General features: G+C 43.5%; 1 protein-coding gene across 4 annotated transcripts; it reads right to left on the bottom strand.

The window, feature by feature from the left end:
* Positions 1-8,746: 8,746 nt before the first annotated feature.
* Positions 8,747-34,399, bottom strand: LOC309546348 (mitochondrial glutamate carrier 1-like). Of its 4 annotated transcripts, XM_082245978.1 has the most exons (11): positions 34,257-34,399; positions 30,754-30,799; positions 23,603-23,698; positions 23,099-23,224; positions 22,906-22,961; positions 16,389-16,479; positions 14,231-14,349; positions 13,756-13,960; positions 10,037-10,191; positions 9,765-9,840; positions 8,747-9,024 (listed from the first exon to the last, which is right to left on the bottom strand). In XM_082245978.1, exons 3-11 carry the CDS (start codon positions 23,620-23,622, stop codon positions 8,862-8,864), a joined length of 1,011 nt encoding a protein of 336 aa, XP_082102104.1. In that variant the 5' UTR covers positions 23,623-23,698; positions 30,754-30,799; positions 34,257-34,399; the 3' UTR covers positions 8,747-8,861. The 4 variants fall into 4 exon arrangements, with proteins under 4 accessions (XP_082102104.1, XP_082102103.1, XP_082102105.1 ...); XM_082245977.1 differs by lacking the exons at positions 30,754-30,799; positions 34,257-34,399 and having other exon boundaries at positions 23,603-23,707; XM_082245979.1 differs by lacking the exons at positions 23,603-23,698; positions 30,754-30,799; positions 34,257-34,399 and adding an exon at positions 22,126-22,208 and having other exon boundaries at positions 23,099-23,161.
* Positions 34,400-72,089: the final 37,690 nt, after the last annotated feature.

Here is a 72,089-nt window from a genome sequence, read left to right on the forward strand (position 1 = left end):
AGACATTGTGTTACCAACGGAGAGAAATCTCCAGGACAATACTAATATTTATAATTAATTACTCTATTGGGTTCTTTTCAAATATACCTATTTTTTTTACTCACAGAAATAGGTATAAGGACTATACAGATACTTTTTTTGAAAACACAAAAATCAAGAGAACATTTTTCGTGCCTATACACCAGAGGTCGGTGCATGTCCTCCCTTTGATCTTTATTCTGGCCACCCACATGAAAGCTTTTGCTATATATGGGGGTAAGTAACAAGACTCCATTGACTTTAAAGTAGGCTATAGGATAGAAGCCCTTAAAAACTGTAGTTCATAGTGGAATATGTATTTCCAGGTTTGAATCAGTTGGACCTTTGAGAAAATTGTTTTATTTTGGCTCTTGCATCTATACGGTGGAGGAGAGCACACGGGGGGAAAGACCCGGAGAGATTGGATACTAGGTATGCGCCATGTTGGGGAGATAGATGGGGGACAATGCTCCTCCTTTTTAGGAGCATGTCGTTCATTGCATGTTCTTGACATGTTCTTGAAATAATACATTTCAGTGTACTGATTTATGTTATGCTTTTCAGGAGTGGAGTATTAAATCCCTGATGAAGATATCTATATATGTACTGCTAATCGAAAAGCGTTGGAAGTATACCCCACTCCAATCAGTATTTCAATATGTATCCATATGTATTGTACAATTTTTGGAAATCAATATTTATTTTGATGTTCATATGTCTATTATGTTGATCTATATAATCTACTACCTAGTAGTTTTTTGAATTAATAAAAGCACTCATTTTACTAAATTTCATAATATTCTTTGGAGGATATCTGTAGTTTGATTATTTAGGATACCATAAAGTCCCACCAACTAGAGGGTTTTGTCTATACAAGGTTGGAGAAGCTTCTCCACTTGGGACAGAAATATTTATCAACAATCTCCCTCAAGAAATCTATGAAGATAAATTAATTTAACCAAAAATGGGAGTTTTTGATCTTCTGTAAAATCCAATTCTCTGATGCTCATTGACTGACACAGCTCCCGATTCTTCTTAACCATTGGGTTATACTGCCCCCTACAGGAGTAGAACACTAGGCAGGAAAAAGCTTGACTATGCCGTTGGGCAGTCCCAGGGGGTATACACCCACTCTCAGCTATACAGCTCAGCTTGTTACAAGCAGTGTCAGAAGAAAGCCAACTCCACAGAGGGGTGGGTGCTGTGTCCGTCAATGAACATCAGAGAAATGGATTTTACGTTAAGTCAAAAATCGCATTTTCTCTTTTGTTCATTGACGGACACAGCTCCTGATTCTTCTTAACCATTGGGACATCTCAAAGCAGTGTTAAACATGAGGGGTGGGAAAATATTAGAAATAAAATTCCCAAGACTAACCATAGCCAACCAGGTAACATAGAGCTCAACCATAAACAACTGAAGCTCACCTGAAAAACAATACACCCTTAAAGAGGACCAGGTCCTCTAAACAGCAGCCAGTAAAACCTTGCGGCCAAAAGAAGCATCCGCAGATGCCAACACATCCACTTTATAAAAGTGTGCACCGACTACCAGATGGCCGCCTTGGAAAACCTGCTTCACTGACGCTTGATGACGAAAGGCCCAGGAGATGGCACTAAGTGCTCTAATAGAGTGCGCCTTGACAGGGAAAGGAGGAACCTGACCCCTGTTGGAATTTACCTGAACCACCGTCTGTCTGATCCATTTGGAAATGGTTGCAGAGGAAGCAGGCAACCCTTGATGAGGTCCATCCGTGAGCACAAATAGAAAGTTTGACTTCCTGAAAGACTCCGTAGCTGCCAGGTACATCCTAATTGCCCGGACCACATCCAAGACATGCGAGGCAATTTGCTTCAGATGTTTAGGCCTTAGACACAGGGAAGGCAACACAATGTCTTCATTCAAATGACAGTCAGAGACCACCTAGGAAGGAATGACGGACAGAGGCAAAGTATCACCTTATCCTTGTGAAGCACCATAAAGTGAACGACAGGATAACGCCGTCAGTTCCTCTGCATGCAGAGGTGATAGCCACCAAAAAGGGCAACCTTCTGGGGCAGCATAAGCAGGGAAACCTCAAAAAATACTTTCAAAGAGAAGCTTCAGTAGAGCTGAAAGCACCATATTAAGATTTCAGGGCGGCAATGAAACCCACACTGAAGGAACCAAATGTCAGACACCCTTAGGAAAAGGTACGCACCAGGGAGTGTGTGGCCAAAGGTCGTTGAAAAAAGACTGCCAAAACCCGATACCTGGCCCTTGATGGTACTCAAGGCCAATTTTTGTTCAACCCCCCATTGATGGAAGGTTAAGATATGATCCACGGCGAAGGAGCGAGGATGAACCCAAAGAGACTCACACCACGTAATGTACGTCTTCCATTTACGATGGTAGATCTTCCTAGAGGCAAATTTCCTAGCTTTCAACAGCGTAGGAATCACTTATTCAAACAAGCCACCACCCTTCATCACCTGGCGTTCAACAGCCAAGCCGACAAAGCCAGCGACTGTAAAGCAGGGTGGAAGATTGGTCCATGGGACAGCAGAACCTGCCTGAGAGGAAGTCCCCAAGGAGCATCGGCAACCAGCCGTACCAGATCGGACTACCAAGACCGGCGAGGCCAGTCTGGAGCCACTAGAATGACCAGAATCCCTTCTACCTGAATCCTGCACAGGAGTCTGGCAGATGTTAGAGAGGGCTGGGACGAATTAGTCAGCCCACATTAGAATGCCGGCCACTTGTGCTCCCTTCATGATTGACATAGACCACGGCCGTGGCATCGTCCAAATTAATTTGTACCGGACACCCCTGAAGACGATTGTTCAATGAGCCAGACAAAGTCTGATCGCTCGGAGTTCCAGTACACCACTCAGCAGTCTGGGCTCTGCCAGAGTCCAGACCTTGTGAGGTAAGATACATTGCTCAAGTCAGTGTCAAAAACTCACCTATGGGGAAGATCCCCACCCTGGGAGAGGGAGGGGCTGTGCTGGGATCAGGAGAGGATTCATACCTGGAGGGGTGATGGGGGACTTGTGCTGGAAGAAGGAAGACAGACAATCTTGTCAAAGATGAGGATTTGGAGGTGAAACTCTGCACTCTGTATGTAGCACCCTCCTGGACCCTTCACTTTGTACGTAGCACCCTACTGGGCCCTGCACCCTCCAGACATGTGCAGAACAGAAAAATTTGTTTAGTTTCGGACACATTTGTTATGTTACTATTTTCATTTTAGAATTCCTTTAATTTAATTTTGTTTCCTTTATTAATTTTCTAATATCAATATATCACTGTAATGGATCTCCAATACCCAGCCTAGGTATCTCCGCTGTATAATCCTTGAAGCGGAGGAAGTACTAAAATATCCAAGGCAAACCCCCCCCCCCCCCCCCAGTAACTGGACGACACATAGTTCTGGGAGTCAACTAGAAAGAAGAGTTTATTGAAAACACACAAGATCTACACTCTGGGAAAACCCCTCCCTCTTTGAGCCATTTCATGCACACATCCCATAATAAGCTTATTTAAGGCAGACAGGAACAATAGGACTATGGAATGCAGCTATTCAACAATAACAAACCCCACCCCACTAGAATGGGTCTATGAAACACTTCTGCCATATTCTAGCCATCTGCAATACATCCCCACACATCTCCTGAGGGACACTGCTCAGAAATATTATGGTCCCAAGTGAAAGAGTCCTTCACTCTTTCAACACACCCCACACTCTCAGTGTCCATTCCGCTACAATCACATTTTCAGAACAATTCGAATTTGGATTGGTTGAAAAATGATAAACCAATTCAAATTGTGTGTGAAGAATAGCTGGTTGTTAAGGAGCTGACCTGGGAAAGCTGAGCCAGAGCCCCCGGAATCATACCAGGCCACATACCCTCAATATGGGGGGGGGGGGGGGTGTATGTCGATGGGAATAAGGGCCTCTTCCCCACAACCCTGCACATGAGTATGGCTGCACCACCCGGTCGCCAAGCACAAGGCACAGAGCAATTCTCAGTAGAGAGGTAGAGGACCCCACCAGACTCACCACCCACCGACACACGCACCTGCAATCACCGGAAGAATCTGCATTACACGTGCTGCAATCAGGAAGCTAAATGATCCAGGGATAAGGAGGGGCTCCCACCGCTGAAATCGCCACCCATGGGGCTCCACTGTCATGGCCACTGCTATTTGAAATGCAAACCACAAGAAAATTTTGTATAGGAATAGACAAGGCTACAACAAAATGGCGGCCAGACCACCCCCCAAAAAAAATACATCCCCAGCATATGTGGAAGGGGGGGCAGGATGAGGAACTTGGCAGGGGGGGGGGGGGCGCCTGCAGGAAGGAGGGGAACCCGGGGCCTGACTGCCCCAAGAAGGGGCCTGTCCACCCCAAAACCCTCCAGGGGTAGAGGGGGGGGGACAGCTACTCACCATACCAGGAACCAGGTGGGCAGCGCTCCAGACAGATCCTCCTCTCCCATCAAAATGTGGGGGCTGTCGGCCAGGAGGAACGCTGCAACTCAGGCCGAGGCCAGGTCATATGCGACCTTGCAAGGCATTTAACTCACAGGGCCAGCCCTCGTCCAGTGGGGGTATGTCGCGGCCAGCCCAGTGCAGAGCTGAGGCCTGCGCACGCTCGCTGGCTAAACTGGGATGACCACTGAATCTATATTATCCAGCGCGTTGCCCAGTCCGGCAGTTGATTGTAGATCTCACAGGAAAATAATCCAGGAGGAAAACATTTTCGATCTAAAAAATGTTGCCAGGACCAGAGATCCTAGCAAGGAACTAGGTCCTGACTAGGCAAAAAAAAGTGAATATAGCAGGGAGAAGGAGTATACCCCCCTGGGACTGCCCATGGTTGTAGCCAGAAGTTTTTTCTGCCTAGTGTCCTACTCCTGTAGGAGGCAGCATAACCCAATAGTCAAGAATGACAGGAGCTGTGCCTGTCAATGAACAAAAGAGAAATATTGTTTTGGTAACTCTAAAAATTGTACAAGAAAATTGTATAATGTATGGCAAGCCTGATTGGTACTATGCACAGCTGCACCAGATTCTAAGTGCACCAGTTTTAGTAAATGTCTCCCAGTGTTTCACCCATGTGTGGAATTCTGTCCCAACAGGGGTGCTCCCAGCTAAATGCACCACTCCGCTCTCTTTAGTCCAACCATTTGAGGGGAGCTTAACATCAGTCATAACCTCCTGTCAAAATGCCCATAAAAACCTCCACAGCATTAACCAGTTATAAAAGTCCACACTAAATACCAACATCTTGTTTTGAATGACATTTCGATTATTTCAGAATATTTTACTGGCATAACTTACGAATATAGATTTTATGCCACATTTATGTTTGATACCAATCCAACACAATATACTCACATACATGAATAGATACAAAGATAAATAAAAAAAAAAAAAACAGACACGCAGGGGAAAGTTATCACCCACTTAAAGTTTTATTCAGTCACCTTGTACCAGAAAGGAATAAAATAAACACACTGCTATATGTTTATCTTCCGACCTTTGTCTGACAATAGGTTGTGGCTGTACAAAACTGATGGCCTTTCACAGCATTCACTGGTAACAGCAATGAGAGGAAAAAAAAAAAAAAAGCTTGCATTTTATAAGTGGTGACATTTTAAATAAGCACAAAGTATTAGATCTTAAAAGCAGAGAACAATCTAAACTTCAGCTTTATGTGAAGAAGAGCCTCCTGGCTGTTTGCTGATAATTTTCAGTAACTACCCAATGAACAGTTAAGTAAATCACTGCTGCAGGTATGTATTTTTTGCATGGTTATATTGATCCAGCATGGACCCAAAGCATACAAATTCGATAACTGTGGGGCTGCTTTATGGATGCTGAAAATCACGGCAGTAGTCATCACTATTTGGATTGCCAGTCATCAGTGTCCTGTGCTGGGCAGCTGCCCTTCTGCATAGGAGAACACAGGGTTCACTATGTGGATGATGTAGAGAATGCCTTGTATTTTTTTTTCAAAGAATACAAGGTGTTCTTTGATTGAAAGAAGTGTAGATCATGACCCCACCTCTCCACCACGTCACATTAGAGAACGCCTTGTATTCACTGAAAATAATACAGGACATTCCCTAAATGGCAGCTGTGCTAAGCAAGCAACTCCCCATGTCCACTAAGCCAAGGGACAGATCCTGGCAATCACTGCAGCAGTGGTGACTACTACAGTGACTCTCTGCTTCCACAGCAGTCCTACATTTATAAAACATGCATTCTTTCATTGTTACATTCTGGGGCTATATAACTATGCAAAAAAATCCATACTTTAGGTTCAGCTTTAATGCAGTGAGGGATGAAAAGGGTAGTGTGCTGGTAAGTTCATTCTAGACAAGATGTTACAGAAAAGGGTTTCATACTCAATTGATTTATTGCAACTTTACTATTTTTATTAGGGAATTTTACATAAAAATACAGAATAGAAAAATATACCTCAAATTAAATCTTTCCACATTATTTTTTTTTTTTTTTTTTTTTATACAGAGGACAGAGGAGTCTTTATTTTGCGGATCAGACAGGCAGAAAAAAGATGTGTGGGCTGTGTGAGGTAACCACCAACAATACAGGTCAAAAAGCATAGTCACAGCATTAACTTTGAATAAAGCTGCATCCAGTAGATCTTGAAAATGTAAAGGTTTACACATTGCAAGGTGACACAGCAAGGACATGTTCATCAAAACGGCTACTAACTGAAGTCACAGCAGCATATCTATGCTTAAGCACCGCTATTCAAAGTCTGGAAGGGGCTGATATAGGATTATTTAAAAGGATAACAGCTAAAGCAGTGTAAAACCTTCAAAAAAAAGAGAAAACATTGCTACAAGCTAACATATGCCTAGGCTTTGATCATGTGACCTGCACTAGAAGGTAGCTGAAATGCGTCCTCCAGCAAAGAAAATTAGCCCTTTTCTTCTTATCTATCCTTGATAACTTTTAAGCATAATTCGATTTAGTAAATCTGAATAGTAGTGCAATAATATTTGGATCCACCTTTAGTGAACTATGAGCAAATTTTAAAGCTGCGGCTCTCTGTCCTGATAAAAAAACAGTAGGTGCAAGTGGGGAAAACTTGATAAGGGGTGTGATTTTCCATCAACCACCTAACCTTTTTATAGCATAACTTTAGTTCGTGTACATTTAAAAATAACTGTGGAAGAGACTTTGAGACCTATGCCTCTTCTGCAATTAATGATTTACCTTTGTCCTTGCAAACTTCTTAAAAAGGCATCTAACACGTGTTGGGGTGAATTAAATGCGTGAATGAAAGCTATGCGTGTCTACACAGTACAAGACTTTATTATAAGTGCCATTTTTTAACTACTGCCACACTAGCAGAGCTTAGTGGTCCATTCTCTTGGCTTGTACAGATTCTTGACTTTTCATTGTATAAACCATTACATTTTAAACTTTATTGCTTGCTAACACATCAGACTCCTGCCTTTTCTTCTTTAGGCACCCTGGGTCTGACTTCATAATTTATATTAAAAAAAAAAATGGTTCTGCAAGAATATGGTAAAAGTTATATATTTAAAAAAAATAAAAATAAAAAATATATAACTTTTGTCGTAATATGAAACCCAAAACAAATGAAACACATGCACCTCTTAATATATACATAAACATAAGTAGAAAAAAACACACATATCTGTATATACAAAACACATGCTGATACCAAAGATCGACAAACATTTGGATCTATGATCAAATGGCTGAGGTTCCAAGTTCCAGAGCAGCCAGACAGCCAGGGTAGGTAGGCGTTGCCTAAACTTGCGTTTGTGCACATCAAGTTACCCCTTGTAGCATACATACGCTGTCCTAACTGGAACTGAACTAAGTCTGTCATGGACACAGAGTACCCATGTACTTTGTCCCAGCTGCCAACATGACTACAATTGTTCAGCCACTCGAGACTTGTTTTGACTTTGATTCTAATGTATCAACCGATCTGTGTTCAAGTTTAGTAAAGATAATACTCCCTAGACATTGAAATATATACAAAGGATGTACGATCTAAACCGGAATACTCTCCTAGTAGCTGCACAAAGAAATTTCAAGTTCCGGCATTAAACATTTACACCGTAAAATACTTATGTCAGATTTGGCCCCTGTGAAACATTATTCCCTTTGTTTTCACAAACCAAACAAAAAAAAAAAAAAAAAAAAATTTTATATATATATTATATATATATATATATATATATATATATATATATATATATATATATATATATATATATATATATATATATATATATATATATATATATATATATATATATATATATATAAAATCTTAGAAAGCACCTGTGTGATCACTTCTTCCCAAGTACCTGCATTTCTAGATCGCAAATGAAAGCAGTAGTACCATATAACCACAAGAGATTACCCATCCTCCTAATACAGTGTTGGAGATGGCCAAAACACAACAACATTTCTGATTTACCAATTTTTTTCACCTACAAAAATCCATCTTAATACTACTAATGTAGAAATGACCAAAGACCGAACTTGAAAAAGGGAATGTTCATCAATATACATCTCCCTTACTAAACCATCTACTCGTGTCGTCGCTGCAGAAAAGTGCTATTCAGCTAAACAAATGGTGCAAATGTTTGTGGAAAAGTGCCAAAAAACAGACAGGGGGAACCCACAAAAGGAGGGGGGATAAGGAAACCCCAAGACCTAATCTAGTGCCAAGAGAAAGCTTTCCAACAAATGTAACTTTGTCTGAATATCCCAAAACCACACCAAGATAGGTGAAGCCATTTTTTCCATTAAGTTTTTAGTCCCATGGAATGCTTGAGTTACTGGGTTGTTAAACGTGTAAACTGTGCAAACTGTAGAACCGCTTCTCCAACACCAAGGACGTATACAACTTGTGCTATTCCGAAGAGAGGAGCAATGACCAAGGCACGACAACCCGATCCCTTCAGAAATGCAGATGGACCCTCTTTCACCCAAATTTTCCTATAAAAAGAGGGGAGAATAAAACAGAATTAAGTTAGGAAGGTTTCAATCTCTTTCAGAAAATGTTTTGATCAGATCATTTTTTTTTTTTTTTTTTTTATTAAAAGTGAAACTCAATTTTTGTTAAAAATAAAAAAAAAAAAAAATCCCCTCCTGAAAATCTATAAACAATGGAAAGGTTTGAACACGTTTGTTGCGGATTCCTATTTTTGTTCTGTTCTGGTTACCTTGGCAAATCTTAGGCTGGCCATACATGATACAATTATCCTTTAGATTTACTAAAACCATATAATAGGAGGTCAAACCTGAACACTTTTAATTTGTATGCAATCAGGCAGACCCTTGCACTACATTATTGAACATAAATCTAAAAAGAAGTTTTAGGTTACAATATTGCTTTAGATTTAGAACAGTACATATAGAAAAAGGGAGAAGATCACTAGAGGAGCCCCCCAGGGTCAGTGACCGAAACTAGAGGCAACCAAAAATCAAGCAATATTACAAGGAGGTAATTTATAGCATCCACTTATTTCCTTTCATTGAGCCACTGACTTTTATTGGCACTGCAAAACTATAGACACCTATAGGTTGTTTATCATTTTCTAGCATTTTTAAATAACTTTGGGTGAAGGCCTTCTATGTATGCTATAGAAAAAGTAGTAAAAAAAAAAAAAAAAAACACACAAACACCCTATCTTTTCCAAAAAGCACCTAGTTTTAAATGAACAGCATATTCTTACCTGGCACAATCTATTATTCCAGTGTACGTCTCTTCATTAGCTCCTTTATGCAAAGATTGAAGGCGTGTCTTTATTACTGAAAGGAAACATTGAAAAAGTGATCCACATGCTCAGAATAAAGCCAAGAAACCAAATCCTGCAACATGGGTCAAATTGCACATAGTGTACAAATATACATGTATACAGAACCCATGGATTGTATATTTTGTGGAGGCATGCACAATTAAAAATAGAAAGTGTACAGCTTGTCAAAGTCCAAAAAGAGGGCTTACCATCACAAGGATTGACAGACACAGCTGCAGTGCAGCCAGCAACGCAGCCCGCAAAGAATGAATGATGGAAAGGCACCTTGCCATCCGGAGAGGACTGTCCTAGTTTATTTAAGTTGGAAAATAATGGAAAGTAGATCATGGAGAAAGGAACATCCCTGTCATTGAGGGGGGGAAAAAAAAAAAAACATACATTAGTATAAAGATTAATATACATTTTTTGTTAACTTAGTCATGTTTCCAACATAAGAGACAATGATCCCGGCAATGTTTAGGCTCCATGCACACAGGGCGTCATAAAAAGGAGCTTCAAAGCCGTTTCTTGACGCCGGGAAAAAGCAGCTGTAAAAACGTGCTTTCAGTAGCTTTTTCCATTAGCGTTATTGCACGTTTGGCCACAGTAGCTTTTAGCAGCGTTTTTTCTGCCTCCATTCAAAATCAATGGTTCCCTATGGGAGCCTATTGATTTGAATTGAAGTCGCACCGCAAGTCGGATCAAGGTGATGCGACTTGCGCTGTGAGAATCTTGAGGGGGAACTCCACGCCAAAAACGGCGTGGGGTTCCCCCCCAGGTTCCAAACCAGGCCCTTCGGGTCTGGTATGGAATTTGAGGGTAGCCCCACGCCAAAAAAACGGCGTGGGGTCCCCCCCAAAATCCATACCAGACTCTTATCCGAGCATGTAGCCCGGCAGGCCAGGAAAGGGGACGAGCGAGTGGCTCTGCACCCCCCGCCTCAAAGCACCTTGCCCCCATGTTGATGAGGACAAGGGCCTCATCCCCACAACCCTGGCCGGTGGTTGTGGGGGTCTGCGGGCAGGGGGCTCATCGGAATCTAGAAGCCCCCTTTAACAAGGGGGCCCCCAGATCCCGGACCCCCTCCCTATGTGAATGGGTATGGGGTACACTGTACCCCTACCCATTCACCCCATAAAAGGCAGTGTGTGTAAATAACGACAGGAGACGTTTTGGAAAGTTTATTAAAAATCTTTATCTGGTCTTCTCCCTCTCCGGTCTTCTGCTCTTTTGCTGTCCTCTCTTCTTGTCTTCTCCTCTCCGGTCTTCTGCTCTTTTGCCATCGGCTCTCCTTCTTCCTCCGGTCCTCCTCCGGGGAAGTCTCCGGTGATTATGCCGGTCTCCGGAGCTTATTATATAGCCATTAGGGACGTGGCCGCCAGATGACGTCATCTGTGACATAAGGGGGCGGGGTCTCCCGATGACGTCATCTGGTAGCCACGCCCCTAATGGCTATATAATAAGCTGCAGAGACCGGAGATCGGCATAATCACCGGAGACGTCCCCGGAGGAGGACCGGAGGAAGAAGGAGAGCCGACAGCAAAAGAGCAGAAGACCGGAGAGGAGAAGACAAGAAGAGCGGACACGGAGAGGAGAAGACAAGAAGAGAGGACAGCAAAAGAGCAGAAGACCGGAGAGAGGGAGAAGACCAGATGAAGATTTTTAATAAACTTTCCAAAACGTCTCCTGTCGTTATTTACACACACTGCCTTTTATGGGGCGAATGGGTAGGGGTACAGTGTACCCCTACCCATTCACACAGGGAGGGGGTCCGGGATCTGGGGGGCCCCCTTGTTAAAGGGGGCTTCCAGATTCCGATGAGCCCCCTGCCCGCAGACCCCCACAACCACCGGCCAGGGTTGTGGGGATGAGGTCCTTGTCCTCATCAACATGGGGGCAAGGTGCTTTGAGGCGGGGGTTGCAGAGCTCGTCCCCTCCCCTTTCCTGTCCTGCCTGGCTACATGCTCGGATAAGGGTCTGGTATGGATTTTGGGGGGGACCCCACGCCGTTTTTTCGGCGTGGGGCTACCCTCAAATTCCATACCAGACCCGAAGGGCCTGGTTTGGAACCTGGGGGGGAACCCCACGCCGTTTTTTTCCCCATTTTGGCGTGGAGTTCCCCCTCAAGATTCTCACAGCGCAAGTCGGATCCTGATCCGACTTGCAGTGCGACTTCTATTCAAATCAATAGGCTCCCATAGGGAACCATTGATTTTGAATGGAAGAAAAAAAACGTATAAACGTGGCTTAACGCACGTTAAGCAACGTTATGCAGCCTTTAGCAGCATCAGACGTTTTTACAGCTTGACGCTGCAGCTCCAGAACGCACAGTTCCTGGGTTTTTTTTGGAGCTGTAAAACGCCTATGCCACTTGGAGCTCCTAAAAGCTTATGTGTGCATGAGGCCATAGAATAACATGGATGGGCGTTCTGCAGCTGCAAAAAAAAAAAAAAAAAAAAAGTCTGACGCTGCTAACAGCAGCTCCAAAAATGTCCAGTGTGCATGAGGCCTTAAAAAGGAAATCCTTACTGAGAAAATATGTAGACTGCCATTGCTTCTTTTGAACATGCCAGTTGACTGTCTGGGACCTTGTATCCACATGACAAACAAGTCAATGACCCAGTATAACTATGCATATCTGGAGCTCTGACTTTTTTGCATTGTGGATTTGCATTGAACAAATCTCTTCAAAATAAACTCCACCAGGTAATTTCTACATAACCAAAATGGAAAAGTTGGCATTTACAATTTGATCAGTGCAAGTTTGCCAGTTTGGTTACTTAAGCTCTGATGGGGGTTTTCACTGCCAAAACTTTCCCCCCCTAAATTACAATGTTTATTAATTTTGCGTTGGCAGTTCTGGATATTTTAAACATGGTAATGCTTGTCACCTACTAGCACAGTTTAAAGCTGAACTCTAAGATCAGAGACATGTGCATCCCCACTTAAATCTTGGGGTGCTTTTTGTCCTTTTTCCAAATCTATGCAGTAATACAGTGCATATATTTTCCTCTTTGCAGGTGTTTTCTGCAATGACGATAGGTCACTGCTGCTCTCTCTCCCTTGGGCAGGATGACTGGTATTCTATCCACCCTACACCTGTAGTGAAGGACCTGCTGGGTCCCCCCCACAGCTTTGCTGTTTGAACAGGCTATGTGCAGTACAGTGGTGAGGTCACCACTACTTTCACAAAGTAATATCTCAAATTGCAAAGGAATTTAGTGTACACAAAGGGGTATATCTTTTGATACCATTAAGCAATATATTTAAATAAAATGTTTTTGTGCCCACAATTCATTTAACATACTAAAACCCAATTTCATCAAGTACTATGACCAGGAATGAGGAGGTGCAAAGCAAAAAGGCAGGTAAATAACCATTTGGGGCGGATCTCACTTGAGAAAGGGGTTTTCACTTCAAAAGCATTGGGATTCCCACCTCTGCCTGATCCCGAGTGTCTGTCTGCCAGCTGAGATATTTGTCTGGTATCAAGACATGTGTATTGAAGTGTGTTAAAGCGGTAGTAAACTCTGTATAAGAATTAAAAATTTCCCCCTGCAAGGCAATATCATAATGTGCTAGTATGCAACGTGAACTAGCTCAATATGTGAAACTTCCCTTAAGACAAAGCCCTCCAGCGGTGTGCTGTCACCACTCACAGGACTTCCATCCTCATCTGGTATTCCTTCCTTGTTAGCAGGCTCTGGTCTACTGAATGGACTAGCTGCAATGACGGCATGCTGGTGGGAGTCGCTGTTTGGCACAGGGCTCTGAAGCAACGGCACTGGCATGCCGTTCCTTTAGAGCACATACGCCGGTGAAGTCACCAGCGGCTTCACAGGTAAATATCTCCTAAACTGTGCAAACTCACAACTGTTTTAACAATCATTAGTTGGATAAGGCCATTACTTCCAGCTAGTAAACATACCTTAATAAGGTTGCACCTAATCCTTTGTAAAGTCCTTTAACACCTTCATTACGGAAAAGCTCAGCAGCAATTTTTGAAGCAGACATCTTGTGAGCTACTAAAGTAGGTCCAACATTGTAAGCTCTTGATAGTACAGGAATGGCATTTAAATGTTTTGTGCCATGAGTAACGCTCTGTATCCCTGTAGCAGACTTCTGACAAGATGCTGAAAAACAAGCCAGAACACATTAGTTCTGTAATCTGAAGAGCAACATTTACAGCTAGATATGTAGGATTAGAGATCATAATACAGAAAGCTATAAATGAAGCAAAAACAATTACCCCACTATGATCAAACATAACACGCACAAAGCAAATTAGTTCATATAAATCACATCAAAACTTAGATTTTCTAAACTGGTTACCAAAACAACTGCTTATATACAGCTAAACACTATCTTTATAAATGGATAATGAAAAGTGATCAAACTTTTACCTAGTCTCCCAGCATCCTGCAGCTGAATCTTCAGCATTTCCATTGGGGTAGTGATAATAACCTGGCATGTCCCAGCACCACATCCTGCCAGCATTTCTTTAAACAACGTCAGTTTTTTTCTACCAAAAAAAAAAAAAAGATATATACATTTAATCATATTCATGTACATACTCTCAGAGCAATTCATCTTTAGGATATAAAAATTATCTGGAGATACTATTTTTACCCTGGGAAGTTGAATCTAAAAGCTCTTAACAGATGGGACACGGAGTCCGATTTCCCAGGGTGGTGAATAACTTGACGACAAGTTCATCTGACAGGTGACCATCAAATATCTTAGGATGTAGGTCACAGACAGGTTTGTTACAGCTGTTTTTTTTAAATCTGTCTGCTGTAATGTAGCTTTTTTTTTTTTTTTTTTTTTTTTTTAAGGCTGTATGTTGAAAAAGGTCTGCTTTGCTGTACGGCTGGAGAAATGCACTTAAATTGGAAGTTTACCTTTCACATGTACATTATAGGCCTAATTTCCAATATCTTTCATCTTTTTAATGATGCATGCTTTAGGTACGTACAATCTTCTTTGATTTAGTAGTCATTTAGGTAAGTTTAAGGGTTAAAAGACAAATCCCCTGCAGGCAACAATTCCCCTGGTGTGAATGTAATCTGCCTTATGACAGACTATGCATTCTATAAATAATAGGCTAGTACAATCATGTTGCTTTCCAGCAGTCACTTTGTGGACATAGAAGCTCTGCATGTGTGGACAGATCTATAGCAACCAATTAGGTTGTGGGAGGGGGAGGGGGGGGTGTTACGGGTGAGTGGATAGAACCTGGCTTAAGTGTGGCTTTCCACTTTTAGTGAAAAAAAAAAAAACCCAGAGACCTTCATTGTGCCATAATGCTGCATACACATTCATTTTTCTGGGAGAGAGGACAACACAGCTTAAATCAACAATATTCATTTATTCTGAATGTTCTTTAGTACTTATGGTAATTTGCAGTTATTCACTGTGAGCAGGCAGGCTCTTTATCGCAGAGGACACCTGTAACGTCTCCTCTGCAATAATATGCACATACCTTCCTGCTCTTAGCGTTTCCAGTCATGTAGATGAAGCTGCACTTGCGCAGCTCAGCTTACAGCGCTGGCCGATCCCTGTGCGCCGGAATGACTAGCTCCTGCACAGGAGTGATATCCTGTGCTGGCCAATGAAGATGGCTAAAAACAGAAGAAGCAGATGCTGGCAAGGTCTAGAGACTGTTTGAGGAGAGAGTATCGCTCCCTTTAGTTCCGCTTTAAGGCCTCGCTCACACCATACATGCAGAAAAATTGGATTAAAAAAAAAGTGCAGATTTCACATCATGTGAGTTTCAGTGATTTTTATACATACTGCATATTCCTGAGCAGGAAAATAATTTGTACGTGATACTAGTGTTGTGGTGTGAACAGGGGACATAAGAGAACAGTTGTTTTTGGTATGCCCTTGCAGAACGCACGCAGGTCTCTGCACATGGTGTGAACGAGGTCTAAGGGTTTAATATTTGCCACTGTTTAGTAAAAACATTTCAGACTCCAATTTAATATAGGAGGCTCAATTAACAAGCTTGAAGAAGAGGCAGATTGGGCTGCTCTGTGCAAAACCATTGCAGCGTAGGTAAATATACCATGTTTATTATAAAAAAAAAAAATACGCTTTACGATCACTTTAAATGTAAGGATCATTTTGTTATCAGACTCCAATTTTCAAAACTTACCAAATTTTGTTAAAAATAAAAGCATCCTTATTATGGTATGTTAGCTTTGCGAATTCAGCCTATGGTGTTAAACCAGTACAGGGTTTTAAAAAGCATGGCTGTTTTCATGCTGCCATTAGCAAAACCCAGTAACCCTGATTTTCTCTGGACTTTTTTTTTTATTTTAGCAAATTGAAATGTGCATTGAAACTGTAAAGCTGTTAAGTTATTCTTGGATTATGAGTCTATTGGGCTAAATTCAGCTGCCAGCAATAAACAGCAGAAACTCCAACACTCTCCAGAGTTTTATTTTAAGCAGAAAAGATATTAGACTTCACCTTATAATAGAAGTGCCATTAAACCAAACCGCACACAAGTCTACCATACCAAATGTTTTATAACAGATTTCCGATGCACAGACTCACCCATTTTTTGCCAAGTGTTGTCTGAAGAAGTCATTGGCCGCCAGTTTAATAGCCTTCTCCGGAGTTACAAGAGTCAAATTCACAGCAGCACCTGAAAAGAACAAAAAAAAAAAAAGTGTTCAAGACTACGGAGCAATGCCATTTCCATAAAAAGAAAAGTTGTGGCATGACAGACAATACAGGGGAAACAATATGTGAACCGCTATTCACAGATAAAACATCTGAGTAAGACAGAAAAAAACAGGAGCGCTTTTGGCTATATGCCATAACTTAATATAAATTTGTCATGTGATGGCCAGTTATTTAATTTTACTTTAATCTATATCAACACTGTTTATTAAGTGTTTATGAAGATAATCTTGTATAAGGCTACGCAACTGCACATGTACAGTTTGCAATGGTCAACTAAAAGTCTAATTATTATAGCTATGCACATGGAAGTCAATGTAGGAGGCAAATTAAAGCAGCTCAGAGGGCAGTATGTGCATTCATTTAAAGGTTATCATTAAAATGCATCTGCAAGGTAGTACACAGCATGACAGACTCAAAAAACACTTGTATTCTAGAACTGTCTAGTATGTATGTGGTCAGCTGTTACAGAAGCCACAAACAGGCCTTCATCTTTATGTGTACAGATTTTGCAGAAACACAAGAAACCATCATTTGGAGCAGTGCAAGATGAGAGAACAGTGAACAGGTAGAGGGAAACAGGAAAACAGCAGAATGCAACACAAAGTATAACAGATCATGCATAAGCATTTTAAAAGGAAACTTTAAAGAAGACAGTTATTGAATTTCCATAAAAAAAAAATAAAGGATAAATCCATTTATACAGGTCCAAACTATATGTTTGTACAGATGGCAGTGTTAAAAGTAACAAGCTTGCTCTTACGAAGGTTATCCAAGACCCTATCTTATTAAATATTGTTCACTCCACACATCTTCAGTCTGTCTTCACTGCAGCTGACAAACTAATGCTTCTCTAGGGCCATTTTCATAAAATCTCCAATTTTTGCCAATCTCTGCAATGGTCAATAGTTTCATATTTACCCAGTGTACTAAATGTGTGCTACAATTGACTTAAATCTTACTTTTGCCTTCCCCCATCTCTAGATTTCTCACAAGCTGCACCCATCCCGTAGAAATCTCACGTTTTCTTAAGCTGGCTACACACTACTAGAGTTTTGTTCAAAAAATTTCCTTTCAAGAAAGTTTGTTCCAAATTCGAATCACGGTTTGAGGGAAATATTCAAGAGCTGGATGGAAAAATTTTTGTTGAACAAACAGAAAGAACTGGTTAAAGGGGCGTGTCCAAAGGGTGGCAATAAATAATGAATACTCAGACTGGACTGGGGTGGAAAGTGGGGTCCCCCAAGGCTCAGTCCTAGGGCCAATCTTGTTCAATTTATTTATAAATAGCATTGAGGACAGGATCAGTAGCTCAATATAAATTTTGGCAGATGACACTAAATTGAGCAGGGCAATAACTTCACATTGTGAGGCAGGAATTCTACAAAGCGACCTGGAAAAAAAAAAAAAAAAAAAAAAAATCGCAGAGTGGGCAACTACATGGCAAATGAGGTTTAATGTGGAGAAGTGTAAGGTTTTGCATTTGGGGACAAAAAACATAAAAGCACAACTCCAAAAGACATGCTGGTAGGTTAATTGGATCCTGTATAAAATTGGCCCCATTAGGTATGTATAAATGTGAGTTAGGGACCTTCGATTGTACGCTCCTTGAGGGCAGGGACTGATGTGAATGTGTAATGTATATGTAAGGCTCCATGCACACAGGGCGTCATAAAAACGTGCTCCAAAGCTGTTTACATAACGCCGGGAAACAGCAGCTGTAAAAACGTGCTTTCAGTAGCTTTTTCTACTAGCGTTATTGCACGTTTGGCCACAGTAGCTGTTAGCAGCGTTTTTTTCTGCCTCCATTCAAAATCAATGGTTCCCTATGGTTCCCCATTGATTTGAATGGAAATCACCCTGATCCGACCTGCGGTGAGACCTGCACTGTGAGAATCTTGAGGGGGAACTCCACGCCAAAATGGGGAAAAAAACAGCGTGGGGTTCCCCCCCAGGTTCCAAACCAGGCCCTTCGGATCTGGTATGGAATTTGAGGGTAGCCCCGCGCCGAAAAAACGGCGTGGGGTCCCCCCCAAAATCCATATCAGACCCTTATCCGAGCATGCAGTCCGGAATGCCAGGAAAGGGGAGGGGACGAGCGAGCGTCCCCACCCCCCCTGGATCATACCAGGCCACACGCCCTCAACATGGGGGGGGTGTGGGTGCTTTGGGGCAGGGGGAGCTCTGCACCCCGCACCTCAAAGCACCTTGCCCCCATGTTGATGAGGACAAGGGCCTCATCTCCACAACCCTGGCCGGTGGTTGTGGGGGTCTGCGGGCAGGGGGCTCATCGGAATCTGGAAGCCCCCTTTAACAAGGGGGCCCCCGATCCCGGACCCCCTCCCTATGTGAACGGGTATGGGGTACACTGTACCCCTACTCATTCACCCCATAAAATGCAGTGTATGGAAAAAACGACAGGAGACGTTTTGGAAAATTTATTAAAAATCTTCATCCGGCTCTTGTCCTCTCTGGGGGTCTTCTCCTCTCCGAGGGTCTTCTGCTCTTTTGCTGTCCGCCCTTCTTGTCTTCTCCTCTCCGGTCTTCTGCTCTTTTGCTGTCGGCTGTCCTTCTTCCTCCGGTCCTCCTCCTCCGACGTCTTCAGCGATTATGCCGGCCTCTGGTCTCTGCAGCTTATTATATAGCCATTAGGGGGCGTGGCCGCCAGATGACGTCATCGGGAGACCACGCCCCCTTGTGTCACAGATGACGTCATCTGTGACACAGGGGGCGTGGTCTCCCGATGACGTCATCTGGCGGCCACGCCCCTAATGGCTATATAATAAGCTGCAGAGACCAGAGGCCGGCATAATCGCTGAAGACGTCGTCGGAGGAGGACCGGAGGAAGAAGGACAGCCGACAGCCAAAGAGCAGAAGACAAGAAGGGCGGACAGCAAAAGAGCAGAAGACCCTCGGAGAGAAGACAGCTGAAGACCCCCGGAGAGGAGAAGACAGCAGAAGACCCCGGAGAGGAGAAGACAAGAAGGGCGGACAGCAAAAGAGCAGAAGACCCTCGGAGAGGAGAAGACCCCCGGAGAGGACAAGAGCCGGATGAAGATTTTTAATAAATTTTCCAAAACGTATCCTGTCGTTATTTCCATACACTGCATTTTATGGGGTGAATGAGTAGGGGTACAGTGTACCCCATACCCGTTCACATAGGGAGGGGGTCCGGGATCGGGGGCCCCCTTGTTAAAGGGGGCTTCCAGATTCCGATGAGCCCCCTGCCCGCAGACCCCCACAACCACCGGCCAGGGTTGTGGGGATGAGGCCCTTGTCCTCATTAACATGGGGGCAAGGTGCTTTGAGGTGCGGGGTGCAGAGCTCCCCCTGCCCCAAAGCACCCACACCCCCCCCATGTTGAGGGCGTGTGGCCTGGTATGATCCAGGGGGGGTGGGGCCGCTCGCTCGTCCCCTCCCCTTTCCTGGCATGCCGGACTGCATGCTCGGATAAGGGTCTGATATGGATTTTGGGGGGGACCCCACGCCGTTTTTTCGGCGCGGGGCTACCCTCAAATTCCATACCAGATCCGAAGGGCCTGGGGGGGAACCCCACGCCGTTTTTTTCCCCATTTTGGCGTGGAGTTCCCCCTCAAGATTCTCACAGTGCAGGTCGCACCGCAAGTCGGATCACCCTGATCCGACCTGCGGTGTGACTTCCATTCAAATCAATAGGCTCCCATAGGGAACCATTGATTTTGAATGGAAGAAAAAAAACGTATAACGTGGCTTAACGCACGTTAAGCAACGTTATGGAGCCTCATGGAGCCTTTAGCAGCGTCAGACGTTTTTTGCAGCTTGACGCTGGAGCTCCTGAACCCACAGTTCCTGGGTTTTTTTTGGAGCTGTAAAACGCCTATGCCACTTGGAGCTCCTAAAAGCTCTATGTGTGCATGAGGCCATAGAATAACATGGATGGGCGTTCTGCAGCTGCAAAAAAAAAACGTCTGACGCTGCTAACAGCAGCTGTAAAAACGTCCAGTGTGCATGAGGCCTAAAAGCGCTGCGTAAATTGACAGCGCTATATAAGTACCTGAAATAAATAAACAAACAAATACACCTGGGGGGGGGGGGACCTCTGGGGGAATCAAAAATGGAGAAAGATCTGGGAGTCATGGTAGTGTCAAGCTTGATTTATTCTCTCTGGAGAAGAGACACCTGAGTGGGGACATGATAGCAATTTATAAATACCTCAATATAAACATAGGAAAAAAAAAAAATATTCAGTCGCAAAGAATGTATGATGACACAAGGCCATACAATGCGATTAGAGGAGAAGCGATTTAACCTCAGACTACGCAGGGGGTTCTTTACAGTAAGGGCTATAAGACTGTGGAATTCTCTACCACAAATGGTAGTTACTGCAGGGAGTATGGCTACTTTTAAAAGACTCTTGGACGTACATCTCAAGGATAAAAACATTCGGGGGTATGGGAAATGAATACGTCCACGCATGCCGACACTGGATGGACTATTGTCTTTATTCAACCCTAACTACTATATAACTATGAAAATCTAACAATGAAAGTGGTTTCCATTCAGAAAAGTCCATTAATTCCAAAATCGAATGTTAAAAGTAAACAAAATGTTTAACTACTTTTTAATGGTACTGAGAATTTTTGTATGAATGCTCGTACGAGTGTTTTTTGGGAATTTGAAATCTACCAGTTTATGCTTTTTATCACTACATCTTCAATACTTCCCTATCAGTTTTATCCACTTACACTAACATTTGCAACTTACTGTGATTGATTTATTAGAATCTAGCTATCTCCCCATTAACGTTATTCTTTATTTACAATTTGACATAACTGGTCTTTAAGCAAAAAAGGGGTTGCCCTTCATATCACACCCCCCCCCCCCCCCCAATGGGTCTCTCCTTGTTACATGGGTGCAATGTAAAAGATCTAACATTTTATTTATAGAGCTTTATTAAATGGTGTCTCTGCGGTAGGATAATGTCAAGGATACTGCATTTTAAAGAGGATCTTCACTACACCTGAGCGCCACAATCCAAAAACGCTGTTTAGTTGGTTTTTAATGTTTTAAGAAAACTTCCCCATCCATCCATGTCTCCATGCTTTATTTTAGTGAGAAATCTCTTTGAAAAACACCCCCTAGCATTTCTAGCCAAGCCCATCTTGAGTAATGGCAAATGATTAATGTAGCATTTACTTCCTGCCCTTAGCTCAGGTATGCCTGCTTAGCTGAGAAAACACTTCCTCTCCTCCTGAAGACTCGTGGAATGTATGACATCTATTTTCTAATGTTAGCAGCATGAGGATTAAAAATATTCAATGTTGATTGGGAGAGTGAAGTTCCACTTTAACATTTTGTTTTTTCTTAACACTGCCAACAGTATACTTAAGTTTAGTCAAAGAGGGTTCCCAATAAAGAATGCCTCTCAAACATGTCCATATTAAAAACAACCAAATATGGATGGTATCCATGCTAGGTCTTTCAATGAACTGTCTTGTAGAATAAAGGAAAACTATATAAAGAAGAAAAGCAACAGGACACAGAAAGCCTAACTTTTACAAAAAAAAAAGTGTAAAAATCCTCAAAATTAAAGGGGGAAAGTAAAAACAGAAAAGTTTTTCCTAATTACAATTGTAGTACTGTAAGACCCATTTTAATGATCCATCGTGGCTTCGCCACATCGGCTAGCCCTCAAAATCCACGGCGATAGGTCTGCAATATGAAAAAAACAGATGCAACAAACAACATTCTACACAACAATCTGGCATGTGAAAATAAAATGCTAATTGTATATGAACCACGGAATTTGATCCCATAAATTAAATTAATAAGGGACCCAATGAAAATTATGTTTTTTTCTCACAATCTTTTAAAATTTAAGTTTTAAAATTTACAAAAAGAGAATGTTTTGATAGGATTTCAAAAATATATCTGGTAATTGTCCCTACTGAAAATATTCAGTGGGGTATGTCTTTACAGTATCAGTTTTATCACATATATAAATATGTAGCTGTGAGGTTCTGGCTAGATCATATTATATACAATACACAGCTACTCTAAATGTAATAAAGGGAAAAATACACTTTAGCAACAGATAAGCAGGAATATTACATTGTATTATTAAGCAGCATGTTTAACAAGAACAGGCTTCTCTCAAGGCAACGTACATAAACAGAAACCAGGATGCACTAGTAAAAAAAGGAAGTTCTGCAGCTAGCAAACTTATATATATTTGTCAGATAAAAAATAAAATTGTGGTACCAGCTAGTAAGTCATCAAAAACAACCAACTCTTACAAATAAAAAGTGCCTTTTTTGGCAAATCTATAAATACATGTTTACTATTTAGTTGTATCTGATGAATGAATTACTGGAACCAGCTGGAAGGAAAATACAAAAAAATGACATACCTCTATACATCCCAAAATAACCTTCTGATCTCACAGTTTTTGCCAAACAGTCCCACCTGAAATTAAGAGAAGCCATAGGAAATAAAAATCTGTTTATATCATTTGCAAAATATCATTTAGATTTTTTTTTCTGCTTCTTACCACTCTGGTAACTGTAGTGAAAGCAACTTTATCCCAGCCTAATCCCACTTACATGCTTTTGTAGACTTGCTGGCCCTTCCTCTGGTTTTGAAGGCGAGTTTTGGTCAGGTCAATTGGAAAAACACAAGTCACTCCAATGATTCCGGCAACTCCACCATTGATGAGCTTGGCAGGCAAACTGGGGGGGGGGGGGGGGGGGGGGGGGGGGGGGGGGGGGGGGGGGGGGGGGGGGGGGGGGGGGAGAAGTAGGTTAAAATATTTCACAGAAGCTCTACTGTTACACATCTGAAGTCCTGAAAACTATAAAACGTCCTCATTTGTAAACTACCAGAAGCACATAGTAAAGCTTGTGTTCCTAAATAGTGGGCTATAGGTTCTGGTGTTAAAAAGTTACAATAACTAGTCAATAGTTATAAATGAATTAGTCACATTAAATCTGATTAGGTCATACTGACAGCCTTTAAAACAGTTGATCAAATGTAAGTAACTTCATCTCCTAGCCTTTTAATTGGAAAGCCAAGGACCCAAGTAAAGTGCATGTTTGGTGCTCAATTACCTGATCTGCTTCTCAGCCATGTTTCAAGTTTTTTCTTCTTTAGATCTATTTGGTCACAAACGCACAAGCTTGTTCCTGCACGGAATCCCAACTGAGCTCTGCAAAGAGAAGGCACAGTTTAAAGCACATCAGCTGTGTCTAAATATACCCCTGGCTCACACTCCCTGGTAAAAAAGATGAACTCCAGTGACTCACACACAGCTCACTGCACACAACACTAAACACTGGGCAATTTAACTAATACTTACAACCAAAACACCAACTTACGTCACCCAGCTACAAGAGAAAGGCTCATGTGCTTTGCCAGCTACAAAACAAAATATGCTAAAGACTTGCCATTCAGTGTGAACAGCACAAGGGATTATTGGCTTGGACTGACTAAACATGAGATGCACGAAGGTTTAAAGTGCAACTACAATGCAAAACATTTTGGATAGAGTGCAAAAAGGCTTAGAACACTTGTCTGTTTTTATTGCTATTTGTGCCCCTGTTAAGTAGATTTACCCTTTATTTGTTCAGTTTACTGTGATCATTGAAAGTAAAAAATCCCACATTTTGGGTTGTCCCCAGAAACGTAAGAGGGGAAATCTTCCAATGGGGGTCACTAGTTCTGATGGCCTAGGGGTCCCCAAGAAATTCTCTCAATTTTCAGGGATTACCTTTCACTTCCTGTTTTACTATGGGACAGGAAGTAAAGAAAAATCTCTGCAATGGGACACAGATGGCAAAAAAAAAAAAAAAATCTGACCCTCTGACCCTCACTCACTTACTCTATCAAAAATAAAAATAAAGTTTTGCCTATAGTCCAACTTTAAGTATAAAATGTAAGACTCAAATAATAAACTACATTTCAATTCCTAATGAAGCAAATCTTCTAAAATTTGCTTGAATTCAAAAGTGTCAGTCTCTCATGACTGGTTTACTTTAAATCATAGAACATCTTGCCATCAGTGTATTTAACCAGTTCTGGACCGGAAGGCTTTGCCCCCTTAATCACCAGGCAATTTTTGAGAATCAGCGCTGCGTTACTTTAATGGACTATTCCGCGGTTGTGCATTGCTGTACCCAAATAAAAATGTATGTCTTCCCCCCCCCCCCCCCCCCCACAAACAAAGCATTCTTTTGGTGGCACTTGATCATCTGTGCGTTTTTTTTTTTTTTTTTTTGCGCTATAAATAAAAAAAGAGCGACAATCCTTTATGACAATTAGTATTCTGGTACATATTTTTGGTAAATATCGCAATAAGCATATTTTGATTGGTTTGGTTTGCGCAAAAAAGTTATCGCCTCTACAAACAGGTTCAAAAAGACATTGATGAGCGAGTTTGGGGAGGAGGAACTTGACTGGCCTGCACAGAGTCCTGACCTCAACTGGATAGAACACCTTTGGGATGAATTAGAGCACGGACTGCGAGCCAGGTCTTCTCGTCCACATCAGTGCCTGACCTCACAAATGCGCTTCTGGAAGAATGGTCAAACATTTCCATAGACACTCCTAAACCTTGTGGACAGCCTTCCCTGAAGAGTTGAAACTGGTATAGCTGCAAAGGATGGGCAAACTAAATATTGAACCTTACAGACTAAGACTTGGATGCCATTAAAGTTTATGTGCGTGTAAAGTCCAACTACTTTTGGGAATATAGTGTACATTTACAATGTCCTTCTACATGTAGTGTTCCAAATTAAAACACTTTCTAAGAAATGTTAGAAATAATCTAAACTAATGCATGTGGTGCTATTGTAAGTGTTAATCAAACTAGGAATGTTTTCCCAGCAGTGCAAAGTTTAAAAAAATTCAAAAGATAAAACACATCGAAGTAATACACTAAAACGGCTAAGCCATGTTATTGTATTTGTTTGATCAGCCATAATAAATCATGCGCTCTGTTGCTAATACCACCCCAATGAATGGATTTTCACTGAATCCACAATGAAAAGGCAACAGCAAAACTGCACGCAAGGCTAAATAGTGCTACAAGTACTACGTGCACAAACCCCATGAAATATCAAACATCCCAAATTTATAAATATAAATATATTATATATATATATATATATATATATATATATATATATATATATATATATATATATATATATATATATATATATATATATATATATATACACACACACAAACACACACACACACACACATAGCTATATAGGGCTGCAATGAATGATTATTGGATAAAAACCTTAAAAACAAGTGTGGTTTATAATTTAGTTATGTAGAGTTTAAAAAAACTATTTATTCTTGAATATCTAAGGCTGCATTCACATGTCAGCTTATGGATCGCGGGCAGAATCGCCGCGATCCGGAGATCGTTGCAAATCGCGGGACGCCTGTGCGTTGCCCGTGATTTGCAATAGCACCACAAACGCTGAGCGATGTTGCCGCAATTTCCGCCTGCCGAATCGCGGTAACATCGCTCAAAAAAAAAATCGCGGGACGCATTACGCCCAAAAAAGTACAAGAGCTTCTTTGGAGCGTATTGCATCCCGCGATTTTTTTTGTTCGATGTTACCGCGATTCGGCAGGCGGAAATCACGGCAACATCGCTCAGCGTTTGGGGTGCTATTGCAAATCACGGGCAACACACAGGCGTCCCACGATTTGCAATGATCCCCAGATCGCGTGGCGATTCTGCCCGCGATCCATACGCTGACATGTGAATGCAGCCTAAATGCAGTGGTAAATATAAATCACCAGCTAATCAAATCTGAGAATAACAGAAGAGATGTATATATTATTAGAGGTTGAATCTGATACATAGCATCAGACTCAAAGATCAACATTTTTATTTAAAAGAAAAAAAAATAAATAAATAGCCCTATAAATACAGTTTTGCAGATTTCCAGACAGGCCCGTAATATAATATTATGCACGACAGACTCCCTTGTCCTAGGCAGGTAGCTTAGCACACCAACCTTAAAATCTCTGTTCTTTTTTCAAAGTAGCTTGATACAACCTGTGCCTGCTGTCATTCGGCAGTTCGAATCTCGATCTCTAGAGATTCAAACCATGTATGAGCAGGCTAAAGGATCGATCAACTTGGGGACAACCAACCTGCTGGATTTTACATGCCATTATTGCTAGCGGATGTAATAGCCGCTAGCAATAATCACTGTGATCTCCCAGCAGGAACGGCTTCCCCTGTTGGGAGAACACAATGGCTCAGTGGAACGGATTCCCCCATTAACACCGAATGTGTTGATGGGGCAATCAAGTAATTTTCTTTTCCTGAAGTTCACAGGTTGAAAGCAGAAAAAAATTGGGCAGGTGAACTGGAGCTCTTGTGGGGTGGTTCTGCTCTGCAGTGGTCAGGACCTATAAAAAGTGGCCCAAGGAAGGAAAACCAGTGAATCAGCAACAGGATCATGGGCACTCAAAGCTCACTTATGAACATAGTGAGCGAAAGTCTGCCTTGTGTAGTCTGATCCAATAGAAGAACAACTGTAGTTCAGGGTTCACATGCTGACCCGTGTCCATAGCCAAAAGTGCGTACAATGGGTATGTGAGCATCAGAACTGGACCACAGGAGCAATGGAAGAAGGTGGCCTGGTCTGATTATTCAAGAATGGTTTGAGAAACACGGAGTTTAATGTATGGGCTCAGCCTTCAAATTCAGGCCGCAGACCGGTACCAGTACGTGGCCGGTTGATGACCGGGCCGCACAGCAGGAAGTGAGCAGGGACCACGAACGGCACAGGGCTATAACAGGCTGCGGTCGCAGCTCACCTTCTGCTCTGCAGCCATGCCAATGTGTCTTCTCCCAGCTCCCCTGCCTAGGGGAAACATGAACTGATAACTCTGCCCTGTCCTGTGTAGGGGAGGCAGAGATTGGAATGGAGCGGTGTGATGTTAGAGAGCAAAAGGGGGTTGGGAGCAGACTGCAGGGGCACAGTGTGGAAGAGGTTGTGATTGCTAGGTGCACTGCAATATAAAGAGGACTGCACTGTAAATGGGCATTTTAAAATGCAGGTTGATTAAGGCCCCTTTCAAACCGGCGATTCAATCTGCCTGTCAGTTTTTCAGACAGACCTGATCAGATGCTCCATGCATCCATATGGGGCAGCGGATGTCAGCGGTGACATGTCCACTGACACCCGCTGCTCTCCGATCCAATCCTGTCCGTGAAATCCGGACGGATGGAAACCCCTTTTTTCCATCTGTCTGGAGGATTGGATCAGATGGGATGAGAACGGACAGGCGGTCCGTTCTCATCCGATCTCCACACAGAGGACAGCGGGGATCTGACAGCCCTATCTCTGCACACAGAGCGGAGACGGAGCTGTCATCCGCTTGCTCAGCGGGGATCGGCGGACCGATCCCCCGCTGAGAAGAACGGACTCCGTCGGGCGCTGCGCCCGTGTGAAAAAGGCCTAAGAGAAAAAATCAGCAGGCGTGGAAAACGGGGTCCTAATGAATTTAGACAAATTTCTATTCCAATACATCTTCACCTTAACAAGACTAGACTACGGTTTCCTCAGTATTGCTATGTAATAAATGTCAGCACAGCGACAACGAGTGGAAAGGCTAAAAACAAAACCTCTTACCTTTTACAAATATCTGTTGGTTATACATTGCCTGGTTATACCTATTTTAAAGATGAAAAATATCTCCCCTCCTGTCCAGTGTACTGAACACTCTCCTGTTAGCCTGACATTAGTTTTTACCCACATTAATAGAAGGACAGATTCTGTAATATCACTGCCAGGGCAAAAATTTAATGATTTCTGAAGGAAAATGAAAGTAAAAAAAAAAAAAAAAAAAAAAAAAAAAGAAGAAGACCGAGGCAACCACAAAAAAAATCGTTTTTTTCTGCATGAACACGCCCTATAAATGTGTGACCCATGGTACGAATACAGCTGCCTACTTCAGGGCTAAATACTTGCTTGTGCTTGGAGTTCATTACAAAATGTAGATAATCGCAAATAACATTCATTTCTAATGCCCCATACACACGTGCAGATTATCTGAAGACTTTTGTCTGCAGACTTACCTTTTCTATGTAGTGCAAGGGCCTGCCAGATTGCATACAAATTGAAAGTGTTTAGGTTTGACCTCATATTATATGGTTTTGGTAAGTCTGCAGACAAAAGTCTTCAGATAATCTGCACGTGTGTACGGGGCATAAAATACACTACTCTTCTGATGGTATCACTGTTTCTTGGAAGTAAGAATTTCTGCCGCCCTGAATGATTTCACACGCAGCTGTGACTCAGCTTCTACTTATCAGCATAAAACATTTGATTAGTAACTGCGGGCCAGAGTGACTGAGAACAAGTCACAAGAAAATGGCAGAATACCTCACTTACAATCCCTTTCAGGTATGCATATATATCTTGGGGGACCTTTCACAGGGACAAGGCTGAACTGTGTGCAGATAACCAGCAACCCCCACAAGGCACATTGAACACAAACAATAAGACATCTGAGGAAAATAAAACACACTTTATATACATATCTGCAAATATTAGACACTAACAAAGGGAACAAAAGAATGCAGGCAGTAGCACTTAGCAGCCCCGCTCTGGGCAAAAATCTAAATTAATTTCCACCCCACCATTCTAACTGCATCTACTGACACACAGTGCGGGCCAGCCTTGCACCCTTGTCACTGAATTTGAATGACAGAAGCAGGAGCCAATGACCAGTGAGTAGAGAGAGAAAAAATGCTGCTCCTCAGTACAGTGGTGGATCAAGATTGCTCCTCCCTGCTCTCTCCTCACTGGCTGTGATTGACAGCCGTCTCTGGGCCAAAGAGGAGGCAGAGAGCCATGGCTCTTGTGCACATTGCTGGATCGAGATCAGGCAAGAATGTAGGGGGCCGGGGGGGGGGGGCTGCACTTTAAGTTTCTTTTTTACCCTAATGCAAACAATGCATTAAGGAAAAAATAAATCTTTAGCCTTTACAACCACTTTAAAATTACCTCAGATCAGCAGATAACACGGGCCAGGAGCTGAAGCCTATGTTGGTTGATCTGCTGTGGTCATGCTGTACTGCTTCTGCTTTTTTTCTATAGTTCCAAATGAAATAGCTGCTTCTTGCACGCTTGCATGTTGACTTCCATTTTGAAAAAAAAAAAAAAAAGATGAGGTGGACAGAGGTATCTGGTGTTATGTCATACTAGTATAGAAGAGGTGGGAAGAGATGCCAGATGGTATTTCCAGCCAATAGATAGTAAAGCTATCTACTTCCTGTGAGCCCAGGGCACCAAAGATTTGCCCCTGTGGGTATACAGCATTATCTAGCTACCATGGGCACAAAGGAGAGAACAGATAGCAGGACCATGTCATTATGGTACACTGCTCTCTGCAGTATTCACCCACCACTAAGTATAGAAGAGGACCTGTCACATCACGACAGAAGGATAAAAAAAAAAAATGTTTGTTATTTTTATTTTAGGAGGATGGCAGTGGGTGCACCAATAAGGAAGGGCACACAATAGTAGTTGAGGTTTAAAAAGGTTGAAAAAAAACTTTTAGAATGATACTAATATGTTATGGTTTTATGGGATTTTAGCAATTAGATTAACTTTAACGAATGTACCGGAAGATTTCGTTTAAAACAAAACAAATGTTTTTTCCTAGCGATGACTAATAAAATTGTTTGTGGATCTTTTTATTCACTATCTGGATTAAGAACAAAGAAAGAGCACTTTGAACGTCTGCTACTTTAAAGCCTGGTACACACTAGCAGTTTCTTTTTTTTCCATTCAGCCCAGCAGGTTGAACGAGAAAAAACTGAAGAGCTCGGGAGGAGATCCTGCGATTTTAGTACAGCAATTTCCCCTGCTGCGCTACTGTGTTCTGACAGGGGGGGGGGGGGCAGAAGAACACACAACATTGGCTGAAAGCGTTGATTGGCTGACCTTTTTTTAGTCATGTCCCTTAGACAGAAGCTGGCCGAATGGCCGGCTTCTGTCAGACTGGCTGCCATAGATACGGGCCACATGTTCAATAGAAATTGGCCGATGCCACCCGATATTCAGCCCGTGTACAGCCCTTAAGAAATACATTTTATAGCATCAGAATCACTTCTGGCTAAATGGAGGAGTTGATGGGGGATAAAGAAAGCCAAATGCAAGCTAATCCTAGAGCATAACATCACAAGATACTGTATATGAAGAAATTTCATATTGACTTACCAGAAAAAACTCAAGTGTCTGACTCCAATAATCTTCAGAGATCTAAAACAAAGAACATTGAAAACTTTGGAATTTTCTCAATGATATTATATGCTCAATGTTTACATCACATGCATAAATATACATAAAGAAGCTTTACTAATAGCTGTTAAATACCAGTAACTACTTACCAAGCCTATTTCTGACACATTGTTTACAAGTTAAAAATCAGTATTTTTTGCTAGAAAATTTAAAGCGGTAGTATACCGATTTTTAGGACTTTTACCTACAGGTAAGCCTATAATAATGCTTACCTGTAGGTACAATTAATATCTCCTAAACCTGCACGGTTTAGGAGATATTTGCACTGCATGCAGCAGCTGACGCTAGCGGCGTATGCGCTCTCAAGGTCCGGCGGACCTTCATAGTTCCTTGTCGGGGTGACGTCATCGCGGCTCCGGCCATTCACAGCGCCGGAGCCACCGAACCCGGAAGAGACGCAGAGGGATCATGTCAGCTCCCACAGCGGTGTCCGGGGGTCCGTGTCGGGGGCTTCATTTTAAGGTAAGTATTTCATAATGAGCTAGTATGCGATGCATACTAGCTCATTATGCCTTTGTCTTGCAGGGTTTTTTTTTTTTTTTTTTTTTTTTAGAGTATACTACCGCTTTAATAGAACCCCCAAACACACATACATACATACAGGTTGAAGGTTGTATACCTTCATATATCTGGACATGTACCTCTTTAAAATACAGGTTAACCCTTAACTAAACTAATAATACGTCACCTCTGGGCCTCCAAAGCTAAATCACGCTAACCAAACCACGTCCGCTGTTCATTTAGTTTAATACTGGCAATACACTGTAGCCATTCATTTAAATTGTGACAGATAAAGCCATATACGGCTCAATTTCAGTCAAGGAAGGCTTAGTATGAAGGCATGGTCAGCACTAAGGGGGGGGGGGGGGGGGACACATATAGTTTTTTAAGGGCCCGTACCGATTTTTCGGCCGCCTTTTAGGCCGATATTCTGTTCATTTAAAGTTTTTATTTTAACACGGTTCTTTACATTTTTTTTTAATCACTTTGATTGCTGTCACAAGCAATGTAAACATCCTTGTGACAGTAAAAGGCAGTGACAGGTATTCTTTATGGAGGGATCTGGGGTCTCTAAGACCCCCAAACCCCTCCTTTGCACTTAAAAACATTCAAAAAACGCCAAGTTTGGCTGTTTTTGAATACTGTACTGTCATTTATTTTTTTTTAAATCTGACACCACAGGCTCACATAACCGGAGTTACTACATAAAACATTTTTACAAATAAACATTTTTTTCTACCCATCATTAGGGGACAAAAAGTCCAACATGTGATGATTTTTTTGCGACAGGCTCTCTTTAATGGGAAAGCCATGAGACAGGTGGCACCTGCTGCGTCAGACCCAGGCCCGCATATGGGCAAGCAGAGCCCAGGATACATAGCCCAGTGTGTGGGGAGTAACCAGGCGGCAGTCCTGGCACCAGGACGACACTTTCTGTCGCCATGGCGACCGAGCGCCTAAGGTTTGTTGAGCCCTGCTGTAAAGGCTTTTAAAGCCTCGCCTGTGGGTAGTATAACTTACGTAGTTTGTTCCTGTTGCAATTTTAAAGCCTGACATGTTTGGTATCTATTTACTTGGCGAAACATCATTTATAGGTTACAAAAAAATTGGGTTTTGTATTTTGTTCTTTTTGCATTAAAATTTTAAAAAAGTGTATTTTTTTCTCAAAAAAAAATTGTGTTTGAAAAACTGCTGCGCAAATATTGTGATGTGTAACAAAATATGTGGAAAAGGGGTTACATGGTTTCCAAGGGCATAGTTCACAACAGTGTGGTCAGTTCCAGGGCTTTCCAGTTCCAGAAGAAAAAAAAAAGTAGAACTTGCTGAATTTTTCCTGGACTGGGCAGTACTAGAATGTGGTAAAACGAATCAAAAACGCACCGGACCCCAGTACAGTGAAAAACAAACAAAAAAACTGAAAAAAAGCATCTGGAATGCATCCGAAAACGCATCAAAAAACGCACTGGAACGTGGCAAAAACACACATGCAGAAAGGCAAGTGGAACAGATCTGGAGTGCATTTTCGTGGTGTGAACCAGCCCATACCGCTTGTTACATGTAAACGGAAAGTGTCAGAAAATGGCCTTGAGGTCAAGTGGTTCATTATGGGTCTGTACACAGCTGCGTTGCTTTCAATAGATGTAACTGCACATGTGCGTTAGCCCTTATTTACATTGGAGCGACTTGTCAAGCGCTTTGACAGGTCAAACCCCATGATAGGTCGCAGCCTTTTGCCAGCAATCACTCAGTTCAACTCGGTGCGACGCCTATTTCAATAAGTAGTTCCTGCACTACTTTTGGTGACTTCGGATGCGACTTGCATGAAGCCGCACAGATGTCTTCCAAGTCGCATCTAAAGTCATCACACTGACATATGGCTTTAAAAAGCGTGCAATTTCAGATGAAGTCGCGCGATTTTAAAGCCGCAGTCATAGTGATCGGGGGCTAAACAAGAGCTGCATTCAGATTCCATAACACAGAATCCAAAAATCGGTGTCCAAGATGCGTTTTGCGCATTCAGTGCTGGTTCATATTGGTGCGATGCATGAACCCTGCGATCCACTGTGGGTTCCCGCATCGCACCCGACTCGCAGGCAGTTCACACTGCCATATGCGAACTGCTGAAGGTGTCAATACAAATTTAACAACGCCCCCAGATTAGTTTGCATATCGCAGTGCGAACTGTCAGTTCAGACAGGAATCGGATCGCATAGGTGTGGATACCCAAGCGATCCGATTCTGGTGCGGACCGAAAAAGGGGTCCTGTGCGACTTTGGTCTGAATGCGTTGCAAATTCAGCCAAGCGATCTGCGTGGCTTTTTTAGCATCGCACAGACATCGCATGTGATTTGCACAACAGTGCGCTGCGAATCCCATGCAATGCCTGACATTACATATGTGTGAACCGATTCATATATATATATACATACATACATATACACACATACACACACAGTATATAGATAAATCTATCTATCTATTTCTTACACATTATGTGTGTATATATATATATATATATATATATATATACACATATACACACACACACACACATACATATATATGAAATAAATCAATTTTATATATATATATATATATATATATATATATATATCTTACATACATCTATCTCTCTCTCATATATATATATATATATATATATATATATATATATATATATATATATATATATATATTTTTTTTTTTTTTTTTTCTTACATATATTTATCTCTCTCTCTCTCTATATATATATATATATATTTGTGTTTGTAAGCACATAAATTAGGTGTAAACAAAAGGGGGAAAATACATGTATTGCTATTTCTAGTGGTATTATTAGAGGGGAGAGATGATAGAATAGAGGTCACCCTGTGAGGACTGCACAGGGGTGAAGGGTTAATTCATTCTGCTCACTCACCTTCCCCGGACACAGACGACTGATGAGAGGTAAGTACAGCGCAGGGAGGAAAGTACTGAGGGTGTGTAGGTGACCCGCTGGTGATGAATGAATGAACTCTGCACTCCCGAGACAACCGAAGAAGAAAGAAAGTCTATAGAAACTTCCAGAGCTCCTTACTGCTGGGGGCGTCACCGACACATCCTCAACCAATCAGCATCAGGCCAGTGTGTTTGTAAAAGCGAATCGCGTGCCAGCTGCATTCCTGTACGACCGGTATCGGGCACGCGCACAGTGTCAGGTGGGGGGGTTGCAGATTCGAATGGTGTCACGGTGGGGGAGGGGAGGAATTATCACTGTGTTACACGATATTCTCATGTTGAGTAGGTTAGCTGTATTCTATAGAATTTTCCTGTGCTTACCTTAGCCACTGAGAACAATATGGAGCGACATTTATTGTTTTACTTGAATGTTATCATCCGATATGTTCAGCATGACGTGACACTTGTTTGTTTTTATTTCTTTGTAGTCACGGATAATTTCTGTTTATTTTGATGCATTTGAATTTAAGATGAGAAAGTCAACTTAAAAAAGAAAGAGAGAATCTGCAGAAATTCCTGCTTGAATAAAGTTGGGTAAATAAAGCAAAAAAAAAAAAAAATTTTTTTTTTTTTTTTTACACCTTTCTGGCAGTATGGTCCATAAAAACTCCTGAAAGACGGGCCATGGCTTCCTTAGGCCCCTTTCACACTTGCCGCTCCGGGCAGACTTGTTTTTTCTCAGCGGGGGATCGATCCGCTGATCCCCCACTGAGCAGGCGGATGGCAGATCAATCTCCGCTCTGTGTGCAGAGACAGAGCTGTCAGGTCCCCGCTGTTCTCTATGGGGGAATCGGATGGGAACGACCGTCTGTCCATTCTTATCCGATTATTCGATCCACCAGACTGATGGAAAATAGGGTTTCCATCCGTCCGAATTTGACGGACAGGATCGGATGTCAGCAGACATGTCTCCGCTGACATGGGATGCGCCATTGAGATGCATGGGGCATCCGTTCAGATCCGCCTGAAAAACTGACAGGGGCATCTAAACGGTCCGCCTGTGTGGAAGGGGCCTAAATCCTCGTACACACGATCAGATTATCGGACGATCTTTTGTCTGTTTTTTTTTGTTGCATGCTAGTCTCATATGGAAAGTGCAGAGGTAACTTTCATACAAAAATTCCCGTACGACAGAATTCTACTTCAGAAGTGATGTCATGTGTTGAATTGTTTTGTATGTGTTCTTTCATCTCTGAGAGCATGCCTAGTCTTGCTCTTACCATTTTTTACGGATGAAAACTGTACTAATTAACCACTTAAGCCCCAGCCCTATTTCGGACACTTTTTGTTTACAAGTTAAAATCAGTATTTTTTCCTAGAAAACTACTTAGAACCCCCAAACATTATGTATATTTTTTTAGCAAAGACTCTGGAGAATAAAATGTCGGTCATTGCAAAATTTTGCGCAGCGGTCTTTAAAACGCCATTTTTTTGGAAAAAATTTGAAAAATCCCATTTCACTGCATTTAAAAAATACTAAACAGTAAAGTTAGCCCATTTTTTTTGTATATTGTGAAAGATGATGTCACGCCGAGTAAATAGATACCCAACATGTTACGGTTAAAAATTGCGCCCCCCCGTGGGATGGCGACAAACTACGGTCAATAGAGATCTCAATCTGCGACGCTTTCAATTTATTTAACGGTTACCAGTTTAGAGGTAGAGTGTAGCTCTTTTTTTTTTTTTAAATATTGCCCACACTCTTGCGATCGCGGCGATACCTCACATGTGGGGTTTGAACAGCGATTTCATTCGCGGCTCGACTTGCGTATACGTTTTTTTTTTGTGCGCGAGCTAACGGTGACGGGGGCGGCTAAATTTTTTTTTTTTTCCTATTTATTTTTTATTTTTTTAAAACTTTATTACAGGTTTTTAAAAAAAAAAAAAAAAAATCTGATCACTTTTATTGCTGTCACAAGCAATGTAAACATCCCTTGTGACATCAATATATAGTGACAGGTACACTTTATGGAGGGATCGAAGGTCTAAAAGACCCTAGACCCCTCCACTACACTTCCCTGTATGCAAAATGCTGAAAACGGCATTTTTGCATACAGCCGTTTTTTAAATTTGCCGACTTTTGCAGCACAGTAACCCGGAAGTGACGTCATGGACGCCACCTCCGGGTTACGTCATCGGAGACTCGATCGATGCCGTTTCCGGCATTCATCGGGACTCCATCCAGCCGGCGGACGTGCCGGCTGGGTGCTCGGGGCTCCCGGTGGGACGGGAGCCCCGAGCAAAGCCACGGAAGGCGGCGGGAGGGGGGGCGTCCCCTCCCGCCCCCCCCCCCGGGTAACGATCGAGCGGCTCCCGAGCCGCATCGGTCATTACCGACGGAAAGCCGACCGTCGGCTTCAAACCACGGTACCGGGATGATGCCTCTAACTAGAGGCATCATCCCGGTATAACCCTGCAAAGTGTACCGACGTATCGGTACGTTAGAATGCGGTAAGTGGTTAAACGAAAATCGGACGTTGTGTTGAGGTACGATAACAATTTTATAGCCTGCACATCCAGTTTTTGTTGTCTGAAAATTCGTAATCCACTGTCGAAAGCACCATAATAACAATCCGAAAATCGGCAGATCGTTCGTCGTGCAAAATTTTACTTCAAATTTTCATATCATGTGTACAGGCCTTAAAGGTCCTTTCACACGGTTCGCTGTCCGGTGCGGACCGTTCTCTGCTCAGCGGTGGATTGATCCGCCGATCCCTGCTGAGCAGGCGGATGACAGCTTCGTCTCCACTCTGTGTGGAGGGAGGTGTCAGAGCCCCGCTGCTCTCTATGGGGGAATCAGATGAGAGCGGACAGCCTGTCCGTTCTCATCTGATCCCATCTGCTGGACGGATGGAAAATAGGGTTTCCATCCGTGCAGGTTGGATAAACAGAGGTGTGAGGATTGCTGCAGCTGAGATAAAAAGAGGTGTGTGGATTGCTGCGGCTGAGATAAACAGAGGTGTGTGGATTGCTGCGGCTTAGATAAACAGAGGTGTACGGATTGCTGCGGCTTAGATAAACAGAGGTGGGCGGATTGCTGCTGAGATAGACAGAGGTGTGCAGATTGCTGCTGAGATAGACAGAGGTGTGCGGATTGCTCCTGAGATAGACAGAGGTGTGCGGATTGCTCCTGAGATAGACAGAGGTGTGCAGATTGCTGCTGAGATAGACAGAGGTGTGCAGATTGCTGCTGAGATAGACAGAGGTGTGCAGATTGCTGCTGAGATAGACAGAGGTGTGCAGATTGCTGCAGCTGAGATAAACAGAGGTGTGCAGATTGCTGCTGAGATAGACAGAGGTGTGCGGATTGCTGCGGCTGAGATAAATAGAGGTGTGCAGATTGCTGCGGCTGAGATAAATAGAGGTGTGCGGATTGCTGCGGCTTAGATAAACAGGTGTGCGGATTGCTGCGGCTTAGATAAACAGAGGTGTGCGGATTGCTGCGGCTTAGATAAACAGAGGTGTGCGTATTACTGCTTAGATAGACAGAGGTGTGCGTATTGCTGCTGAGATAAACAGAGGTGTGCGGATTGCTGCTGAGATAAACAGAGGTGTGCAGATTGCTGCGGCTTAGATAAATAGAGGTGTGCAGATTGCTGCGGCTGAGATAAACAGAGGTGTGCGGATTGCTGCGGCTGAGATAAACAGGTGTGCGGATTGCTGCGGCTTAGATAAACAGAGGTGGGCGGATTGCTGTGGCTTAGATAAACAGAGGTGTGCGTATTACTGCTTAGATAGACAGAGGTGTGCGGATTGCTGCTGAGATAAACAGAGGTGTGCGGATTGCTGCTGAGATAAACAGAGGTGTGCGGATTGCTGCTGAGATAGACAGAGGTCTGCGGATTGCTGCTGAGATAAACAGAGGTATGCGGATTACTGCTGAGATAAACAGAGGTGTGCGGATTGCTGCTGAGATAAACAGAGGTGTGCGGATTGCTGCTTAGATAGACAGATGTCTGCGGATTGCTGCTGAGATAGACAGGGGTTTGCGGATTGCTGCTGAGATAGACAGAGGTCTCCGGACTGCTGCTGAGATAGAAAGAGGTGTGCGGATTGCTGCTGAGATAGAAAGAGGTGTGCGGATTGCTGCTGAGATAGACAGAGGTGTGCGGATTGCTGCTGAGATAAACGGAGGTGTGCGGATTGCTGCTGAGATAGACGGAGGTGTGGGGATTGCTGCGGCTTAGATAAACAGGTGTGCGGATTGCTGCGGCTTAGATAGACAGAGGTGTGCGGATTGCTGCTGAGATAGACAGAGGTGTGCGGATTGCTGCTGAGATTTACAGAGGTGTGGGGATTGCTGCGGCTGGGATTCACAGAGGTGTGCAGATTGCTGAGCCTGGAATTGACAGAGGTGTGGGAATTGATGTGGCTGGGCCAGTGGTGGCAGAGCACTCCTGTGATCCACAAGAGAAGTTTATCCAAATAGAAGTTTATCCTGCATAAATAGACAGAGGTGTGCGGATTGCTGCTGAGATAGACAGAGGTCTGCGGATTGCTGCTGAGATAGACAGAGGTCTGCGGATTGCTGCTGAGATAAACAGAGGTGTGCAGATTGCTGCTGAGATAGACAGAGGTGTGCAGATTGCTGCTGAGATAGACAGAGGTGTGCAGATTGCTGCAGCTGAGATAGACAGAGGTGTGCAGATTGCTGCAGCTGAGATAAACAGAGGTGTGCAGATTGCTGCGGCTGAGATAAATAGAGGTGTGCAGATTGCTGCGGCTGAGATAAATAGAGGTGTGCAGATTGCTGCGGCTGAGATAAACAGAGGTGTGCGGATTGCTGCGGCTGAGATAAACAGAGGTGTGCGGATTGCTGCGGCTTAGATAAACAGGTGTGCGGATTGCTGCGGTTTAGATAAACAGAGGTGTGCGGATTGCTGCGGCTTAGATAAACAGAGGTGTGCGTATTACTGCTTAGATAGACAGAGGTGTGCGGATTGCTGCTGAGATAAACAGAGGTGTGCGGATTGCTGCTGAGATAAACAGAGGTGTGCAGATTGCTGCGGCTTAGATAAATAGAGGTGTGCAGATTGCTGCGGCTGAGATAAACAGAGGTGTGCAGATTGCTGCGGCTGAGATAAACAGGTGTGCGGATTGCTGCGGCTTAGATAAACAGGTGTGCGGATTGCTGCGGCTTAGATAAACAGAGGTGGGCGGATTGCTGTGGCTTAGATAAACAGAGGTGTGCGTATTACTGCTTAGATAGACAGAGGTGTGCGGATTGCTGCTGAGATAAACAGAGGTGTGCGGATTGCTGCTGAGATAAACAGAGGTGTGCGGATTGCTGCTGAGATAGACAGAGGTCTGCGGATTGCTGCTGAGATAAACAGAGGTATGCGGATTACTGCTGAGATAAACAGAGGTGTGCGGATTGCTGCTGAGATAAACAGAGGTGTGCGGATTGCTGCTGAGATAGACAGATGTCTGCGGATTGCTGCTGAGATAGACAGGGGTTTGCGGATTGCTGCTGAGATAGACAGAGGTCTCCGGACTGCTGCTGAGATAGAAAGAGGTGTGCGGATTGCTGCTGAGATAGAAAGAGGTGTGCGGATTACTGCTGAGGTAGACAGAGGTGTGCGGATTGCTGCTGAGATAAACGGAGGTGTGCGGATTGCTGCTGAGATAGACAGAGGTGTGCGGATTGCTGCGGCTTAGATAAACAGGTGTGCGGATTGCTGCGGCTTCGATAGACAGAGGTGTGCGGATTGCTGCTGAGATTTACAGAGGTGTGGGGATTGCTGAGCCTGGAATTGACAGAGGTGTGGGAATTGATGTGGCTGGGCCAGTGGTGGCAGAGCACTCCTGTGATCCACAAGAGAAGTTTATCCAAATAGAAGTTTATCCTGCATAAATAGACAGAGGTGTGCGGATTGCTGCTGAGATAGACAGAGGTCTGCGGATTGCTGCTGAGATAGACAGAGGTCTGCGGTTTGCTGCTGAGATAAACAGAGGTGTGCGGATTGCTGCTGAGATGGACAGAGGTGTGCGGATTGCTGCTGAGATGGACAGAGGTGTGCGGATTGCTGCTGAGATAGACAGAGGTGTGCGGATTGCTGCTGAGATAGACAGATGTCTGCGGATTGCTGCTGAGATAGACAGAGGTCTGTGGATTGCTGCTGAGATTGACAGAGGTGTGCAGATTGCTGCGGCTGGAATTGACAGAGGTGTGGGAATCGATGTGGCTGGGCCAGTGGTGGTGGAGGCGCACTCCTGTGATCCACAAGAGAAGTTTATCCAAATGAACGTTGGCTGTACTTTCCTTTATGGAGCTTCACCCTCTCTGTTTGTCCTCTTAACATTATCATTGAAAGTGAAAGTAAAAGAAAACCCCATATTTTAGATTGTCCCCAGAAAAGTAATAGAACAGAAACCTTACAATAGGGACACTAGTTCTGGTGACCATGGGGGGTCCCCAAGGAAACCCCTAATTTGCAAGGGTTTCCTGTTTAGCTATGGGACAGGAAGTGAAGAAAAATCTCTGCAATGGGACACAGATGGCAAAAGAAAAATCTGACAGGGGTTACAACTCTACCTTGCTCTATCCAAAATTAAAAATAAGTTTTGTCTATTTTAAAGAGAACATAAAGCCTAAAGAACAATTTGTACCTGTGGGTAAGCCTATAATAAGGCTTACCTATAGGTACTGTAAAATATCTCCTAAACTTGAACCGCTTAGGAGAACTTTACATTGCATGCCGCTGATGATGTCATCGGCGCATGTGCTCTGAAGGAACGGCCACTCGTGCCTTTCCTTCAGATACCTGTGCCATGATTGACGACTCCCCTGCGCATGTGCAGGAGTGACGTCATTCCGGCTCTGGCCTGTCACACAGCCGGAGTCCGCAGACCTGAAAGGAAGACCGGGAGAAAATGGACGCTGCCTCCAGCGATTACATTGCATCGCTGGGGGGCTTTGTTTTCAGATAAGTTTCACATAATGTGCTAGTTTGTGATGCATACTAGCACATTATGCCTTTACCTTGCAAATCCTAAAAGAAAAAAAAAGTAACCAGCGATTTACAACCGCTTTAAGTCACAAATTAAAGTTGCAGTGGTCCTAGAGCATGAGTTCACACACAATTCTCTTACCACCCTTCATTCTTGATAAAATATCCACTCCGATATGACTGGCCATGGCCATGATTTGGGAGCAAAAATAGTTCAAAGCCTATAGCTTACATTTTGAAATCCTGTTTTTGACAATGACAACTTTTAGTGACAAAAAGAAACATTTTTAGGTCTGATGCAATATTTTCACAAGTTGCATGTACTTTCCTTAGGGAAAGGAATTGAGTTTTTTCTTCAATGGCCTATTTGACATCTACACAACCAGTTTAGATTTAATAATTACGGTATTTGGAAGATATAGCTGCCTTATTTAGAATATTAAAATCATTTCTGAGATTAAACACCTACTGTATGTCGAAGAACTTTTTTTTGTTCTCTCTTTATGCGTTTGCATACATTCATACATACATTCATAAATACAGTACATACACACTATAGTGCAAATACTGTACTGTATATAAAAACAACCAACAATTTTCTGGGACTTTAAATCAAGGAATCTCAATGAGCACTTTGGGCACATTTTCTACTTCTGTGGAGGACTTGTTATTCAAGTTTTATCAGTTGTCTGGTTTACTATTATTAAAAGAGTAAAATAATGTTTTTGCTTGGCTGCCTTTAATCTTTAAACCTCAAAAAAGAAATGCTGATATAATCACCAAGGTTAGGGAGGTCAAATAATCATTTATTTGTCCATTTTCACTTTTGACAAATTTTCAGATTTCAGACTACGTTTCTGAAGACATGACAATTAGGTTTCCTGTGATGGATATACTATACATATAAAATTCTATATATTAAAAATCAGAAACTATAAGGGTCCTTTCACACGGGTTTGACTCTGTTTTGCTCAGCGGGGATCGATCCGCCGATCCCCTCTGAGCAGGCGGATGACAGGTCCGTCTCCACTCTGTGTGCAGAGATAGACCTGTCAGATCCCCGCGCTCCTCTATGGGAGATCGGATGAAAATGGACCGCCTGTCCCCTTTCATCTGATCCTATTCGATCCTCCAGATGGATGGAAAATAGGGTTTCCATCCGTCTGAATTTTACAGACAGGATGGGAGCGCAGCGGGTGTCAGAGGACAGGTCTCCGCTGACATCCGCTGCCCCATAGGGGTGCATGGAGCATCCCATCAGGTCCGTCTGAAAAAACTGACAGGTGGACCTGAGTGGAAAGCCCTGAGTGGAAAGGGGCCTGAGACCTCATTCACATGGGCAAACCTATCTGCACACACATGCAAAGGGCTGTCTTTGCCTACACAGGTGTTCCGTACATCTGTGTGCAGGTGATCCCCTTCATGTCTTTTGGGATGCAGCGGTTGCACAGACAAAGCCATTGCTCGCAATTTGACAGCCGCGTGGGTGCATATCCCCGAACTTACACTGCCTGTGTTTGGGGTCACGCACATGCACGGCTGTCAAATTGGGGCCCATAATTGTGTCCTTGCAGCCACTGCATCCCAGTAGACATGAATGCATGGAACACGTGTGCATCATGTGCAGGCAAAGTTGGCCCCTCGCATCGATAGGTACGCTCATGTGAATGAGGCCTAAGGACTGGTGGACATAGCTTGCATTACAGTTTTCTGGATGTAGAATGCGGTGTTTGAATTTTAGATGGGATCTAATGGAATAGTGTAGCAAAGCAGGCTATTTATCACATAAGAGACATGCTATGGTGCTTCTGCAATAAAAAACGTATCTGCCCATTCGCAGTCTTCTTTACCTTGCATGCGCATGCACAACTCTGTTTTGCACTCTCAGCATGGTGCCTGTGTGCTGGGACAAATTAATGAACTGCTCACGCACATAAATGACATCATCCTGCTCCAGCCAATCAAAGCTGCAAAGAAACTGGTAAGAAGCTGTTGGCATCGGCAGGGGCCCCATGAAAAGCAAATAGGGGGAGCAGAGGTTTCTGCAGAATGTCAATAGGGATATTTAGGACTTTAAGAGCCGGTGTTCCGTGAGAATTACCTACCCGTGAGAAAAACCTACCCCTCGTCACTTCCGGTTCACGGCACTGTATGGAATGCAGCGCTTACATTAAAACAGCGGGGCTGCAATACGAATCATCTCCGCTCGTGTGCCTGTCACTTCCCTGATCTCGGCAACTAAATATAAAAGCGGCGGCGGGTGTATGTAAACATAAATCACGGAGACGCCAGCCGCTTTTATATTTAGTTGCCGAGATCAGGGAAGTGACAGGCACACGAGCGGAGATGATTCGTATTGCAGCCCCGCTGTTTTATTTAACCGCCGCGTGGGTAGGTTTTTTCAACGGTACACTGTGCTATTTCCATACTAGTGCGCATGCGCACTAGTCTGCTCCTCTGTTGTCCCTTTAGGTATCCGGCCCTGTGAGCATGCGCACTGCTGCGCTGCTCAGCTATTCCTGGCCGGAAGTGACGTGGGGTAGGTAATTCTCACGGGGTAGGTAATTCTCACGGAACACCGGTTCACACCACTCTGACTTTTCAGGCGATTTAGTCGTCTGACAACTAGCGCTCCATGCTGTGCAATGGAACCGTTCTAATCAGAGCGACTCAAGTCGCTCCGACTTAGAAAAAGGTTCCTGCACTACATTTGGGCGAAGTCGGAGCGACTTGCATTGACTTCTATTATGAGAAGTCGTTTGCAAGCCGCGATGAAGTTGTGCTGCACGGGCGACTTCAAAGTCGGGGCGACTTTGAGTCGCTGTGGTGTGAACCGACTCTAAAGGTGCATGGGTAATGTAAAGAACTAATTGATGGAGAAAAACTAAATTTTATATAAAATCCATAAAGTTTTTTATTAGAACAGCGTGACAAACAATTAAAAGCATATAAAAAGACACTTGTGATGGTATCGGCTCTACATGTTTCGCCATGAGGTTTCCACAGCTTTGGCTCCGCTTTAACTTTGCTCCCCCCATGCCAAAATAGTGCATAAAATGAAAACAAAAAAAAACTAGTGAGAAAGTTTAGCAATAGAATTTGCTTTCCTCTGGTCTCCATACTGCAAGGGGGCAACATCACACTTCTTCCAATAAGCGTCCTGCTGAGGGAAAACGTGGTGAAAGGACGGTGATCGCATACTTTTGCACCGCAGCAGAAGCTGGTGAAAAGGTAAGTATATTTACTATTTCATGTTTCCCTACAGAGTTTTTTTTTATTATTATTATTATTTCTACATTGTGGCATGTAGGACGGGAGCACGGCAAACAAAAAAAAAGTGGATTGGTATTTTTGGTGCAAGGTCAACTCTTAACTCATTTCAAACTGGTGTTTAAAATGTAAAAATAATTGAAATTCCATTTTCTAAAAATTGTTTAGTGAATGTAATAACTGGTCATGTTATGTCATCTAGATAAAGGAAATATATGCAATAAGAGTGTGTTGAGACTTTTCAGGGAGGTACAGGGAAGGGGGAGGGTAAAACTGCTGCATGTGTAGATATAAGTAAAGATATTAACCACACGGCACAGTAGGAGACATTCAGTAGTTGCTGAAAGGAAGTTACGTCTGGGGATATAACATGCGCTTGCCATATTTACTACTGGCTGACTTACAAACAGCTACATCCAGCTAATATAATACTACCAATTGTGATCAGGGTAGAAGCAGTAATTGGAGCGCTCAGAAGGATACAAGTGAAAAAAGGTGCACCCTCTGCATTTATGTGTGTCACAGTAGAAAATGCAGACCAAATACAGAATACTGAACAAAGAGTAACTGATAAAGACGTACTTCACTAAATATTAACTACAAAGGATCAGTACATCTACTGAACAATATACTAATTTGACAATCAACACAGCAAAACAATGAACACTTGTGTTGCCTAAAGGCTTGTACAAACTATAAGAAATCGGGCAAGCATTTTCGTTCAAAGAACTTTCGTACGATTTTCGTATAGTGTGTATACAACTTTTGACAGCCGATTCTGACTTTTCATACGAAAAATTCCCAGAGGGACAAACTCCAACATTTTTCTCATACGGGAACAGAACAAACTATTTTCGTTTAACAACTTGCCGACCAGCCACCGCAGTTATACTTCGGCAGGTTCCCGCGAATCGCCGTAACTGATCACTTCTGTTGGCACGCGCACCTGGATGCACGAGCCCGCGCCCACTCGACAGCGGGGGGGGGGGGCTTTCCGTGAAGAGAGAACGGTGGTCTGCTGTTGTAAACACAGCAGACCGTTGTTCTCTCTGGTATCAACACAGAGCCCCTGTGTTCCTGCTATTTAGGAACACAAGTCTCTGTGTTGATATTACAAGCCCATCCCCCCCACAGTTAGAAAACATCCTCTAGGCTCGCACTTAACCCTTTGATCGCTCATTGGTTAACCCCTTCCCTGCCAGTGTCATTATTACAGTAACAGTGCATATTTTTAGCACTGATTACTGTAGTAATATCACTGGTTCCCCCAACAGTGTCAAAAATGTCAGTTAGGGGTCCCATCTGTCCACCGCAATGTCGCGGTCCCACTAAAAATTACTGATCGCTGCCATTATTAGTAAAGAATAAAATTAAAAAAAAAAAAAGATGTAAAACTTTCCCTTAGTTTGTAGACGCAATAACTTTTGTGGAAACCAATCAGATTACGCTTATTGGGATTTTTTTTACCAAAAATATGTAAAAGAATACAAATTGGCCTAAAATGATGAAAAAATTAGATTTTTAGAATTTTTTGGGAATGTTATATAGCAGAAAGTGAAAAATAATGTTTTTTTTTTTTTCAGAATCGTCACTCTTTTTTTTTTTTTCATTTATAGTTAATATATTTTGTTATATTTAAAATCACACAGGTGATCAAATACCACCGTTTGGGGAATAAAAAGGACATCAATTTTATTTGGGTACAGCATCACACGACCGAGCAATTGTCTGTTAAATAATTCAGCGCTGAATCACAAAAAATGGACTGGTCATTAAGGGGGAAAATCTAGTGGGACTGCTACATTGCTGCGGACAGATCAAACCCCTAACTGACTTTTTTGACACTTTTGGGGAGACAAGTGTAATTACTACAGTAATCAGTGCTAAAAATATGCACTGTTACATTAATAATGACATTGGCAGGGAAGTGGTTAACCCAAGGGCAATCAAAGGGTTAAATGTGAGCCTAGAGGGTGTTTTCTAACTGTGGGGGGGGGGGGGGGTGGGCTTGGTAAATCAATACAGAGACCTGTGTTCCTAAAGAGGAGGAACACAGGAGCTCTGCATTGATTCCTGAGAGAACAACGGTCTTCGGTACTTACAACAGCAGACCAATGATCTCTCTTCACGGGGAGTGATCGCGGGTGCCCTGCTGCAATAGCAGCCACCGGCCCCATGGATCGGCTTCCCCACTGGTGAGTGGGAACGCGAGCGCGCCTCCGGTGGGGCTCCCACTAACCGCCGTACAGGTACGGTGATTCGTGGGAACCTGCCGACCTGCCGCTGTATGTAGGCGGCGGATGGTCGGCAAGTGGTTAAAGTGACAGATTTGAGTCTGCAGAGCCTGCTGACATCACACCCAAAGAGTAGAAGTCTCTAGGGTTTTGGATATCTACACAGGTAAACAATACGCATGTAGCACTGCCCACGTAGGAGCTGCTGGTATTAACTGGTTCTTCCCTAAAAGTACAGAGGCTGCCCACCGCCACAAGCACCAATCTATTCACACTTGTTCTAATAACACAGTATAAGGGATGTCTTTTTACGTTTTTTTGCTTGAAGGAACTTAAACAGGAGACAGGTTAGGGCATGGGATACTCGATTAGTACTTAGCAATTAGAGGACAGTCTTCTCCTTAGGCATTTGTGGGTGTTGAACAGTCTAATGCCTCACAGCTGGGGACCATGAGGCAGGTTTCTGGGCAGTCTACAACCTCACAGCTGAAGACCATGAGCCAAGTCTCTTTGGCATCTGGTTACCATGCGCCAATCCTCAACTGCTGGTACCCAGTGCAATCTCCAGAACACTACATAGTCACAGTTATGTACAGGACACACCACATCTATTGAAACATCTTGAGGATTTACAGGTCCCCCCTGGTACTATCTTGGTCTCTATCGATATAGAGGCCCTGTATAGTAGTATTCCCCATAAAAGGGGACTTGAAATTATTAGGGAATTCCTACAGGAACGTCCCCTGGAGTCACGCAAACAAAACAGATTCATATTGGACGCATTATCGTGTATTCTGACTGGAAATTATTTTTTGTTTGACGAGTCCCACTACCTCCAGGTACAGGGAGTAGCGATGGGGACTTCATGTGCCCCATCCTATGCTAACCTGTATCAATTTTGCATGCTACAAGTTCTCACCCCAAATCCTTAATCCAGAGTATTCCATATTCTCAATTCCTGCGTCTAAGACGAATCTGTTCTAACCAACAACACTATCAAGAAGAGGCAAATGCCTTACGTGATAGACTCCTTTTGCGCGGCTATACAAAAACATGCCTTCAGAAAGCCTTTAATAAGGCTTCCAAAAAAAACAGGGAAGACCTTATTTACAAACAACAAGCCAAAGCCAGTACGGAGGTGGTCCGCTTAATTACCCCATTTAACAGGCAACATGGTATTATCAGGCAAATATTACAACAAAATTGGCATCTATTGACTAACGACCCCATATTAAACAAATACATTCAAGAACACCCTGAAATCACTTTAAAAAAAGCAAAATCTATTAAAGATAGAGTGACTAGGAGTCATTTTAGTGAGGGTGGAAAGTCAAAAATAGATGAAATTAAAGGCACATGGAAGTGTGGCAAATGTAAATACTGCGACTGGATATACGAAAACCAGTCCATGTATTTACCGGATGGTCGACTACACTCCATTTTACATCACGTGAATTGCTAAACCATAGGTATAGTATATATCATGTACTGTACATGTGGGGCCTATTATATAGGGAAAACTAAACGTCAGTTCTGGAGGAGAATAAAAGATCATATTGAAACAAAATTTCAGGATGCACTCAGGCTCAGGCGTCTGCCCACTTGGAGGACGGTTCCCCTGTCCTCCTTCACTAGTTGGTTTGCTGGTTTGACTTTAGAGACGTCCTTCCCAGGGTAAGTTTGCCTCCCCTACACGGAGGCCCTGGGAATAGCGCGTTCTCTTCATAAATGCAATTTGAAGTAGCGGCCCACCTTTTTATGTTTACTCATACTGTCCGCTTTTGGTTCCTCGCACTTTTGTGTTGTGATGACAAACCTGATGTTTCATGAATATGCATATTTGCTTGTTGCCTGTTTTGTATTCTTTAAATAAAAAATTTGAAAAAAAAAAAAAGATCATATTGGCTATGGAAAATACAACCTGCTACTAACCCCAATAGGTAGACATTTGGGTGTATACCACAAAAACGACACATCTGTGATAAAATTTGCTGCTCTTGAGAGGATCTTAGAGAACCCCTGTGGGGGAGAATTCGATAAGATCATTCTACAGAGAGAAAACAGATGGATATTCAGCTTGCAGGCTACGAAATATCCTGGCTTGAATGACGCTTTAAGTTACAAACCATTTCTGTGATTGAACTTTGTATCTACAGCTAAAAAGATTCCATATTAAACATCAATAAACAATAACTATATTCAATTTCTGTTTGATATATATAACCATCCTCTTGTCCTTTATCTTTCCTAGTAAAGTAACTTTAAGGAACGAGAGATATATCAAACATATAACAACTCTTCATATATACATCTTTTCCGCAATTCATGTGCCCAGTAAAAAGATATACAGAATAGCCATCTGTGATAGTCGGTCCTAAACACCTACCCATTTACCAAAAGGGTCGGTGTATATCTTATAATTTATATTTTTGTTATAGAATTATGTCTTATCTTTGTACTATATATGTAAAATCAACCATGTATAAATATCTAATGTCTCAACTATACAATGCATTAATGATGAACACAATATTGCAATTGTTTAACTGAGAAGTATTGTACTATATTTGTGTGTATGTCATCTGGCAAACCCCACTGGGTGGCGCTGTTTTCTCTTCGGGCGGACATATGCGCTTCTAAGAGGAGACAATCGCTGTGGATGTCTTCTCGCTTTCGGGAGGGATCGGTCATATCCGGCACATCTCTGATTGGCCGGCGGCCGGCCACCTCCCTGCACTCGTCATTTCCGGTTTCGGAGGACGAGTGTTTGAAGCGCACGCACCGCCATCAGATGGCAGGGGCGTGGCGGGATCTGATGTGATGTAGTTTGGGGGAAGATCCACCCCCTGACACTCGGCCCGTGATTGGCGGTGTGGAAGGCGCTCTATTTAAAGGTCAGTCCCGCCGGCCATTTAACACGGCGGCGGGACTTGCGGCAGACACTCGACACATCAGGTAATTCTCATATAACTCCCTATTGAATTTTACTTATTTGCGGACAAGTATAATGGATATATATTGTCCCTGCAGGACAGAACATCCAGCCCTATTTCCAGGTCTTAAGGGAGCAAATCTACCATACATATATCGGCCGGATCGGATGTATATGGTCTGATAGGCACTATTTCCAATCCATATATCCTGCAATTCAAATGGCACCGTAAGCAATATCATATTATATATTTGTGATCTGTATACAATATACTTCTATTTTAATAAAGGAAGCCATTAATATAATAATATAACTCCTCAGGTTTAATAGTCCCTAGGGACCTAACCGGAAGGGCAATAGGATCTTCTCCAGAAATCCGAGCCTAAGGCACTGACCAGAATATACACTTAGCTGGTCGACACTTTTGCTAACCTTTAAAAGGTAATGATCTATGGAGTTGTATCTCTGTTTGTTGTTGAGACTTGCCTATATTTTTAAGGTGCCTGAGGGTTCACAGACTATGTGGGTTATGTTTCCTTATCTAGATTTGCTATACCACTCCCCCCCCCCCCCTGTATTGCAGACAACATATAGGCTGTCCTGCCCATTATCATAATTACAGCTATAGATGTCTTAAGGTAATTAATTGTATCCGTATACTCTCTACTTTAAAGTATTTTTGATTAAGAACCGAAACAACTTACCTACTTCCCCTCTTTCCTAGGGATTGCTCTGACTTTAGGATTTATTAATCCTGGGGTATACTTACCTGTTTAACCCTATGCAGTCAAGGCCCTACTCTGAATGTTCATGTTGAACTAAAAAAGGTAATGCCCTTCAATATATATAACCATTAATTTTTTCTAATGAATATAAGTCACTCTAAACAATATTCTATGTTTTAGACATCATAGAACCTATTTATCCACTCATCAGCTCTGCCACATATACCCTCTTTTGCGCCTTCTATGTCAGCCCGGGGGAGACATCGGCTACACCCTGTTTACAGGTGTGTTTTCCTGTGTTGCACGCAAACAATAGTACAAATACTATCTCTTTGATTATGTTGATACTAACTGATGTTTTGTCTACTTTAAGAAATCTCTGATGTAGAAATGTGGTCCTGAAGAAGCATGCTGCGAAACGCGTAGACCCAAAGATCAGATATGATTATGTACTATATGATGTACCTAAAACTTGTGAATATATAATAACCTACACATTTTTCCCATTCGTCCTTGGAGACTATATGGGTAAAAAGTAGTCTTAGGTTATTACATGTTTTGTATGTTTTAATTTGGTTCTGGACAATTTGGTTCTGCCCTCATTTTTTTCATTTTATGTTTGGTGTATTCAATAAAATTATGTTTTAAATAAACCTTGTGAGTCGCCACGATTCATTTCATGATGTGCCTTAGAAAGTCCAGTCATATGCTCTTGTGAGGAGTCAGTTGTGGTTTGGTTTTCCAACCCATGATCCCTCACAACCCCCTTTTTTTCTTTAGTCACAGGGATAGATTTAGGGTCTTTACTAACAAAGGCCCAGGACGGCTGTCACCTTCCAGCTTTCTCCGGACAAGGTCCAATGAGTGAGACAGTCCTTGTCCAGATCAGATCCCTGGTGCTGAGGTCCTGCAATCAGCTTCTAACAGGGTCCATCCAGGCCCTCAGGCCTGACGCTGCTGAGGCCTCTAGTCAACTGCATAGGCCATGGGCTGCCTATAGGCAGCAACGCCTCAGGCTCTGGATTCCTCCTGTGGAAAAAGACCCCAGTTCTCCAGTGCTTCAGACTATTTATCACCTTTCCAGCCCCCTACTGGACACTTCTCTCCAGGGATTGGCTAGAACATGATAAATATTCATGTTGGTTAATTTTATCTCCCCCTCTAAGCTCTGGAAGGTTCTTCAAGAGGCAGGAGGAAGCAATCAAACTCCCAGCCTGTGAAACTCTGAACAGAACTAGGACAAGCAATCACTGCTCCCATGATTACAGAAGGAGCCAAAACTAAATTTACCTAGCATCCTATGCTAGGAGGGTGCTACATGCATTAAGTAGCGTATCTCCACAAAAAATCTTATGGGAAGTTTTTTGTTAATACGAGTGGTCTGGCACCAGAAAACTCCTTTACAAATGTGATGTGTTATTAGAGCTAACTGGGTGTAACAAAATAATCCAAAATAGCAAACATACGGTAGATGTGAATTCATAATTTGTGATATTTTTTTTAGGACTCCTCCACTACACTACACATTTTATACAAAGCAGGGGATATAAAGTACATTGTTTTTTACTTTCCTACATTCTGCTTTAATACTCCCCTTATTCCTTTTCCTTTTGTGTTCTTTTGCTGTTCTGTGCATATTGTGCATGCCCCACCTGCTCTATTTTGTGAATAATGGAGGTGCAGACATTGCAGGACACCATTATTTTATAACAAAGGTTTACAGTTCAGGTGTAATCAGGCAGCCCAGCTTGTGTAAAGCAGAATGTAACCCTTAGACTTCATGTACACGGATGTTTGAAAACCTCTTCTGAATGCTGGAACTTGACTTAACCACTTCAGCTCGGACGATTTGGCTGCTCAAAGACCAGGCCCTATTTTGCGATTCAGCACTGCGTGTCTTTAACAGACAATTGCGCGAACGTGTAACGCTGTACCCAAATAAAATTGACGTCCTTTTTTCCCCACAAACAGAGCTTTCTTTTGGTGGTATTTGATCACCTGTGCGATTTTTATTTTTTGCGCTAAAAACTAAAAAACAGCGACAATTTTGAAACAATAACAATATTTTTCACATTTTTTTATATGAAATTCTCAAAAAAAATGTAAAAATCTAAATTTTTTAACATTTTAGGCCAATTTGTTTTCTGCTACATATTTAAAAAAAATCGCAATAAGCGTATTTTGATTGGTTTGCGCAAAAGTTATTGGTGTGTTCCTTGTTCTTCATGATGCTCTCTGCGCTTTAAACGGACCTCTGAGACTATCACAGTGCAGGTGCATTTATACGGAGACTTGATTACACACAGGTGGATTCTATTTATCAGATTCATCATTAGTCATTTAGGTCAACATTGGATCATTCAGAGATCCTCACTGAACTTCTGGAGAGAGTTTGCTGTACTGAAAGTAAAGGGGCTGAATAATTTTGCACGCCCAATTTTTCAGTTTTTTATATTTGTTAAAAAAGTTTGAAATATCCAATAAATTTCGTTCCACTTCATGATTGTGTTCCACTTGTTGTTGATTCTTCACAAAAAATTACAGTTTTATATCTTTATGTTTGAAGCCTGAAATGTGGCAAAAGGTTGCAAAGTTCAAGGGGGCCGAATACTTTCGCAAGGCACTGTATGTCACTTTTATTTTTTTGTTTTTTTAACTAGTAATGGCGGCGACCCGCAATTTTTTGCGGGACTGCGACATTGCGGCAGACAGATCGGACCCCTGACTGACATTTCTGACACTTTTGGGGGTACCGGTGACATTACTACAGTAATCAGTGCTATAAATATGCACTGTTACTGTAAAAATTACACTGGCAGGGAAGGGGTTAATTTTATTGGTGATCAGGGGGTTAAGTGTGTCCCTAGGGGCGTGTATCTAACTGTTAGGGGGCGTGGCTAGTGAAGTAACCACAGAGACATGCGATCCTATACAGCAAGATCGCATAGCCTCTGTGCCTACTTCAGGGAGAATGACAGACGGCTGTGTTTACATCAGCCGTCTGTCTTTCTCCCTCTCCTGCGGGAGATCGCGAGTGGCCGGAGGGCATCGGAGCCGCTGGTCACACGCGCTGGCTAGGCAGGGAACGAGTGGGGGTGGGAGCGCGCTGCCGGCGGCGCGCGCTCGCCTCCTACAGGCTCTTTGGCAAGCGACGTAGTACTACGTCACTTTGCCTGTAAGCGGCTGAGTGCCGCAGTAAATATACAGGAGGCGGTCGGCAAGTGGTTAAAAATGCCAGTTTTACCACTTTTACATGCCGTGCTTAGCACCGTTTATGAGCATTTGCGATAAGCCTTTTTTTTTTCTTTTCTCTCTCTCATTGAAAACGGCTATAAACGAAAACGCTTATAAACGCAAGTTACCTTGTTTACATGCGTTTACACGCTGTTACAAGCATTTGGCATTTCAAATGCCACTAAACTACCGTCCCGAACGCAACCTTAACTGCTTCTAAACTACTATAAACGACTGAGTGTACATGTACCTATAAGATAACATTGAGTTCAGGAGCTGCTGAAAAAAGCGCCCAAATGCTCCTAAACAACCGTTTACCAGCTGCATTGTACATGAGACCTACCTCAAGCAGTGTTAATTTTGGCAGCAAATTTCAATTTAGTTTTAGTCTTAGTCTTAGGACTAAAATGGCATTTTAGTTTTAGTCCTATTTTAGTCTTCTGCAAGTGTTTTAGTTTTAGTCGTATTTAGTCGACTAAAACTCCAGTATATTTTAGTCGACTAAAACGCCCTACATTTTAGTCGACTAAAACTCATTTTAGTCATCTATAATCGAATGGGTGTAGTTCAATCAGCGTTAATTTCGTCGACTAAAACCGACTAAAACGTTTTAGTCGACTAACACAATTCAGATGACTAAAATACGACTAAAACTAAAATGGCATTTTAGTCTTAAGACTAAAATACGACTAAAACTAAAATGGCATTTTAGTCAAAAGACTATAACTAAAACTAAATCGAAATTTGCTGCCAAAAATGAACACTGGTGCATGCTCAAAGCATAAATAATAACATATTAGATTTTTCACTCCAGGACCAGCAGTAGTATATAATGAGTTTGGAAATTGTAGAGAAATGCTTAAATAATGCATTACAAATTACAATTGAACTACACCCATTCGATTATAGATGACTAAAATGAGTTTTAGTCGACTAAAATGTAGGGCGTTTTAGTCGACTAAAATATACTGGAGTTTTAGTCGACTAAATACGACTAAAACTAAAACACTTGCAGAAGACTAAAATAGGACTAAAACTAAAATGCCATTTTAGTCCTAAGACTAAGACTAAAACTAAATTGAAATTTGCTGCCAAAATTAACACTGAGTTCAATTGTAATTTGTAATGCATTATTTAAGCATTTCTCTACAATTTCCAAACTCATTATATACTACTGCTGGTCCTGGAGTGAAAAATCTAATATGTTATTATTTATGCTTTGAGCATGCACCAGTGTTAATTTTTGGCAGCAAATTTCGATTTAGTTTTAGTTATAGTCTTTTGACTAAAATGCCATTTTAGTTTGTCGTATTTTAGTCATCTGAATTGTGTTAGTCGACTAAAACGTTTTAGTCGGTTTTAGTCGACGAAATTAACACTGACCTCAAGTCACAGATTTATATATTCCCATTGGAACTACTGTCAATGGTACGTGATCCTGCACTTTCGGGTCTTGGGCGTGAGTATGCCACCGCCGGCCCTCTCCCGCTGTGGTTAGCTGATAGGCAGGTCCAGTGGACTAGATATCCACCAGCACACGCTGATGCTTCCATACACAGGCAGAATGGCAGTCTTCCTATATAAAGAAGGCAGATCGCTGTTCTGTCACTACACAAGACACGGATTCTGTGTCTCTGCTAGACACAGAGGCACCGATCCATGCCTGCTTCTCCTAGTACAAGCACCTCCCCAACAGTAGTAAAGCACTGGCCAGGCACAAATTTAACCCTTTAATCGTCCCTGATGTTAACACCTTCCCTGCCAGTGTCATTGGTACAGTGACAGTGCACATTTTTTAGCACTGATCACTGTATTAGTGTCACTGGTGCCCAAAAAGTGTCAGTTAATGTCAGAATGTCTGCCACAATACCGCAGTTCCACTGCCTTTATTAGTAAAAAAGTAAAACAAATAAAAATATCCCCTAGTTTGTAGACGCAATAACTAGCAGAATACATGTTGGCCTAAATTGATGAAGAAATTAGATTTTTCCAATTTATATATTGAATATGTTTTATAGCGGAAAGTAAAATATTGTTTTTTTTTTCAAAATTTTCAGTCTTTTTTTTTGTTTATAGCGCAAAAAATAAAAAACCACAGAGGTGATCAAATACCACCAAAAAAGGCTCAATTTGAGGGGAAAAAAGACATACATTTTGTTTAAGTACAGCGTCACATGACGCAATACCTGCAATGTGCAATTGTCAATTAAAGTAACAGCGTGCCATATCACAAAAATGGCCTGGTCATGGGGGGGGTAAACCTTCCGGTGGTCAAGTGGGTAATAATGCTCTCTGAAAATGCAACCCAACTACACAGACAAGTGTGAGCAGACCCACAGGTCTAAAGTGATGTGAGATGTTATCGCTGTAACACACATTATGTGTATTGGTGTGCTGGGGTGGTGTTGATTTTGAATGACAGTGCAGCACATTGTGGGATAACGCACTATTGTGTCTCATGTTGATAAGAATGCAATGGGTCTGATTTTTGTGATCCATTGTGATATATCAGGCAGCCTAATCAAACAAATGGGCTGCATTAATGCAACACAAAGTACGTTTACAGAAGTTACATTAAGCAACACTCCAGCAAATATATATATATATATATACACTGTATATACATGGTTTCAAAAAATTAAAGAAAAATTTTAATCAGAGTAGAGCAAGTCAATGAAACTCCTGGGATATTGATCTGGTCAGTTAAGTAGCAGAGGTGCTTGTTATTCAGTTTCAGCTGCTTTGGTGTTAATAAAATTAACAACAGGTGCACTAGATGGGCAACAATGAGACAACTTCCAAAACAGGAATAGTTTTACAGTTGAGGCCACTGATATTTTTTTTTCCCTACTCATCTTTTTGGACTGTTTCTCACTAGTTTTGCATTTGGCTAGGGTCAGTGTCATTACTGGTAGCATGAGGCGATACCTGGACCCTATAGAAGTTGCACAGGTAGCCCAACTCCTCAAGGATGGCACATCAATAAGTGCCAGGGCCAGAATGTTTGCTGTGTCCCCAGCACAGTCTCAAGAGCATGAAGGAGATTCCAGGACACAGGAAGTTACTCTAGGAGAACTAGACAGGGCCATGGAAGGTCCTTAACCCATTATCAGGACTGGTTTCTGCTCCTTTGTGCAAGGAGGAACAGAATGAGGACTGCCAGAGCCCTACAAAATGACCTCCAGCAGGTCACTGGTGTGAAGGACCAAATAATCAAAAACAAACTTCATGAGGGTGGCCTGAGGCATCCTCTAGTGGGCCTTGTGCTCACTGCCTAGCACTGTGGAGCTTGATTGGCATTTACTGTACCATTGAACACCTGAATTGGCAGGTCTGCCACTTGCGCCCTGTGCTTTTCACAGGTGAGAACAGGTTCACCCTGAGCATGTGACAGGAGAAGCTGTGGAGAATGTTATGCTGCCTGTAACATCGCTCAGCATGACCGGTTTGGTGGTGGGTCAGTGATGGTCTGGGGAGGAAGATCCATGGAGGGATGCACAGACAGGCCTCTACAGGCTAGACAATGGCACCCTGACTGCCATTAAGTATCGGGATGCGTCACTCTGTCTGTCTGACTCTGACATACACAGTTCACACACTGTCTGCGGCTTCCTCCATCTTTAGGCTGGGAGATGTCCAGCGCGGCCTGCTGGTCATTCTGCATTGAAAGGGGGCATGCTGGTCATTCTGCATTGAAAGAGGGCACGCTGTTCTCTCTGCATTGAAAGGGGGCATGCTGGTCACTCTGCATTGAAAGGGGGCACGCTGGTCACTCTGCATTGAAAGGGGGCACGCTGGTCACTGTGCATTGAAAGGGGGGACGCTGGTCACTGTGCATTGAAAGGGGGCATGCTGGTCTCTCTGCATTGAAAGCGGGCACACTATACCTTGATTACTGAAGGCCCCTTTCACACTTTTGTGACCTCAATGTCGGGTTAGGGGACGCAAATTACTTGCCTTGCCCCAGGTGCTGACAACCCACGCTACGCCACTGCCGCCAGGTTACACCTCAGTCTGTTCAGGGGCTCAGTAATGCCCTGGTCCAGATCTGGGAGAAAATACCCCAGAACACCATCCGTTGTCTCATTAGGTGCATGCCTCGATGTTGTCAGGCATGCATACAAGCACATGGGGGCCATACAAACTACTGAGTATCAGTTTCAGTTGCTGCAATGAAATCTCAGCAAAATGGACTAGCCTGCTGCATCATTTTTTCACTTAGATTTTCGGGGTGTCTTTGAATTCAGCCCTCTGTAGGTTGAAAATTTTCATTTCCATCAAACGATGTGGCATCCTTTCGTTCCTAACACATTACCCAATCCATATCAGTATAGATATCCAACATGATGATATTTTCCCCATTGAGATGTGATGTGTTTTCAAAGTGTTCCTTTAATTCTTTTGAGCAGTGTATATATAAAATCATTAAACTTCTGCCACATTGCACAGCTAGGAAGATTACTTCACTTTTTCCTGGCTCAGCTTACCATGTCAGCTGCCTACTGACTGAACAGATATAATGATGACGATTTATTGCCCAATAGAGTGCTCCCACTCAATATACACTGCCTTGCGAAAGTATTCGGCCCCCTTGAACTTTTTGCGACCTTTTGCCACATTTCAGGCTTCAAACATACAGATATAAAACTGTAATTTTTGTGAAGAATCAACAACAAGTGGGACACAATCATGAAGTGGAACGAAATTTATTGGATATTTCAAACTTTTTTAAGAAATAAAAAACTGAAAAATTGGGCGTGCAAATTTATTCAGCCCCTTTACTTTCAGTGCAGCAAACTCTCTCCAGAAGTTCAGTGAGGATCTCTGAATGATCCAATGTTGACCTAAATGACTAATGATGATAAATAGAATCCACCTGTGTGTAATCAAGTCTCCGTATAAATGCACCTGCACTGTGATAGTCTCAGAGGTCTGTTTAAAGCGCAGAGAACATCATGAAGAACAAGGAACACACCAGGCAGGTCCGAGATACTGTTGTGGAGAAGTTTAAAGCCGGATTTGGATACAAAAGATTTCCAGAGCTTTAAACATCCCAAGGAGCACTGTGCAAGCGATAATATTGAAATGGAAGGAGTATTAGACCACTGCAAATCTACGAAGACCTGGCCGTCCCTCTAAACTTTCAGCTCATACAAGGAGAAGACTGATCAGAGATGCAGCCAAGAGGCCCATGATCACTCTGGATGAACTGCAGAGATCTACAGCTGAGGTGAGAGACTCTGTCCATAGGACAACAATCAGTCGTATACTGCAGAAATCTGGCCTTTATGGAAGAGTGGCAAGAAGAAAGCCATTTCTTAAAGATATCCATAAAAAGTGTTGTTAAAAGTTTGCCACAAGCCACCTGGGAGACACACCAAACATGTGGAAGACGGTGCTCTGGTCAGATGAAACCAAAATCAAACTTTTTGGTAACAATGCTAAACCTGATGGAGTCTGCAAAAGACCTGAGACTGGGACGGAGATTTGTCTTCCAACAAGACAATGATCCAAAACATAAAGCAAAATCTACAATGGAATGGTTCACAAATAAACATATCCAGGTGTTAGAATGGCCAAGTCAAAGTCCAGACCTAAATCCAATCAAGAATCTGTGGAAAGAACTGAAAACTGCTGTTCACAAACGCTCTCCATCCAACCTCACTGAGCTCAAACTGTTTTCCAAGGAGGAATGTGTAAAAATTTCAGTCTCTCGATGTGAAAAACTGATAGAGACATACCCCAAGCGACTTACAGCTGTAATCGCAGCAAAAGGTGGTGGTGCTACAAAGTATTAACTTAAGGGGGCTGAATAATTTTGCACGCCCAATTTTTCAGTTTTTTATTTGTTAAAAAAGTTTGAAATATCCAATACATTTTGTTCCACTTCATGATTGTTTCCCACTTGTTGTTGATTCTTCACAAAAAATTACAGTTTTATATTTTTATGTTTGAAGCCTGAAATGTGGCAAAAGGTTGCAAAGTTCAAGGGGGCCGAATACTTTCGCAAGGCACTGTATACTGCAAAAATATTTCAGTTACATAGTTCCCATACATGTAATTTACCTTTGTATTAAATTGTTTGCCTAACATTCCTCTTCAACTCTAATTTTGACAGAAGAACACGTCAGCAGGAATAGGTTAATGCTGATTTTTTTTTTTAATATAGACCTGCAGCAAAAGGCTTCCTTAGAGCTTTATAGAAATCAATCACGCCTGAATCTGAACTTTTGCCTTGGGCAATTTACTGCTAATTAAACCTAAAATGCTGTAAAACTAGTTGGATCTTCCTTCGTTAGCATCTAGATATGAAGGTCAAGATGAATACACATTCAGTAAAGGGTAATTAGATCAAGGGTAATTAGGTCAGTTAAAGTAGAACTATTAGCAAATTTGTTTTTTCATTTTGGATAGCGTAATGAAGGGCTATGTCCCTGTCAGATTTTTTTTCCTCCATCTCTGTCACATTGCAGAAATTTCCCTTCACTTCCTGTCTCATAGCCAAACAGGAAGTAAGAGTGAATCCTGAGTGTCAATAGGGTCACCAGAACTAGTGTTTCAATGGAAAAATTTCCCTTCTATTACTTTTGTGGGGACAACCCAAAATTCATGGGTTTTCTTTTTTACTTTCAATAACTATTGTAAACAGGACAAATGTCCCCTGATTCAGGGCAAGATTAACGTAGACAGGGCATCCCATGCTGGTTCAGAAACAGCCTGGTGGCTTGAATGCCAACATCCCCTGCTGGACAATTTCACTGCCGCTCCTGCTGCTGTTCAGTGGAGGAGAGGCAGAGCCAAAAAGTGTGTGGGACTGGGAGGTGAGCAGATGGGGAGGAGGGGCGCGGGGGGGGGGGGATCTGTTTGTACACAGCTAAGGGCAGTGGGGGAGCAGGGGTAAGAGCTGGTCCATCTGCATGGAGAGATGGGAGAGTTTAGCTGTTGGAGAGGAAGGGCTAAGAGGTGGCTGCAGAGATAATCTGAGAGAGAAAGATGCAGAGATGAGCTATGGATGTGGGGGCAGAAGTGTCTTCTGTGTATAGCAAACCTCTGAACCCTGCACTCTATGCCTAACACGCTCCTGTATATATTATGTAGTCATGTGCCCAGTGCTCTGTGTATTATGCAGTCTTGTGCCCAGTGCTGTGTGTATTTTGTAGTCATGTGCCCAGTGCTCTGTGTATGATGTAGACCTGTGCCCAGCGCTCTGTGTATTATGTAGTCCTGTAGCCAGCGCTCTGTGTATTATGTAGTCCTGTAGCCAGCGCTCTGTGTATTATGTAGTCCTCTGCTCAGATCTCTGTGTATTATGCAGTCCTGTGCCCAGTGCTCTGTGTATTATGCAGTCCTGTGCCCATCGCTCTGTGTATTATGTAGTCCTGTGCTCAGCGCTCTGTGTATTATGTAGTCCTGTGCCCAGCGCTCTGTGTATTATGTAGTCCTGTGCCCAGAGCTCTGTGTATTATGTAGTCCTGTGCTCAGCGCTCTGTGTATTATGTAGTCCTGTGCCCAGCGCTCTGTGTATTATGTAGTCCTGTGCCCAGAGCTCTGTGTATTATGTAGTCCTGTCCCCAGCACTCTATGTATTATGTAGTCCTGAACACAGCGCTCTGTGTATTACGTAGTCCTGTGCCCAGCACTCTGTGTATTTTATAGTCCTGTGCCCAGCGCTCTGTGTATTATGCAGTCCTGTGCCCAGTGCTCTGTGTATTATGCAGTACTGTGCCATTTGCTAATAAAAAAATATGTCCCCGAGTATAATTTTAAAAATCTGGTCACTTTACTTTAAGGGCAGGATATGCATTTGTAAATCATGCCAGTCTAATACTGTGTATACTGTAAGCTGGGGAACAGGTAGCAGGTACAAAGCTCCCTGGGATGGGCAGTCTTTCAGGTAGAACTACCAAATCCAGTGAGGTAGTGACAAACATTGTGTGGTGTTTATTGGTGCTATATACAGTGGGTACGGAAAGTATTCAGACCCCCTTAAATTTTTCACTCTTTGTTATATTGCAGCCATTTGCTAAAATCATTTAAGTTCATTCTTCTTCCTCATGAATGTACACATAGCACCTCATACTGACAGAAAAACACAGAATTGTTGACATTGTTGCAGATTTATTAAAAAAGAAAAACTGAAATATCACATGGTCCTAATTATTCAGACCCTTTGCTGTGACACTCATATATTTAACTCAGGTGCTTTCCATTTCTTCTGATCATCCTTGAGATGGTTCTACACCTTCATTTGAGTCCAGCTGTGTTTGATTATACTGATTGGACTTGATTAGGAAAGCCACACACCTGTCTATATAAGACCTTCCAGATCACAATGCATGTCAGAGCAAATGAGAATCATGAGGTCAAAGGAACTGCCTGAAGAGCTCAGAGACAGAATTGTGGCAAGGCACAGATCTGGCCAAGGTTACAAAAAGATTTCTGCTGCACTTAAGGCTCCTAAGAGCACAGTGGCCTCCATAATCCTCAAATGGAAGACATTTGGGACGACCAGAACCCTTCCTAGAGCTGGCCGTCCGGCCAAACTGAGCTATCGGGGGAGAAGAGCCTTGGTGAGAGAGGTAAAGAAGAACCCAAAGATCACTGTGGCTGAGCTCCAGAGATGCAGTCAGGAGATGGGAGAAAGTTGTAGAAAGTCAACCATCACTGCAGCCCTCCACCAGTCGGGGCCTTATGGCAGAGTGGCCCGACGGAAGCCTCTCCTCAGTGTAAGACACATGAAAGCCCGCATGGAGTTTGCTAAAAACACCTGAAGGACTCCAAGATGGTGAGAAATAAGATTCTCTGGTCTCATGAGACCAAAATAGAACTTTTTGGCCTTAATTCTAAGCGGTATGTGTGGAGAAAACCAGGCACTGCTCATCACCTGTCCAATACAGTCCCAACAGTGAAGCATGGTGGTGGCAGCATCATGCTGTGGGGGTGTTTTTCAGCTGCAAGGACAGGACGACTGGTTGCAATTGAGGGAAAGATGAATGCGGCCAAGTACAGGGATATCCTGGACAAAAACCTTCTCCAGAGTGCTCTGGACCTCAGACTGGGCCAAAGGTTTACCTTCCAACAAGACAATGACCCTAAGCACACAGCTAAAATAACGAAGGAGTGGCTTCACAACAACTCCGTGACTGTTCTTACCTTGGCCAGATCTGTGCCTTGCCACAATTCTGTCTCTGAGCTCTTCAGGCAGTTCCTTTGACCTCATGATTCTCATTTGCTCTGACATGCATTGTGATCTGGAAGGTCTTATATAGACAGGTGTGTGGCTTTCCTAATCAAGTCCAAACAGTATAATCAAACACAGCTGGACTCAAATGAAGGTGTAGAACCATCTCAAGGATGATCAGAAGAAATGGAAAGCACCTGAGTTAAATATATGAGTGTCACAGCAAAGGGTCTGAATAATTAGGACCATGTGATATTTCAGTTTTTCTTTTTTAATAAATCTGCAACAATGTCAACAATTCTGTGTTTTTCTGTCAGTATGGGGTGCTATGTGTACATTCATGAGGAAGAAGAATGAACTTAAATGATTTTAGCAAATGGCTGCAATATAACAAAGTGAAAAATTTAAGGGGGTCTGAATACTTTCCGTACCCACTGTACAAGCGCTGTACAGTGTTTTAAGAAAAACAAGCAGGAGAGATAATAACAAAACAAAAACCTAGCCATGTCCCGGTACTAGCTATACAAAATGCAGGCCCTCGCTAACAGGCTGAGCAAACCTACAGCTTGTCAGCTTCCACATACACAACTTGTTAGTTTTACCACACTTCTGCTCTCCCAGACCAAAGCTGTCTGATCTCCCAGGGTGAGAGCACTGGCTGTCTGTCTCAGGTGAGTTTAAATTGGCCTGGGGGAGAGGACAAATAGCCGAACTGGAATAATGGATCAGAGATCCCTAAACGTGTATGAAAGGTGCCTGGGAGTTGTATAAACCCCGAACAGGACTTTTCCCGGCTCTCTCTGCTACATACCCCCCCCCCCCCCTGTTGTTTCGGCCCCAGGGTTGGAACACCTGTGGCCCAACAGGAGTGAACATGGGACAAGGCATCTACATTCCCATCTCAACACCTGGCCTGTGTTTTACTGCAAAGGAGTAATCTTGTAGAGCCAAAAACCAGCAAATCATCTATTAGTCTCCTTCTTTTAGGCCATCCATTTCAGAGGAGCATGGTCAGTTATTAAATCAAACTGGCACCCTAACAAATAGTACCTTAGCGCGTCCAAGGCGCACTTTATGGCTAAACGTTACTTTTCAATGACTGCATACTTTTTCCTCATGTTCACTGAGCTTTCTGCTCAGGTACACCACAGGGTGTTCTTCCCCATTGTGTACCTGTGACAATACTGCCCCAATACCTACATCAGACGCATCCATCTGAATCAAAAAATCCTTGGAGAAATCAAAGGGAGTACTATACTGGCTGTGCACGAAGAGCCTTCTTTAAGACATGGAAAGACTCCTCTGCTATTGGGGACCATTTCACCGTTACTGAGTCTTTCCCTTTTGTAAGGTCCATCAGTGGGGCAGCTAGAGTTGCAAAATTCAAGCTAAACCTTCTATAGTAACCTGCGATCCCAAGAAAGGCTCTGTCCTGCTTCTTGTTTGTAGGGCATGGCCATTCTTGGATGGCTTCTACTTTGTTTAACTGAGGTTTAATGACTCCATGGCCAATAATGTAGCCCAAATACCTGGCTTCTTCTAACCCAATTTTTTGGGTTCGCCGTAAAACCTTCCTTGAAGATAGAATCCAGAAAAGCATGGACACAGGGAATTGAGACTCCCAGTCAGTGCTATGTACCACTAGATGGTAAAAATAGGCTGCTGCATACTGTGGGTGAGGTATTAGGGTCCTTTCCATGGCCCTCTGAAATGTCGCAGGGGCATTTTGCAACCCAAAAGGCATTTTTTTTGTAATAAAACAAACCCTCTGGGGTCACAAACCCAGTCTTTTCTTTGGCGCTACCAGTCAGGGGTATTTGCCAATATCTATTGGTCAAGTCCAAAGTAGTCAGATAATGGGCCTTGCCGAGTCAGTCTATTTGTTCGTCCACTCTGGGCATTGGGTACGTGTCAAACTTTGTCACTGCATTCCATTCGGTTTTGGGACTAAGACAATGGGGCTAGACCAGTCACTATTGGATTCCTCAATGACATCTAGCTCCAGCATCCTTTTTACTTCATCACTAATATCCTTTCTCCTGGCTTCGGGAATTCGGTACAGTTTGAGCTTGACACAGACCCCAGGTTCAGTAACAATCTCATGCTGAACTGCTGAAGTCGTACCTGGTAACTCTGAACATTTCTCTCTATTCCTTATCAGGAACTCTCTAGCTACTTGTTTTTGGGAATAAGACAGGGTGTCTGGAATCGTGACCTCAGGGAACAGAGAGGACCTCTAGGTGTTACAGGGAAGGACCTAGCGATCAAGGCCAACCAAACCTTTCAGGGCTTTAACAGATTTAAATGGTATATCTGCTCTGGCTTCCTTTTACCTGGTTGATACATTTTGTAATTGACCTCCCCAACTCTTTACACTACTTCGAGGTGACCCTGCCACTTAGGAACTTGCTCTCAACAGTGGGAACTAACACTAGGACCCTGTTACCAGGTGATAAGTCACGGAGTCGGGCCCCCCTGTTGTATATTCTCTGTTGGGCTGCCTGGGCCTGCAGTAAGTGTTCTTTTACCATAGGCATGATCGCTGCAATCCTGTCCTGCATTTGAGCGATGTGCTCAATTACACTTTTGTCAGGTGTCTGCTCCCCCTGCCAGGTTTCCTTGGCTATGTCTAAGAGTCCCCGAGGGTATCTCCCATAAAGCAACTTAAATGGAGAGTACCCCGTATAGAACTGGGGTACCTCCCTGATGGGGAACATCAAGTACAGAATCAAGAAGTCCCAGTTTTTTCCACCCTTGTCAACAACCTTATTTACATTCTCCTTAATGTTTTATTGAAGCGTTCTACCAAGCCATCAGTTTTTAGAGTGGTATACGGAGGTTCGCAACTGTGTCACCTTAAATGGGGTGCCCTGGTCCGTAAGGACCTTCTTTGGGAACCCAACCTGTCTTAACATGATGAACAACTCTTTGGCAACATTCTTAGCAGATGCAGTCTGTAAGGGAACTGCCTCGGGGTAACAGGTAGCATAATTCATGATTACAAGAATATGTTGATGACCCCGGGCAGATTTCGGGCAAAGTGCACTTCAATATTGGGTAAGGGCACTAAAGGACTTCGGAAGTGGAGTAGTGGGGCTGACCCCTGACACACAGGACAGGAATGACAATAATTGTCAATATCTTTCTGTATCTCAGGCCAGTAAAACCTGTGTAACACACTTTCAGTGGTTTTTTCAACCCCTAAATGACCTCCTAGCAAGTGTCCATGAGCCAATTCCAGCCCCACTCGTCTGTAGGGCTTAAGGACTACCAACTGTTCAACAATTTCATTGTTCCTTTTATATACACGATACAATAAATCCTTATTGCTGCTGAAAAAAAGGAAAACAGGGCCTGTCTCCTGGTTTGATAGGTACATCACTAATCACTACTACATTTTCCCAGGCCCTGGCAAGGGTAGGGTCTTTTCTCTGGTTGGTACCATAGTTTTTCCTGTGCACATTAAGATCAGCAAACTCTAATGTAGCCTCAGGATCAGCAGAAGGCTGTCCACCTTCACTGGCTGTGGGGACTTCCTCAGGCTCCTCCAGTTCTCCTGCCATAACTGAGAAAGGAAAACCCGGGGAACCTTGAGAGGAATCCCCTGAACCCACATTGTCTGTGCTGGCCAGGAGTTCTGGCTTTGCCAAGTCAGTTACTGTGACTGAGTCGGGACGATCCCACATCGTAGCTATGATTAAGCACTGTTAGTAGTATGAAATGCGTCAGCTGTCTTTGATTCATATCTCTGTATGCTGTGGTATTTTATCCTCTTTTCAATAAATATTTGCATTGGAATGTGGTTGTCCAGCCATACTTTGTTCTATATGGCTTGCACATTGAGCCTGCACCCTGCACCTGTGCGGTTACTGTATTTTTGAAGGCATTTCCACCTGGAGTGGTGTGTGGTTTCTATCAAGACGATCCCACAGTTTCCAAAACTTAGGGAAGTCTCTACCAATAATGGCCTCGTGCACTAAGTAGGGCAAAAGTCCAGCCGGATGGGTCACCGTACCTAAATCCGTTTTAAAGCTAACAGTAGCTAAAGGATACTCCCGAGTATCACCATGCACACAGATCACAGCAACTTTTTTAGCATTTAAATTCACAGTTTCAACCATCTCTGCTTTAACCAAAGTCACCAGACTTCCCGAGTCCAGCAAGGCCGTAATAGGCTTATTATTATTAGTCATTTGGCACATGTGTTTTCCTACACTTGGCGCTGCAGCGCATGAAACAGCAGCAAACTTAGACTGCCTTCTAAGAGACATGTCACATTGCATGGGTTCATCTGTCAATGCACAGTTTGCTGCAACATGTCCCAGTTCCTGGCAACTGAAACACCTGATGATGCCCCAATTTAGTTTGCTGACAGGCAGTGGCTTCCCTTGTTTGGGGTGCCAAACTTCAGCCCTGGCACCAAAAATCTGTAATGCTCCTGCGTTTTTATTGTAAGCTGGATTTGCAGCTGCAGAATCTCCACTCAGTAGTCATGTAGAGATGTGTTGGAATACCAGATCCAACTCTCCAGACTCATCACTGTGGGCCTGTCTGCTTCAGCATACAGATATACACACACTCAATAAGATGTTCCTGGAGTGATAGGATGTATATGATAGTATGGTAGTGATGTGCTGAAGGGACAGGTGTGAGCAGTGACAGTAATGGTAAGCACTTGATAGTAATGTTCAGGAGAGTAGTAGATGGTAATAGGTAGAATGCAGATAGGTTAGTAATCATGTATGGTAACAGGTGGTAAGGACAGCAGATGACATAGACAGGATAGACTAACCCAGTGCAAGGATAGATGGTAGTAGACTCAAGAGCTAGCAATCTATGTAACAGTGCAGATGGTAGAATTAGTATGCATAGATAGTAACAGTCCTTAATGTGCAGAAGATGATAGTGTAAGTTAGTTATGGAGGATTCCCCTGTGGGGTACTTATCACTAGTAAGGTTTAGTAAGTAGAGGGGTCCAGTAGTGAGGGAGTGATCCGGTAGCGAGATACGGGATCAGTTGCGAGGTTCCGGTCTGTTCCAGGTAAAGGCAAATAGCTGGAGGTTCCGACAGCAAGACAAGGCTTGTGAGCATGTAGACACACATTGAACGAACAACGTGAGAGAGCATGCTGGCGATTGAAATAGCCGCTCAGCGGCGCTCAGCGATGACGTCATCCGTCTTAAAGGTGTATGCGTTCCACCTAACTAAAAAGGTGGGACGCAATGTTTGGAAAGGAAAATGGTAAATAAGGGTACCAAAGGTACCAGAATCTTACAAAATCCTCCCCCCTGTCTCCTTACCATGCTGACCACCCACTTCCCCTGGAACAGTCTTACCAGTTGCCTGGGGAGACTGTGGCTATGGGTGGAAAGTCCATGCTGCTGTAGCGGTGGTGACCAGGCTCTCTGCAGCATAGTACCTCTCAACGAGCTCCACCAGGCTGTCTGCCGACTTGGGGTGCCCTTGACTCATTAATGCTGCAGAATTGGTAGTGACCTCAGGAACTTGTCCATGACCACACGCTTCACTATTTGTGGCCCAGACAGGGACTCTGGCTGTAGCTATTTCCGCACCAGTTGGATTAGGTCAAACATCTGTGACCTTGGGTGTCTCTCATCTCAGAAGGACCAGCTGTTGACCCGCTGTGCTCGAACTGCCAAGGTGACACCGAGACGCGTCAGGATTTCCTGCTTGCCTTTCCCATATTCTCTTGCATCCACGGACTCCAAACCGTAATAGGCCTTCTGCAATTCCCCAGTAAGTAAGGGAGCAATCCGTCCTGCTCACTGGGTTTTGGGCCAGCCTTTCCTCTCAGTGGCTATCTCAAAAGTAACCAGAATGGCCTCTGGGTCATCATTAGCAGTCATCCTGAACAGGAAGCGACCCACATGGATGGCCGAGGAGCTGTCTCCAACCCCTTCGGCTTTAGCAGGAGACTTCTGTGCAAGTGTGCACCACCTCAGCCAGCGCCTTTCTGTCTGCTTCTGCAGCACTTGCAAATCTTTCAAACATCAACTGGGTTTGTACTTCAACAACAGCTTGGTGCTGTACAAGAAAAGAGTTTGCTTGCTGCTGCGCAGCATTTGCTTGCTGTGGTGCAGTGTTAGATAACACCAACTGTTTGAGAATTTCCTCCATGTTCAGTCACTCCAGGTACTGGCCCTTTAAGTAGTAACTTACTAGCACTGGCTGCAGGCCTCCACTATATGTAAGCTGGGGAACAGGTAGCAGGTACAAAGCTCCCTGGGATGAGCAGTCTTTCAGGCACAGATACCAAATCCAGTGAGGTAATGACAAACAGTGCGGTGTTTATTGGTGCTATATAAAAGTCTATATACAACTGCTGTACAGTGTTTTAAGAAAAACAAGCAGGATAGATAATAACAAAACAAAAACCTAGCCATGTCCCGGCACTAACTATACAAAATGCAGGCCCGAAGCAAAAAAAAATTAAAAATAAGCGCAGGGCCGCATGATGGGATGGACAGGAACACGGACAGGAAAGGGTTAACTACTTGGGATCATCCAGAGGTCAGTGATGGGGATTGGGCAGTTCAGGGTAGGAGGGGGCTACACGCAGGTGAAAACAGGGGGGGTCTTACGTGTCTTGCAGCAGTGCCTCGTGGACTGTGAAGGAAGAGGAATCCACTCCGAGGTATCCATCCTTTTTTCCTGCCTGTCAGCCGGCTTCCTACATGGGGCACTTGGATTTTCTTTTTGGACGGCTTTGGGAGGCTGCTGCTTCTCTGGGGAACGTCCTGGCTGCAGGCACAGGTCTCCTCTTTACTCGAGCGGTGAGACCTCTGCAGGGGGGGACCGGCATTCCTCGCGCCCTCAGAGGTCCAGGCCTCCGGAGTGTTACAGCCCCACAGTGTCCCCCAGAGCTGAGCGCCAGTCCGGGAGCCCATGCATGGACCCTCCAGGCTCACCGACACAGCGCTCTCCTGCTGTGGTCGGCGGGTGCCCTGGGAGGAATCCCCATCTTAAGCGGAGCTCTTCCAGGCGGGGCCACGCCCACACCATGCCCCCGGCCCCGCCTGCTCATCGTGAGGTTTCAGGACGTGCGGCTGCCTCTGACAGGGAGTTGCGTTCTGTCAGGGCAGCCCGCCGGGGGAGAGTACATGCAGCAGGCACCGGCCAGTCGGGGAGAGCGGCCGGCAGCTCCACACTGCGCATGTCCAGTGCGGCGGTATCCTCGGTGGACGGTGTCATGGGAGCCAGTGTGCAGGGACCCAGCAGGAAGAGGCACAGGAGAGCGGAGGGCGGCGAGGGGGGATGGCGATAGGCTAGGACCCCCTGTGCCTTCCAGCCCCATTCCGGACGGTGAGGAGGATGGATCGGATGCCAGATCGGACAGGGAGCTGTCCAGCTCTGAAGATGGGGGCACTCCAGGACCATCGCCGGCGGTGGATGCAGGATCTGCGGCTGCGGGGTCTCGCCCTGGTCAGCCTGGTGAGCCTTTTACTTTTTCTAATGCTTCTTTACAGTCTGCTTTAACTGCTTTAAATGGGGTGTTGGAGTAGGGGCCTAGTTGGGGGGGGTCCAAGGGGTTAGGGGTTTTGCCTTGCAGGTCTGGGGTGCCTCCCGCTCCCCACATAGCGGACCCAGGGTCCACTGCGTCTGGTGTGGCTGTGGGCCTTTAGGAGTTGCTGGCTGGTCTGCGGTCCTTGGTACAGCGCTTTGATGGGGGTGGCGTTGCCAGCGAGGCACAAGCCCGAAGTCCGTGAAAAAATCTGGAAGGATGAGTATGTAGAAATATTTACTTTGCTACCCTTAGAGAAATTTTACTTTGACAGGTTGAAGCCGGAAGAATCCAAGAAGGAAGATGAGGAGCGGCGGCGGTTCTGGCTGACTTTTGGTAATTGGCTGCAAGCCTTTGCCATTTTTGTAAGTGTGGTAGTGGAAAAACATCCGGAGCATTGCTCCGCTTTGTTTTGCTATCCCAATGCTATCGGTGAGGCCCACAGGATCTATGGTGGGGTTGCATGGCTTCGTTATGATGAGCAATTCCGACAACATAAGGCCATCCGCCCGTCCTTGCGCTGGGATCACAAGGACATCAGTTTGTGGATGCGTCTTATGATGTTGGCCCGGGCGTCCTCGTCCTTTTTTCCGAGCGGGGTCGGCAGTCCAAATACCCCTGGACAGCCGGCCGCTCAGCACCGGGGTTTCTGTTGGCAATTTAATGAGTGGACATGCAAATTTGGGTCCAGGTGTCGCTTCAAGCATGAGTACTCAGGATGTGGGGGCGCCCACCCCCTCACGCGTTGTTTTAAGCAGGGCAAAGCCCGTTCCAGAGACGCTCATAATAAGAGAGACTACGCCGGTGAGAGTGGAAAGGTAGCGCCCTTTTCTAAGTAAGTATCCGGATCGGGCGGCCGCTCGATTTTTGGAGTCTGGGTTTTCGGTTGGCTTTATCATTCCGTGCTCTCTTAGCCGTATCCCCCCAATGGCGGACAACTTGCTTTCTACGAAGGTGAATCCTGGGGTGGTGTCTGACAAACTGGCGAAGGAGGTTGCTTTGGGTCGCATGGCTGGGCCTTTTTCTCATTCCCCCTTGGCTGACTTGGTGGTCTCCCCTTTGGGCTTGGTGCCTAAAAAGGAACCACATAAGTTTCGTCTTATTCATCACCTCTCCTTTCCCAAGGGTGGTTCGGTTAATGATGGGATTTATCCGGGGGCCTGTGCGGTGTCTTACACTTCGTTCGACGCTGCCATTTTTTGGGTACAATGTTACGGTCAGGGCGCTCTCCTTGCTAAAACGGACATCGAGGCCGCTTTTCGGTTGCTGCCCGTCCATCCGCAAAGTTTTCACCTTTTGGGTTGCAGGTGGTTGGATTCCTTTTATGCTGACTGCTGTTTTTGGGGATAGTTATTGATTCTGTGGCCATGGAATGTCGCTTGCCTGAGGATAAACTGCTCTACTTTAAAGCGGAGGTTTGCTTGTTGGTCGGTAAGCGAAAAGTACAACTTCGGCGGTTGCAGTCCCTCCTTGGCAAGCTTGCCTTCGCGCGCCGCCTTTAATGCCGATGGGATGCGTATTTAGCCGCCGCTTGTTAGCTGCTAAAGCTGGGGTCGGCTCACCTCATCACTTTGTCACCCTGACTGTGGATCTTAAGGAAGATTTGAGGGTCTGGTACGTTTTCTTGGCATTCTATAACGGTCGTTCCCTTTGGCAACAGGGCCCAGTCAGCAATTGTGATCTTGAATTATACACTGATGCTGC

This window comes from Pelophylax lessonae, assembly GCF_965119305.1.
Source record: "Pelophylax lessonae genome assembly, chromosome: 2".
Classification (NCBI taxonomy): domain Eukaryota; kingdom Metazoa; phylum Chordata; class Amphibia; order Anura; family Ranidae; genus Pelophylax; species Pelophylax lessonae.

Excerpts from the sequence above, each read along its gene's own strand:
- LOC309546348 (XM_082245978.1), bottom strand. The coding sequence starts at position 23,622 with ATGGCTGAGAAGCAGATCAG. Across the intron at positions 16,480-22,905 it reads TTATTTTGGGATGTATAGAG|GTGCTGCTGTGAATTTGACT; the intron begins GTATGTCATTTT and ends TGTTCTTTTCAG. Across the intron at positions 13,961-14,230 it reads GCAGGATGCTGGGAGACTAG|CATCTTGTCAGAAGTCTGCT; the intron begins GTAAAAGTTTGA and ends CTTGTTTTTCAG.